Below are 59,722 nucleotides of genomic sequence, written 5' to 3' on the forward strand. Positions count from 1 at the left end.
TAAAAATGAAAAATACAGTTATAGTTATGTATTTTGCTATTTAGTAGAGTTATTTTATAGAGAAGTATGAGGCAAATCCCTTATTGCTTCATGTGCAATAGAGACTGAGTTTGTAGTATATTTTGAGGCCATAATGTATGGTCTCTGACTGAGGAGATTTATTTTAGGATTTAGAGTTGTCGACTTATAGCCAAGCCGCTAAGAAAGTATTGCAATAATTCTTCAGAATGTTTTTCTCTGAATGATAAGTATTTAATGAAATTTTAAATACCTAAGTGTTAAGAAGAAAGTACAGAAACAAATAAGTCTATAACAATAGTGTGTTAATGATTATACTTTAAAAGACATGTTGAAAAGATGGGTCATATGCTTATATCCATGATGTGAACATGTTAAAGAGATCATTAATATACTGAGTATTTTGTTATTTGATATTGAAATATATTTATTATGGTTGTTTCTGTTTTCTTGTCTTTCCATTTTGTATGTACATTAAATGGCGTGGATGAATAATGACAAGATAATGTCTACAATAGACATGAATTGGAACCCAAGACATTACGGTATTAGCCTTAATTGTTTCAATTAAAGATCGTATTGAATTAAGTTACTAGTGTTGTGATACATGGAAGAGAATTTGAACTGATGAAATATATTTTGAGCTATGAAAGTTTTCTGGAAATGAACTTGTGCAGTATGGTTAATTTAATGTGATAAACCCATGAACGGAAAATATTATTTTATGAGCGCATGGGCCAAGTGGGAGAATGTAAGAGTTTTATTTAAACTTTGTGTCCTACACACCCATCTTACTAGAGTTTAGAATAGCTTAAAACTTATCAGTTAATAGATGTGTTATAATGGGATACAAAAACTCCTGAGAGAGAGGATTAAAACTCTATATCTCTAATTATAGTTAGACTTAAAGTCTTAGATTTCTTGATGACCATAAGTTTATAAATAGGGCTGAATGGTTCAAGGGTTCTCACCTACAACATTATAGTGCCTCTAACCATCAGGAGACACTTAGGAGGCTAAGTTGTTAGGGCAATCATTCTCTCATAGTCAGATTAAATTCTTCATCAAACAAATAGAGAAATGCACGTATTTAATTATCATTATTTTTATTATTGTGGATCATAGAAAATAAAAAATTCAATTATTAATGTTCATGGTAAAATATTTAACTGCCTGTGCATTAGATTTAACCATCCAATGTAATAGATGGAATTTGTAGCTTCAGTAAGATTGTACAACTTTTCCTTAAAATCTTACGAAACCAACTTCTGATTTAAAAAAAAAAATCTAAATTAAGTTCATCAAAACGTCTGTAGCCTGCATATTGCTAGAAGGACCTACATATATCTTCTAGTCCACTGTGATTCTAGCTGCATATATATTTATATTATTTGCATGATATATCAGTACTATTGATCAATATATAGAGCGAGTCTTGAGTGAGAGTCGAGCAAATTATCAAGTAATTAATTGACTCATCTTTTTGTAAGCTTTCCAGCTTCCTTCCTATATAAGCCCTTTATTTCATCTCACAGCTCCTTCATGCTTTTGATAGCCAAGCTACTCCTACTCTTTGAAAGGAAGAAAGATAAGCCCAGCTTGCTACATATAGGCTTGTGCATAAAGGGCCTTGGCCCAATCCGTCCAAGAGACCCGATTTTTCCAACCCAAACAAACACGGGTTCATTGGGTCAAAATTTAATACCAGGTTTTAAACAATGCAACCCTTCGAAACTGAAAAATATCTCAAGTCTCTTCTCCCCCATTGTGGAAACCCTAGTCATTGTCGTCGTTGTCCGTCGTCGTTCGCCATCACCATCCTCTGACGAAGAGCCCGTCCACTTGCCCTCAGCTTAAACCTCTCTTACTTAAACCTCACTTGCCCCCGGCTTCCGATTCCACCCCACTGACAAAGAACTTGTCAGACTCCCGACTTCAAGCTTCCAGGCCTCCGTTCCACTACTTCGTTTCAAGGTTATCTCTCTGTCTCTCGGCTCTCTCTATTTCAGTTTTTCTAAGACTAGTTTTTCTATCTCTCTTTCTTTTCAGTCACTCAAGTAGACAGAAAAGTTTGCTTTCGTTATTTCTGGCTTGGGATAACTGAATATTGTTGCCTTCTCAGAGGTACATGGGTCTTGGGCTTTTTTTTGGTTAAATTTATTTCTAGGGCTCCTATTTTAATCTTAACTGGTATTATTGTAGCAGCACGGGATGTCCATTGCTCTCATTCTTTTGGTTGCTGTTCTTGACTGGTATTTAGCTTTGATGTGCATAATTCTGATGAGTAAAAAAGAAGAAGAAGAAACCGACCCAACCCGACCCATACATGTTGAGTCAGACTGGGTTCGTGCGCTACTCTAGATGGGTTGGGTCAGGTGGGGGCCAGACCCAAAAAGTAGTGGTCGGGTTGCAGGCCTAGCTGCATAGTTAAATCCTTTTCTTCTCTTTTTATACATTAATTTTACAGTCCATCCTTAATTTTCTTTCCAATATTCTTTCATGGAAAAAGGAGGAATATTTAAATAAAGTAGAAGAGAGTGGATATTAAAATTGGAAAAATAAATATAGACTTTCCAGTTAAAATTGGTTCAACTTTAGATAGATTACATATAGATAGTTGAATGGAATGTTACAAGTTCTCTAATGCTTCCCAATTGATTATTATATAGATAAAACTATCTTCTTCTTTTTCTTTTTCTTTTTCTTTTTTGAGTTTGGAATATTATGTTATTACTTGGAGTTAAATATTATTTTATTATGGAAAGTCAACCCCCGTATAATTCAAGCAATGAGCAAGAGTGCCAATGGTCTTCTAGTCGAATGGCATTAGCCCTAACCCTTTGGCTTATAACGGCATATAATTTCACCTGGGAAATGATCTTATATTTGCATGCAGTCTAATTATACCATGCTTTGGCCTTTTTTTTTCTTTTTTTTTGGCAGAATTTTCGTATGCTAAATTAAATTATTCACTCTTTAATTGAGAAGAGCCAAGTTCAATATTTTTTATTTCACTAAAAAAAAAAAAAAAAAAAGGGCTGAAATAAAGCTCATAGGGATGATTTGGGCCTATTATGAGTATAAGCCCATATTCTGAGACCCAAGAAATACTGAAGTCGATTGAGTGAAATAAGGACCACATTGTCCACATAGATAATGGTCTAAAGTTCAACCAATAATCATTTTTTGCTAACAAGGACTCAGTGAGAGAAGTCATATTTGTAGTGATGATAGAGCGTGCAACTATCGTGTACTTCTTTTGATAAATAGTGAGTAAATAAGATTCATATAAAAAAATTAATTTTTTTTTAATAGCGAATATCACTCTTTTCAAAATAGTATGTGAGTTTATAAAAATATATTGTTATGACTTTTATTGGTATGATTTTATTTTAGTGGCACTGGAAAATATATTTATTTGACCAAAAAATAGTATTATATATTGGAAAACTAGGAATACTAGTTAAAAAATATGTTTTATTTGATTAAAAAATAAAATGACCAAAAAATCTGTAAAAATATAAAGAAAATATTTAGATAAAAAATTTAAAATAAATAGTTTTTTTATTATATAGAATTTAGATAGATAACCCAATGCAGAATGGAATTAGACATTGAGTAAGATAGACAAAAGGCAAAGAAGTGATATAAGACAAACTTTAGTTAATTAGATAACCAAGCTTATGCTAGTATTCTAAGAACACTAGCCATAAAAGGATGCCCACTTTGAATAGGTAAAGGATAGATAAAAAGATAGAAATACTGAGAAACTATTATTGAGCTAACTCCTAGTTTTAGTAGTGAAGTATTTTCAGGTATTCTGAGAATATCTTCCTTACTACTATTCATTATTTTATTATTATTTTTTATCTACTTTTTATTACTAGTCTCTACTATATAATATTTTATTATTATTTTTTTATTACTATTCATAGAATATCTAAAAATACCTCACTACTCAAACGCAATTAAATTGAAGAGTAGTGCTAGTTTAACCAACATCCTCCTTTCGTTGGTTAACACCAAACAAAGTGCATTTGATTAACTGAAAAAAATTAAAGAAAACAAATGTCAGAAAAGTAAGGTGGAAGTTCAGGAGAAGAAAGGCAGATCAAGTCACAAACTTCTTAGGCCCATTCTAGAACCCATTTTCCAACCAATTAAATTATGGGGCAAAACAAGAAAAAAGCATTACATGACAAATTAAGCATAAATCTCAACCTTGCTCACATGACAAGATCTAAATTTTTCTCAATTTATCTATACAAGAATCTCTCCACATTTTTGTTTTTTTTTTTAAATTTCCATTCTGAATGATCTCCCACAAATCTAGTACTAATATTTCGAGTACATGCTCATTTGAGTGAGTGTGTTTTGGATTTCCAATGATATAGTTTGGTCACTTTGGTGCCTCGAGCTGTGACCCTGATCGAAGAAGATTGTGAGGAAGAACTTTGAGAAACATTTCTACTTTTCATATCTCAATAATGCTAAATATAATTATGGGTTGTGTAAGTGCTGTACATTCATTTTAAAAAAGAGTAAACTCTACTATTAAAAAATTAATTTTTTATGCAGATCTCATATGTCCTCACTTTTTTCAAAAATGTTTGTGACACTTGCGTACTTTATGATTGCAAATATCATTTTACTTTTTAAAAAATCTTTAGTCTTCCAAGAGGGGAAAGAACATGGATTTATATTTATTCTTCCATTCAAAGTCTAATAAGTTTTGTATTTGTTTTCATTTAGCAGAAAAATGGGATTTACAGGGTTTGAAGAAATAATAATACAGCAAAATACATGAAAGAAAAATGCATACTTGTGCCATTCATTAAGATATATACTGCTATCAAGATGGTATAACAATTCATCATTACCTTGCTATCTGAATTTCGATACATGCTTAAATCCCATACATATATTTAACATTGCGGATTAAGTATTCCTTGGCATTCGGTGCTTTTCAACGTCCAGCTTTATATTCAAGCCCCATGCAATGAAAACCTACGGATTCAACTGCAGCAACACCTCCTTGACCACTTTGTCCAGATTCAAGTTTGATGAGCCTTCTGAACCAACTGCTTCCTCAGCCATTTTCTTCCACTCCATGGCATGTTTCCTCATCTCCTTACCCTTCTCTTCATCCATTAACTCTCTCACAAGCCTCTCCACTTCATCTCTTTTTACATTACGATCAATCTCCATGCCAATGCCCCATTCAACACAAGCAAACCTGCAATTTGTCTGCTGGTCAGCAAAGAATGGCCAACATAGCACTGGCACTCCTGCGCAGATGCTTTCAAGCATCGAGTTCCATCCGCTATGGGTTAAGAATCCCCCGATTGATGGGTGGCTTAGCACATGCTCTTGTGGGCACCAACTTAATAGAATACCTCTGTCTTTTGTTTCAATTACAAACTCATGATCCGGTACAATCAGTGAAGCATCCTTCACCATGTCAGGCCTAATTACCCACAGGAAGGCTTTCTTGCTATTAGCAAGTCCCCAAGCAAACTCGACCATTTGTGGCGGGGTTAGGTCTGCAACACTGCCAAAATTTACGTAAATAACTGAGTTGGGTTCCTTGGAGTTGAGCCATTCAAGACAGTCAGCAGCTTCATATTTCCAAAGATTGGAACCAATATTGGATACTAAATCCTTTTGTGGAATCTGATTGAGAAGCCAATGAAGAGGGCCGATGGAGTAAATGGGAGGAAACATGGAGGAAAGGGTGTCCAATGCTTCACGCTCCAGTGCATCAAAAGTGTTCACAACTATGGCGGAAGCTTTCGAAGCTTTCTCTATCATCTCCAAAATAAAGTTCAGCATGATATCGTTTGGATCCAACGTGAATAGAAAGCTGGGGAGATCCTTGAGGCGGATTTTTTTCAACCCGGGAATCCAGTCAATAGTAGTCTCCATGTACCCATTTGGAAGACAGCCCTCTCGCTCGTCTACATTTGTCATTCAAAAAATTAAGTTTAAATGTTGTTTCATTAATTTAAGACTTATTACGTGTAATATTTAGATAAACTCTTGATCGGATTTATACAAAGGTGATGACTTTATTTTTCACCTCCCATTTAATTGAGAATTCATGGCAACATCAAATAAAAAGTTATATATAATTTTAAATGAGTTGTAATATTTCACATTGAAAATATAAGGGCGATAAATAAAATCTCATATATATGGTCTCGGATAGAAAAAACTCTTTGTGGCTTAATGATTCCAATGAGTTCCAACTTCGATAACATTGATTATTAGTTTTGTTGGAATATAGTAGTTTGGGTCTTTTTCTAGTTCTTACAAATGATCATATGGTCAATCCTCCCTTTGAAGTGAAAGACTTGATCAACAAAAAAATATCAAAATAAATATTAGAAAGTGATAAACTAGATCCCACCTTACCCAACGAAAAAATAATTAATGGTTATTTGAGAAGTTAGTATATATCTAGATTTTCACCTTTCAAAATTCGAGACTTCAATTTTCAACTTTGGTAAAATTGATATCTGAATTTCAAAAAACTCACAATTCAACACCTTTATTAATTAATTTACCACTAGAAAAACTACAGTGTGATTGAAACGTGACATTCGTATACCACGCATCAATCTATGATTGGCTGACGTGGATATTAATGCCACATACGTATCGACTAACTAGGTATCAATTTTATAAAAATTGAAAATTTAAGTCTTGAATTGCAAAAACTTAATTACTAATTTTGCAATTAAGTATATTATTTATAATGATTTTAAATAGTTCGATTGTAAGCTTGTAGCTTTCACTAGTCTATTTAATATAGCTATAGAGTACTAGTATCAGCTTGGCTATCCCATTTGTAAGGGGTTTTTTTTCCCCCTTTACTGTGCCTGAGAGGAGCAACTAAGAGAATAAGAAAAGAAAACCCAGCCCAGAACAAATAGGCCCCTCAACCCAGCCTGCAAGTTGCCTCCCCTAGACGCAATCCCATGTGGGAGCATACTGCAGGGGGATGAGACTCGCCGACCTGGAGATCTCTCGAACAACGTCCAACCTTTGAGTACTTGTCCACATGAACAGGCTGGAAATAAAGGGGACCCTCGATCCTTTGACAAAGTGACATCAACGGAACACCGAGGACACCAGCTGAGTAAGGCAAATCGGTAAACCATGCTACATTAATGACACCAATACTCGAGCTACACGCCACATTAATGACGTCGTCGTAGAGATATACCACATTAAAGGACTCTGACAAAAGACCAAATCAGTAAAAGGACATGGACTCCACGGGGGCAAGCACGATCTGTGCCCCTCCAAACTCCCGGTATAAATAGCAATTTTCAAGTATGAGAACTCTCTTTGATCTCCAGACTCTCTCATTATTTACAAACTTTCAAAATACTTTACTGACTTTGACATCAAAGACTCCCCAGCCCCATGGCCACCCTCTCTCAGCTGCTTTCTTCTTTATTTTCGTAAGCCTAATTTTGAAGACCTGAGTTGCTGGAACCTGGTCCAAAGGCGTACGAAACACAGTGTTAATAATGGTACCGTTTGTGGGATCTTTGTAGATCTTGCGTGTACTTTATATGCCTGCGACAACCCGTTCCGGACAACTCAAAAGGGACACAGAGGAAGTTGTCATGGATGCAAGACTAAAAGCTATGGAGGACTGGATAACAAAGTTGACTGATGAGGTGCAAAAACTTCGCAAGGAGAATGAGGAGCTCAGAAAACCTCAACAAGGGCAAAACGAAGAGGCGGAGCCTAGTAATAGCGAGCACATGGAGTCCCGAAACACAGGAGTTAGAGCGAACATGGAGGAGAAGAGGAAAAATATGCAAGATGAGCTCTGCAATCTTAAAGGGAAATATGAAGAGATTACAAGGAAAGTGGACACATCATCATCGGTGGACCAGCTTCTCACAAGCACTGGTCTACCCTACACAGGAGAAGTGATGGTTGTGTCCTCACCACCAAAGTTCAATGTCCCCACCATGGAGATGTACAATAGAGGGAAGGACACCCTTGCGCACTTGGAAACCTTTAGGGTTCACATGACGTTACATGGCTTCCCGAGAGAGGTGGCATGTAGGGCATTCTCGCTGACCCTAAAAGGGCCAGCACAAGTATGGTTTGGGTCTCTGGCGCCTGACTCCGTATACAGTTTTGGTGAGCTGGCTCGACTATTTTTGACCCAGTTCATGTCAAGCTGAAGAAGGTGATGCTTAACAACGTACCTTTTCACCATTAAGCAAGGAGATGAGGAAAGTCTAAAGGCATACCTGTCTTAGTTCAACAAGGAGCGCATGACCACCGATGACCAGGACAAAAAGATAACCCTGGCGGCGCTTCTGAGGGGTCTAGCCCCGATCCCAGTTCATGGCCGAGTTGGAAAGAATGACTCTTGTAACGCTACGGGAGTTTATGACCATGCTGACAATTTCATTTATGCCGAAGACATTCTTCGGGCCTTAACGGAGCCAAGGAAGAAAGAGTTGGAGCTAGCGGAGAGGAAGATAAAGGCCCTAACCAAGGCTTAGGCCCACGGGAAGCCGGAAAATAATTCTCACGATAAGAAAAGGGAGGAAGCCCCGATGAGGGGATCGAGACCTTGCTTCGACTGACCACCATCCACGAGGCTAACACCTCTGCTGCCCACGAAGATGATGACTGAGGCATTTTGCGCCGCTACTGCACTTACCACAGGTCCACCTCGCATAATATCGAAGACTACTTCTCCCAACAAGGAAGGAGGGAGCACGCGGAACGGACAAGGCAACGTTACTCGCTTGCCCGAAGGCTAGAGCAGGAAAGGAGAGGAAGGTCGAGGGAGAGGAGCATGGACCAAGTCGACCGACGTAAAGGGAAGAAAGCCTTCTGCAATGACCACCAACACGGGGGCTGCAACAAGACTGCGCTTGCTCACCACAGCGGGGAGGGCCCCATTCAAGGAAATCCAGACCATAGCGGGAGGATTCGTAGGTGGGGGCTACCTCCTCGAGCAGAAAGGCACACACTAGGCAGGCTCAATACCACGAGGTATACTCGACAGAGTACCACCCTGCCAAACACCAAAGCAGCGAACCGACCCTGATCATCTCCTTTGGGGAGGTTGACGAAGAAGGGATCCTGTATCCCCACGATGATGCACTGATGGTGACCATGTTGGTCGCCACCTTCACCACCCGGAGAATCCTCATCGACAACGGGAGCTCCGCGTACATCCTGTTTGGAAAACCTTCACCAGGATGGGAATAAATGATGTCTGGCTGCATCTAACCCCATGCCACTGAAGGGCTTCTCTGGGGATATGATTCATCCTATAGGAATCATCACACTGTAGGTCCTCGTAGGCAGCGCCCCCTGCACTGCCTCAATCATGGTCGACTTCCTGGTGGTGAAGACCCCATAATCCTACAACACCATCATCGGAAGGCCCACCCTCAACAACTTGCGGGCGGTCACGTCAACCTACCACCTCAAGATGAAATTCCCAACTTCCCATGGAGCGGGAGAAATTCGAGGCAAACAGGTCCTAGCGAGGGAATGCTACGTCTACAAACTGAAGTAGAAAGATGGTAGGATCAAACCGAACGACACCTCCAGAAGAGAGTAGAGCATGCACCGCTTAAGGAGCCCTGGTAGGCCTTAGTCTAAGACTCACCTTACCGGGCTCGATGGGGAGCGGGAGGGCGCATGGTCCCAGAGGCAAAGGCAAAGCAGGCGAAAACTCCCCTGCTGAAGGCTTCATCTCCCCTTATTTTGTAAATTTGCTATTAGAATACTGTAAATTCTTGTTGTTTAATGAAATGCATGATTTTTCAAGACAGTGCACCATACCTACTTCGAACATTTGCATCATCGATAAAATGCCGATAAGACAATCTCTAACTAACATAATCTACAACAATAAAATCATCATCAATACAATGTCGACCTTCCCTCTAATGCCAACGGGCAGGAGCGGGTCCAGTTTCAAACTGTCCGAATAGCGTACTTCCCATAGGATAAAGAGGAGAGCTACGTCGAAGGTTGCTCTACCCTTCCCGCGACAGAGTGAAGGCCAGCCCTAGGCTGCCCGAAGATAAAGACTTACATTCATTGTGAGCGTCAAAAGGCGAGAGCGGGTACAGTCTCAATCTACCTGAACATTGTACCTCCCGTAGGATCAAGGGGAGAGTTAGGCCGAATGCAGCTCTACCCCTCCTGCGATGAAGAGTGAGTCCTGCCCCCCCGGTGGCCCGAACAACTTACTCCTACCTCCGCTGCAATGAAGAGTGGGCTTAATGTCAGCCTGACCCAACACTTACCTTCTTTGCTATATCAATGGACGGGAATGGGTTCAGTCTAAAACTGTCCGAACAACGTACCTCCCACAAGACCAAAGGGGAGAATTAGGCCGAAGGCCGTTCTACCCCTCCCGTGATGGAGAGCGAGTCCTACCCCAGCGGCCCTAACTTAGCTCGACTCTTATCGTAGCAAAGAACGGACCAGCTATATTGCTATCCGAACTTACCTCCCTCGCGGGGTACCACAAGGATGAGTGTAATGCCTAAGGCTGCCTTAATCCCTCCCGCATCGAAGTGTGTGTCTAGTTGCAAACTGCCCTAAAACTTACCTACCTTCTGGATTTAAAGGGGTGAGTCATGTTAAAGACTGGTCTATCCCTCCCGTGGAAGAGTGCAAGTCCAGCCCCCTTGGCGGCCTGAAGACTTACTTCAACATCCGCTACAAACGAAAAGTGGGTTCAGCACCAGCCTGACCCAAATCTTAAATTTTTTTGCGATGTCAACGAGCAGGAACGGGCTCAGTCTCAAACTGCCCGAACAAATTAGCTCTCTGCAGGATAGAAGGGGTGAGCTGAGCCAGAGGCCGCTCGAACCCTCCCGTGGAGGATAGCGAGTCCAGCCTTTTGGTTGCCCGAATACTTACCCTGACTCCCATCATAGCGAAAGAGCGGACTGACCCCACGACCGTCCGAAGAAGTTACCTCCTCAAGGAATCAAAATGGAGGGTTTGACTTAAGGCATCCGAACTCTCCTTGATGGAGTGCGGGCCTAGTCTTTCGACTACCCGACATGAACAAAGTCTCCAACGATGAAATATCGAAGCAATGGGTGTGCCACCTTGAAGGTCGAATAGCCTAGCTGAATGGCAAACTTCGCAATGTCAATGAGCTGGAGCAGGTTTAGTCTTAAACTACCTCAACAAATTACCTCTCGCGGGGTAGCAGGTGAGAGTTGCGCCAGGGGCCACTCTGACCCTCGCGCGGAGGAGAATGAGCCCGGCTTTTCGGCCGACCGAATACTTACCCCAACTCTCATCGCAATAAAGAAAGAATCAGCTCCACTACTGACCAAAGAAATTACCTTCTCGGGTGTAAAAGGGGCAGGTTGGCCTGAAGCATCATGACCTCTCCCCGATGGAGTGCACCAAGGAACATAGACATCAACAACCTGGTAAAAAATGTCAAGCAAATCGAAACATAGATCAGAGTGCCTAGGTTTGCAAAGTCTAACTCCTACTAAATTAAGGATAAAGTTATGATAGCTTGCTTATTTTTCAGCCAAGAATTATATACGCAATGTCAACGAGCGGGAACGGGTCTAGTCCCAAACTACCTGAACAACCTGCCTCCTGTGGAAACAAAAGGATCGGGTTAAGTTAGAGGTTGCCTTGTCCCCCCAACGACGAAGAACGGGTCCGGCCTCCCGGTTACCCAAATACTTACCCCGGCCATTACAGTAAAGTGCAGCCCGAATTATTTAAATTCAACTCCACGGCCACGGTGCTACCCGGAGGGGCATAGATGCAGGTTAGCAGAATGCTTCCCGACCTCTCCCCCCGAGGAGGCAACCGAAGTCTTCCTGACATAGCTTAACTCTTAAGGGCGATTTCCATCCCCTCCAAGCCGATGGTAGTGGACTAGGGCCAACATACGCTGATGACACTTCTTTTTTTTTAGTTGCATATGAAAATAAAGCACAACAGCACAAAATGGAAAAACCAAAGGAGAAGGGCGAGGGAAAGACAACCTCAAGCCACATGTAAACATGGTGGGAAAAAGAGCAACTCTAGAAGAGTGACCCTAGGTGTCGACTGCACGCTCTTGTGGACCAGGGACCTCGAAGAACACTATTTTCGAGACCTAGTAGGTAAGGGCCAGAGATACCAGCGTCCCAATTTGGACGCTTGAACGTGCTACCCAAGAAGGATGGTCCGGCATCGCTAACTTCTAGTGCGTCTGCCCCGCCAGGAGCCGTGTGTTGGGCGGTCTTCTCAGGGGCCATTGACGAAAAGGAAGAAAGTAACAGAGAAAGAAGAAATGAGTCTAAGGGAGAAGGATGGGAAGTTAGAAGAAAAGAAGGGCGAGAAGATTACGATTTGGATATAGAAGACAAGACAATGGCCCAATCACGCTTATAAAAGAAAAAGACAACGGTTAATCTCCACACCCCGTTGCAGAAGGAAGGGGTACGAGATGCTTGAAATCTCAAGAAATACACACCACAAAGCGACGTGAAGGAGAAGAGCCGCCTGATGCCCTCAATTCTGATACAATTGAAAGGACGTCATCAAGTATAAGCATAGTTATTGGAAGACGTACCAAAAAAGGCAGAAAGAGAAACGTTACTAAGGTTGCCAAGTGACAAGGAAACACCTCATACTTCGAAGCCAAACACACGTCATTAGGGCGACCTCGACCTCAACATCATGACAAGTTTAAGATTAAAAAGAATTCCCACCATATGAGTCCGATGAGAATTGGCGGGATAACTATAAGAGATTTTTTCTCCCTTTTACTGGGCCTAGGAGGAGTAACTAAGAGAATAAGAAAATAAGACCCAGCCCAGAACAAATAGGCCCCTCAGCTCGGCTTGTAGGTGGACTCCCCTGGACACAACCCTCATGTGGGAGCATACTACAGGGGGTGGGACTTGTCATCCTGGAGATCCCTCGAACAACGTCCAGCCCTTGAGTACCTGTCCACGTGAACGGATAGAAAATAAGGGGGACCCTCGATCCTCTGACAAAGTGATATCGATGGACCACCAAGCACACCAGTAGAGTAAGGAAAATCGGGAAACAACGGAGCATTAATGACACCACTGCCCGAGTTACACGCCATATTAATGACTTCATCGCAGAAGTACGCCTCATTAAAAGACTCTGACAAAATGAACAGTAAAAAAGACATGGACTTCACGGGGCAGGCACGATCTGTGTAATTTTCAAGTACAAGAACTCTCTTTAGTCTCTAGACTCTCATTATTTACAAACTTTCAAAATATTCTACTGATTTTGGCATCGGAGATTCCCCAACCCCAAGGCTGCCCTCTCTCAACTGCTTTCTTCTTTGTTTTCACAAGCCCAACTTTAAAGATCTGAATTGTTGAAATATGACCCATACAAAAGCGTACGAAACATGGCGTTAACACCACTGGCCAAAGTTTGCCTAATATCACGCTTTTTCTTTTTGCCTATTCCGGCCACTTAAAATCTAATCTCGTATTGGGTTGTCCATGATATATACTCTCTATATATAATAATAAAATATTATTTATATTCAACTTTTTTTTATCTAATTTCTTTTCATTATATTTTGTAAAATCTTTTTATCATATTTATTTTTTGATTAAATAAAATATTTATTTATTTTAATTAAAAACAGAAGACGAAGATGAGTACCGGATCGTTGAGAAAACTTGAGAAGAATGGTTGATGATCAGACGGAAAATGTGATGGTTACACTGACTTTGCTTATGTTAGATCGACAGAAATGGGAAGAAGCATGGGAAAGACTGACTTCCTTCTTGAGGAAAAGGACAGAAAAAGACGTGGAAAGATAAAAGAAACCGAAGGAAAAGAAAAAAAGCATTAGTAACCTTAAAAGATTAGGATGACTACTTTGCTACAGTACATAACAAAGATGTTGACCAATTTTAAGTTTTAGATTAAAGCTTTGATGGCCACATAATGCCTAATCTGTTGCAGGTCAATTTTAAAAGAAAAATTTTAGTTATCATTTATACATTACATATAATTTTTTATTTTATTTTTATCAAATATATAATATATAAATGATTAATAAAATAATTTAATTAATTTTAAAAAAATAAAATAAAAAAATTGAAAAAAATTAAGTATAATATACATAGATGATAAATAGAAAAACTCATGACATTATTTTTATAAGTTATTTTACAAAAATATGTCTAATTTAAAATATAATTATATAAAATGTTGTGAAATAGTGCTGTGTAAATATTTTTTATCCAATATTAATTGTATATATAATATATATATTTATAAAAAAATTATTTATTTACGATCAATTATTTTTAACAAAATAATTATTTATATAATTATATTTTAAATTAGAGATACTTTTATAAAATAATTTATAAAAATAATGTCATAAATTTTTCTATTTATCATTTACGTACATTATTCTTAATTATAAATAATCGTTTAATTATAATAAATTGAAGACAAAAATATATTTTCCTTATAGTATATATTACAAATCCGGTGCCTCCCAAACAGTTTCCCACTTGGGAAAATTGATCCACATTCTAACCCTCGTAAGGAAGACATCTAATGATCATAAGAATATGATTGTCCACTTTATTGAATAATCAAGGTATATTTATCTGGATCAGATCTTTGATGGAGGGAAGATTGAGAAAATTGTAACCTTAGGAAGGAAAATCGTACCTTTGAGCATTGCTGTAAGATCACCCCTTTGGACAAGATGGGGGCTATGTGCATATCCTAAAAAGCCACATGCACTCGCAGTCCACAACAGAAGGACAGGGATTCCAAGTTCTTCAGCAGCGTCAATGGCGAAAAACATGCCTAAATCAGTAACTATGCAGCTCACTGGAGGAACAACATTCGAGGAGACATGAGTATCATTAAGTTTCGCAAGTAGACTACGAAATGAAACCAAGCAAGTCTTTCTGATAGAGTCACTCAGTGATGGGATGTCTTGGGTTGCGTCGTCGGCATCGGAAGGAGGCAAACCGTCGGGGATGGTTTCAAAGCGAAAGTCCGGCAAGCCGTCCAAGGAATCAGGACCTCTAGACTTGAGCAAGCGTCTGTGATTGAACTCAGTGTTGACAAAGGTTACGTGGAAGCCTTTGTGGTGGAGGAGTTTTGCTAGTTTCAGCATCGGATTAACATGGCCTTGAGCTGGGTATGGGATGCAAACAGCATGAGCCCTGATCTCCTCCACAGAACTCATCTCTCTCTATCTCTATCTCTCACGTACACACAATTTGGAAAAACAGACTATACAGACATCAGCACGGGCTCCAATATTGTTTTGTGCAGCGACAAGACCTGCAACTCACTCTGCAAGGGCTCTTAACCCAAACTCGTAACTTTCTCCTATAGCATGGGGTCCAATGTTTTATACAGTACTGATTTGTTTTCACTCACATTGTGGTTGAGTTTGATTATCAAATTCATCTCAATTTATTTTAACTTATTATTATAATTTTTTTAAATTTTAATATAAAATATAATAAATAATTCAATTTTTTTAAATTTTAAAATAATAATAATATTAAAATATAATATTCTAATAATATTTTATCATCTCAACTCACTTCAACATTCAAATACAAGAACGCCCGGTACGGAATCAGTATATATCACAGTATATATATATATATATATATGAATTCCAATCTGTCAACTACATATATTTCACTATTTTTTTTCTAAAAAAAATTTAGCATCACATGTCCAATAATAATTCCTCATCAATTTTATAAATTTCACTATTTTAACTCGACTACTTCAAATAATAGGAAGAGACGTTAGGAAATAGAAGTGATTTGAATCTACTCTAGCTATTGGCGTCTAAACTACCCACCTACTGACGGGACTGAAGAAGGAGAAAGGGTTTTTTATTTTTTGAAAAAATAAAATTTGGAAGAAGACTGCTAGAACAACCTGAAAGAGAGAGGACTAAAAAAAAAAAGAAAAAAAGTTTTGAAGAAATACTGAAGAGGACGGCTACGAAGGAATTGAAGACGACGACACGGACTGCCAATCTTAAAAATTATGATAAATTTATTTATGTTAAACGTAATTTTTAGTGTGAATTAATTTTTTTTATTTTAAAAAAATGATGTAATTTAGTTTTAAACTATGATTATTCTACCATATTAATTTAAAATAATTCTTTTCTATGTTTATCTGATTTATTCTAAATTTATTGTTCCTAATTGATTGACCATTAAGTAAATGATTTTAATCTTGTAATTTATTATCAAAAGAGAGAATTATAAGATAGAATTTAAATATTTCAGCATATATAAATATAGAGATAAAAAAACTTATATGAACCTATATAATATTAAAATTATTGATCTTAATACTTTCTTGTTTTATTAATTTGCATACTTTTGTGTAAAATAATAATCAAGAATAAATTTAATTGACAATTGAAAGAGGTTTTTGGATGACTTTGAAGAATTTGCTAACAGAAAGAACTAATTTCAATTAGTTAGATAAGAAAAATATAGTGAAGGATTAGGTGAAATCAGTTTGTTAGAAGTTATTTTCTTTGAGGAATGTTACACAACCTCCACACACCACATTTTTTTAAAATTTTTAAACTTTTTAATTTTTTTAATTTTTTAAAATTTTTTTTTGAATTTATTCTTTTTAAACTAATTTAATTTTTCTATTCATTATTCATATATTAAATATTTGATAAAAAATTAAAAAATTAGAAAAAATATAATGTGTGAAGGTTGTGTGAATAGTAAGAAGTTGTGTAAATTTTTTCATTTTCTTATTGATTCAATCATCAAATAATAGCTTTCATTTCTTTTAAATATTTTCTTTGAATTAATTTTATTTCGATTTGCAATTACAAAATCTTAGTGGCCTATTTAAATAAAGTCAAGGTTGGTATAATTTCGTTACTTGTCAAAATGAGATACTAATCCCTGAAGACAATACTGTTCTTATCATTTTACTATAAAATTATGATATTGTGCACTTATACTTTTACATCAACCAATATTATATTATTTAGTTTCAAATCATTTATCCTAAAATAAGACCTAACTTCTCCCTTTCACATAAATAATAACTTTTTCTCTACTTTGCCTCTCACTTCTGAGGGTGTGAGAGATATATCCAGAAGAGAGTTTAGGACTTTGTTAAACGACACCCTGGGAAGCACTCATGAGTCCATGACTTGATGTTTTCTATTTTTGTGATTGTTTTACAGCATTTTATTTCTTTTTATTTTCTTTTTCTTATATTTTTTACTAAAAACAGTATTAATAATAAATTTTATTTATTGTATTATTTTTTCCATCCAAATTTTTTTCCTATAAATACTGAATTTATTTATTTCATCTGTTATTAATGTTAGATTTTTTTTTCTTTTACAAATTTGTTACTTTTGCTCGTATTTTACTATTTCTCAATCTGATTGTTATCAATTTCTTCTATTTCTATTTTTTTTTTGTTTTTTACAGATGAATGGCATGGATGTGGTTCTTCAGGCAGTCGCTATGTACAAGTCCAAGGACCCCAAGATTTATGATGAGAAGGAGATGCTAGAAAACTTGTTCGATTGTTTGTGTTGTTTGCTGATGCCGTTGGAAAACAAGGAGAGGTTTGTGAAGGCTGACGGTGTGGAATTGATGATTATCATCATGAAGTAGAAGAAGTCGACTTATGGGTTGGCCGTAAGGGCACTCGATTTTGCAATGACCAAGTACCCGCCCGCCTATGAACGTTTTGTGTATGTTCTTGGCCTGAAGACTGCATTTGCTGCTTTTATGGATAAGGTAAAGCATTCTTACAACTATTTAGTTTTTGTATTTTATCCCTTTTCTCAATGTTTGGTGAAGGAAAATGAAGGAGGGGCAGCGGAGAGGGAAAAAATGATGAAGCCCTAGGGGCTTTTGCTTCATAGCATTCACATCCGATTTCTTAATTTTTTTTTTTTAATTTTAGTTAAAAATGACACTTCTTATAATTTTATCTTAAATTTTACTTATCTTCAAAAAATCTTCTAGATCTCATTCTCTATATTTTCTCTATTTTATTAAAATAATATTTTTCTATTATTTCTTTATTACTTTTTTCTCTCACTTCCATTTACAAATTTAACTACTCAATATTTTTTCTTATGTTTTGAATTATTACTCTAGTAAATATTTTAAATAAAAATTTTACTTATTTTAAATATTTTTAAAATTATTGTTTTTATATTTTCTTAGTTATTTAAATTATTTTTAAATTATTATTTAAAACTATAACAAATATGAGTATTAAGAATGAGAGAAAGTGTAGATGATTGGAAGAATAATTAATTTAATTGAAATAAATAAAATATTGATAAAAGTGATTTAGGAGATGAACATGAGTTCTTCAAATATAAAGAATTACTGTTCATCTCCTAATTTTCTTTCTTAAAATAGAAATCTGGATGGTGGGATTTTGAGAATATTTCTTAAACTTTTTCTTAAATTTTAAGAAAAAAAAATTATAAAACACCGAATAGGAATGCTCGTGTGTAAAATAAATATTGATATTGGAAATAAAAACCAATGATATTGAATATTTTTTCTTCCTTTTCTTCATGTGGGTCCGCATGCATTTCTTTTTCTTTATTTTGTTTTAGTCTGGCCAAAAGACATGGCCACAGGTCCGTCCAAACGAAAATCTCGATGTTTGGCCAAGCTCTGCAATATTGGATATTGTCATGATTTGAGATCTTCAATGATAAAAGACATTAAAAATGTTAGAAGATACAGAACTACATGTCGTATTGCCTCTACAAGTCTTTGTATATAGTTGTCGTAGTTCATTTCTTATTCTTTGTTTTTATTCATTTTTATTCTACAGCTGGCACAAGGCTGCAGGTGCATTCGGTTAGTTTGTTAGTATCTTTTGTGTATATATTACTTTTGGTATATTAACAGAACGTGAATATCACTATAAGACTTTCAGGCAATAACATTTTCCACATTTTAACCGCTTTGAATAATAAAAAGAATGACCGTAGAAAGCATGGGGCCGGGGCCACAATATTGATATATGATGTCATTATATTATAATACGTAATTAAACTTATTTTATTAGTGGATGTTATTTGCATGGTAGTACTACGTTTGGATGTTAGGTGATATCAAATGATTTTTGAGATATGAATAATAGTGTTTTATAAATTTTATTGAGATATGTTTAAATGTAAATAAGTCGATATATGCATATATATATATATGTGTGTGTGTGTGTGTGTGTGACCTAATAATTCCATGAACGATGATAAGATATTACGTGGTGATAAGGTATAAAAGTGATTTTTCTTTTCTTATGTCTTAGTCAACTCTGAAAATGACAGCATTGATCAGTATTGATCTACTACTCATTTCTCTTTAATTATTATACTTTTTATTTTTATATTTGCTAAAATTTATTTATTTTTCATTCATTAAATTATTCATTAATCATTTTTTTAAACCATATTATTTTTATAAAAAAAATATTGTTTCACTCATCTAGGCAACATGCTTTGCAAGTTGCTCCCGACCTAGTATATATATATATATATTGCTGAAAACCATAGATTGTAGTGAGGAAGATCATCTTATGGGATATGATCAATAATTTATAAGAACTGAGTGCTCTAGTAGTGGAACGGGTTTAGGAATTAAAATGGGAATTGTACTCTAAATTTGTAATCCTATAATGTTTGAGATTCAACACGCTCATGGGCTTAGACTTAATAATTAAACTGGGTCATAATCTCCATGTCCAAAATAAATACATCATCTAATAATATCTTCGGGCCCTTAGGAGAATTTCTTGGGCCAAATTCTAATTACTTAGGTCCATAAATTATTTTAACCTAACTATCAAGCCCAAAAAATCTATTATCTATCAACATAAATTTTTAGGCCTGTAGTCTATTCTAAAATTACTCATTAACTCTCAAATGGATTTTCATACATATTATTCCCAAAAAAAAAAAAAAAATTCGAATGCTACTTGGTGCTAGACCTGGGTGTTACACATATCATCTTGTCATGTTTAATTCATGGCATTTTTCTTCCTGTTTGTTTGGATACTTTGATTTGATGATAGGAGAAATCTGTAAATAGTAGTGAGATATTTTGTAAATAGTAGTGAAATAATTTAAGTTAAGATTTTTTTTAAGTTTAGAAAATGAGAGGAAAAAAAAGTTAAATAAAATATTATAAAGTTAAAATATTGTTAGAATATAATTTTTTTATTTAATTTTGTGTTGGGATTTGAAAAAGTTAAATTATTTTTTGTATTTTGTATGAAAATTTGATAAAGTTGTAATGATAATTAATGATTAAATAAAAAGTATGAAAGAGAAAATGAAAAGTGTTTGTATTTAAGTAATATTTAGATGTTCGGATGAGATGAGGCCAAATGTATATTCAGACCGGCCTAAAGTTTTTAATTTCATGCTTCATTTTCTTCGGTGTCTAGGAAGGACCTGAGAAGCATGCATATTATGTTATATATCTATGCATAATAAGGCCTCGTTTGGTTACACAAATGAGATGAGATGAGATGATTTGAAAATTAAATAAAATATTATTAGAATATTATTTTTTAATATTATTTTTATTTTAAGATTTGAAAAAGTTGAATTATTTATTATATTTTGTGTGGAAAATTGAAAAATTGTAATAATTATATGAGATGAGATAGTTTGAATTGTAGAACCAAACTGGGCTTAATGTTTTGAAATGGAACTTCTTGTTTTTTTGGCTATGAATTCCCACCTAAAGAGTATGCAAAGAGCAATATTATTGAATTTTTCATGTAGGGGTATGAAAATAGACCTAGAACAAACACTACCTACTCTAGTAATCAGATATTAATAAATTATTCTATTCCCACGCCACTGTGTAGAATATACTATTCACATCATTTAAATAGTAAAATTTGATTTGTAAGATTCAAAATTTAAACTTTATCTTCTAACTCAAATTATATCATTAAGCATTTTTTTACAAATGGTCTATATGAGGTTTATCTATTTAAAATTTGTACCTAGTATTAGTCAATGAAAATATAAAGGTAGTGGAAGTGGGAATCTCCAATGAAAGTGTGAGAATGGTTGATTGTAATGTCCCCAATTGTAACCTCTGACCATAACCTTTTAGGGGAGGTTTGAATAGTGAGTTGAGATAAGATGAGTTTAGATTAAAGTTGAAAGTTAAATAAAAGATTGTTAGAATATTATTTTTTAATATTATTATTATTTTGAAATTTAAAAAAGTTAAAATGTAAAAAAATTGTAATAATTAGATTAAATAAATTGAGATGAGTTAGAAGGACTTTTGCATCCAAACTGGGCCAAATCCATTCATTGCTTAAAAGTCCCCTCATTGGCAGAAAAACCAAGGTACAAGGCTCCAAACCAATAGTCTATTGCCCCTTAATTTCCTTTTGTTTTTAATTCTTTAACTAGTTAAAGCACTGAAATGGTGCATTTGTTTGGGAGTCGGGGCACCCCACTCCCTCCTAATCTTGTACCTCTATTTTCAGTTTAAATTTGTTTTATATATATCTATTCTATCATATAAAAAAAAAAAAAAAAAAGTCTATCACTTAACAAGAGTGATGAACAGTAATATTTGTTCATCCATTTTTTCCTTATGTGTTTTGGGTGTTATGTCATTTTTGTCCTTTTGGTAAGTGTATATCGTGTGTTTTGTCCATGTATTGTTGTCTATAATGGACTTTTATTGGTTGGAAGCGGGAAAGGGACGATTTCAGTTTGGGGATAGGGATCGGTTGATGGTTTTTGTGTCTGTGTGTTAGGTTGAGGGAATGGGTTGTGTTTGGGTTTACTTGTGTCAGTCAGTCAATGTCTTTTTTTCTTTGTTTTTAGCCTTCTTATCCATCGAGTTGAGGATTGGGGGAAGAGGCTGTGAGTCAGGCTGATGGGTTTATGTGTGTGAGTCGATTAGTCTTTTTTTTTCTTTGTTTTTCCGCCTTCTTATCCGTATAACGGGTTTACGTGTGTCAGGTCAGTCTTTTTTCTTTACTTTTTCTCCAGCCTCTGCATGTTGGATTTCACTTCAACTTTATCATTTCTTTCGTCTGCCACACACTTCTATAAGATTTGATATAATTGGAACCACCATAAATAGGCTTAAACTTTTTTTTTTCTAATTTAATTTTTATGATTAATTATTCGCATTTTGCAGTTACAATATCTATATGCTATACCAATATTTAGGGAATGCTTGGATAGTGAGTTAAAATGAGATGAGTTGACATAAAAATTGAAAATTGAATAAAATATTATTAAAATCTTATTTTTTAATATTATTATTATTATTATGGGTTTAAAAAAGTTGAATTATTTATTATATTTTATGTAAGAATTTGAAAAAATTATAATAATTAGATGAAATGAGTTGAGATGAGTTGATAGAAAAAATCTATTGATATTCCCACACTACACACCACACAATTTTTTTTATTTTTTTTCTCTTATCAAATATGTGGTGTATAGATGATGAGTAAAATAAATCAATTAGTTTCTAAAAAATAAAATCAAAAACATTTTTGAAAAATAAAAATAAATGTTGTATGTTGTGTGTATGAATAATGAGCAGCGAATCTTGAATTGAAATGAGTATGTTCATTGAATAGTATTTTTAAAGCCTTGGGTTGTTGTTGGTTTCTCACACTTTCGGTGCATGTTTGTTTTTGGAAGTTTGTCTTTATTTGTGAATTTTTTTTATCTGTGTTTCTCTTCGTTTCTTTTCTTGGTGCATGTTTGTTTTGTGATTTTTTTTCACTCCGTGTGTTTGTCTTCATTTCTTTCCTCAGTGCATGTTTGTTTTCTGAATTTTCTTTTTCCTATGTGTTTCTCTTCGTTCCTTTTCACGGTTCATGTTTCTTTTCTGATATTTTTTACTTTTATGTTTTGATCTATTTTGAAATATGAGTTTTATTATTTTTTTCATGTCATCGTGTTGTTGTCTTCTTACTTTTTCCTTTTAATTGATCCGATTAGTTTGTTTGTTTCTTGCAGGGAATCTGGAGTTTTTAGTTTGCAGTTTAGTTGCCCTTAGGTTTGTATACAGCTTTTAGTTTTTCGGCCGGTTTGTATTGGTAATTTTTTGAGCAAATGGACTATAAATTTATATTTTTAGAATGATGAAACCCTTTTTTCTAGTTTCGTTTCTGAAAAAATAGCTGACTTCCATTTTCATTCTCATGTTATGATATTTTGGTGGATTTTTTCCCCTGTATTTATTCTTATTTGTTGGTTTGTTTCTTGCAGACAATTTGGAGTTTTTCTTTTTGGGAAATTTATATTTTTAGCATGTCGAGTTTTTTTTTTTTTTTTAGGATTTGTATATTTTGGGCTTGTCATTTCTACTTGGTCTTTTTATAAGGTTTGAGGCATTTAAGGAAGTGTTTGCAAAAAAGAAACAAAATGAAAAAAATGAACTTAAGAGAACATTTTTATTTATTTATCTTTCTGAAAAAATATTTGAATTCCAAATTTTTTTTATTGCATGTTATGATGTTTTGATGAGTGTTTCCTTTTGTTTAATCTGACTTGTTGGTTTGCTCCTTGCAGGAAATTTGAAGTTTTTTATTTGAAAATTTATGTTGTTTTGAGGTTTGTATATCTTTTAGTTCTTTTTTCATGTTTGTATATTTTGGTTCGTAGTTTTTTCTCTGAAGTTCAAGCTGCTTTCGACTTTTTATATATCTTTTAGTTTTATTTTTTCGGTTTGTATATTTTGGTTGTCATTTATTTGAGCAAGTGGATTCAAAATTTATATTTTTGGAATATGTCTTTCAATTTTTTTCCTAGCTTGTATAATTTTGTTGGCAGTTTTTTATTTGGAGTTCAAGCTGCTTTAGAGTTTGTATATATCTTTCAGTTTTGTTTTTTCGGCTTGTATATTTTCGTTGGTTTCTTTTGAAAAAGTGGGTTCAAAATTTATGTTTTTGGAATGGTGAGTATTTTGTTTTTGCATATCTTGTTAGATTTATATATTTTGTTATTAAATTGTGAAATAGATGTTATTCAGCTTTTTATTGTAAGAATAGTTAGTATCGTTGTATTATATATTTGGTTCCGTTTATATGGTGTAAGGGGATTTTTCTACCTCTGTCTCAGCGGGCTTGAGAATGACATCTAAGGGAACAAGAACCAAAAGGCCCAGCTCAGAACAAGTAGAAACTAGCTAGACGCAACCTGCATGAGAGAACATGCTGCAGGGGATTGGACTCACCGACCTAGAGACCCCTCGAATAGTGTACAGCTCTTGTGTGCATATCCGCATAGTGGGCGTAAAGCATGGGGGACCCCCGATCCTCTTACATGAGGGCCATCAACGAACCACCAATGATGCTAGCAGGGTGGGAGAAATCGAAAAACGACACTGCATTAATGACATCACTACCCGAGCTACACTCACATCAATGATGTCGTCATAGAGTCATGCCGCATTAAAGGACTATGACAAAATAAACAGTCCAAAGGACACAGACTCCATAGGGATAGATACGATCTATCCCCCTAGAGTCATGGTATAAATAGCAAGTCTCAGGTACGAGAAATCTCTCTCTAATCCCTAAACTCTCTCACTTATTTACAAAGTTCCAAGAGAATTTACTAACTTTGGCATTGGAGACTCCTCAGCCCCAAGGCCACCCTCTCCCAGTTGCCTTCTTCCTTATCTTTTGCAGGCCCAAGTTTTGAAGATCTAAGTTGCTGGAACCTGGCCTAAAAGCTTAAGAGACAAGACGTGGCTCACATGACGCTGCATGGCTTCCCGGGCAAGGTGGCATGCAGAGCATTCCCACTAACCCTTGAAAGGGTCAGCATGAGTTTGGTTCAGGTCTCTCTCTCTCTCTCTCTCTCTCTCTCTCTCTCTCTCTCTCTCTCTCTCTCTCCAGCGGTGTCTTTGAATTAGTTTGGCTCATAGGTACGTTTCTCTCTGCTTCATCAATCTTTTTCCTCCGATTGGGTTCTTAGGAAGTGTATGAAACAAGCCATTCAGAAAATGTTGCAATTTTAGGCTGTGTTTGTCTCCTCCAATATTCACAGCCTTGGGATTTCTGCGAGACCGATTTAGATCTGATTTTACAAGTGCAAAAGGATATTGATGTTGTGTATGTGTATTTTTGTGCATTTTCCATACTCGAACTTTTTCTGAAAGTACCAACAAATTTTGGAAAATGGGGTTGAGTTTTTGTGACAATGTATAAGCACTACTGTGCAAATAAACTAGAATGGTTTTCCTTCCTTCGCTGGAAACCATCAATTAGGGAGTGTAGATTTAGATCATTGGCTTAAATTATGATAGTGTTTGCTTCAACATGAAAGCCCACTTTCATCTTTAATTTTATCAGATATCCTGCAAAATCCATATTCAAAAGTAAGGGAAATGGAGGATCTCTGTAAAGTGGGTTTTCACAAAGATGCGGGGCAGGGGAGACGAACGGAGGGGAGGGGAACTAGGTGAGAGGAGGGGATGTGTTTCAAAAAAAAAAATTAAATGACGTGTTTAACGGGAAGAGAAGGAGACCATGTGGATGGGCTGGGAAGCAACGTGGGATTAAAAAATTTAATAGTTGTGCAACGTGTAGGGCCATGTCAAACGGGAACTGAAAACGAGATGAATGAACGGGGTGTGTAGCATTACCCTTTCCCTATAATGAGTTCACTCTCCGGGTGACCTTGCAATTTAATCAAATTAAGGGGTGGAATTGGGACAAATTCAACTATGTTAGACTTCGTTAATTAAAGAGCAGCCACTGTAGCACATCAGCCGTTGCACACTTGACGTGGGTTTTAATTTTTTTTTCCCCTCCAAGCATTTTTGTGCGTTTTTCAATGTGGATTTTACTTTTCTTCCCCCATTCAAATTTGAAAAACTCTACTCACACCCGAGTTGGGAACCTCCCGCGTACACGTCCATCTATGTGTAAAAATGAAACGGGGCATTTCATTCAAATTCAGACACCTCTCTTCTTCTTCTCATCTTCTTCATATTTTCTTCTCATCTTCATCTTCTCATCTAAAACGCAACACTTTCTTTCGTATATCCACATATTCGGTTTCAAAAGCAAGCTTCCCCACAGACGACCACGAAGACGAAACATGAAGACAGGTTCTTCTCCATGTAATAATCGAAAATTATAAAACAAAGAAAGTGGGAAAAGTGACTTTCTTCAAGCCTAGAGGAGGGGACATACAAAGATCTTTAAAGGAAGGCTTTTTTTAGTAGCTCCAGTTTCATTTGCTTTGCTTCTCAAGTTGGCTTTGTTTAATCCATGTCCCCGCAAAAGCCATTGCAACAACACGACGAAAAATAACGGGAAAAAAACAGAGCTTTTTGCAAAACATTGCACTTTCCCTTTTCTGATGAGGTATGCACTTTATGTGTTTCCTCATTTCCTTTCTCTTTCTTTGGCTCTTTGTCATTGGAGATTTCTTTGTTTTGTTACTCGTTTGGCTCCTATGTGATTGTGGGAAAAGATAAAGAATGGAAGGTGGAGATGAATGGAGACGTTGGTGTTCTTGGGTCCTAAACAACGAATGCTTCCGGTTTTTTTTTTTAATTTATTATGATTTTTTAATTTTAATTTTAATCTATTTATTTAAATAATATCGGCTGATGTGGCATTATCCACGTCAGCCAATTCCGCAACGGGAACCCAATGCCGGATACCTGTAGCAGAATTGTTCGAGTTTTGCATCCATCCCGCCACGAAACCCACCCTCCTCCCCCGCCAGGAACCCGCGTCTCTTCCCAATGCCACCCCGTGACGGCATCTCTCTATTCAGGCTTATCTGATTCAAAACACTGTCATCTTTCCCATAAAACAACACTACTCTTTCGTGAGAGAGACCTTGCGGCCTCATTTCTCAAGTGAAAATGAGGACAGCCAAAGAAGGTAAGAGAAGCCAGAACTAGAGTTCCCCATCGTCGCCTTTAGGGACAGGACACCAACCACTCTTTCCTCCTCTGGGCTCAATCCAACCTCAACGGGGTCTAGTCCAAATAAATCCACACTCACTCCTTCCACCTCTCTCCTAGACCGCGAACTCATCACCGAAGATGCCACTACTCTGTTCGAAGACCTCCGAATCTCCCCAGAATCCAACCCTCGGAGCTTCCCCTATAATGTGAAGCAGCAGTGCTAGGACAAGTCCGAGAAGGTTCGAGGTCAAGACTCGGACTGTTGGTGCCGAGACGCCATCGGCAACATCGTCTTTTGGAAGCTCGTGGGTTGCCCAGGATGTCTCTATCATGATTATGACCACATTTTACCTTACTCTAAGGTACACAAATTTCAAACTTCATAGTGGGTGTTTTTTTATTCATTTATTTTAGTGCGCAGATGAAATTTTGTGAAGTGGATTTCCTTTGGTTATGGCAACTGAGGGTCTGCTTAGGGTGCATTTGTTTATAATGTGTATTGTTCAATTGGTTTGTGTGTGAGATGTTTTTCCGTACTTTTTCTATCATGGGTTTCCTTCTTCTATCTTTTTCATTTTCATTCCCTGGATTCGTTATCTGAGCCTCTAAAGGAATTTTGAATGGCCCTTCAAAGTTCAAGGATGAATTTTCCAACTCAATAGTTCTGATATTAGGAATTTGCCAACACCAACTGGACTTGATGTTAGGACTTGAATTGTAGATAGGCACATATTCCAACATATTGATGAGATAAATAGATTCATTTTCATATCAGATTGAAATTATGTTGGTTCATTGGAGGAACTTTCCAATTTTCATTTGAACTTCGAATTTAAAGCAAGTTTTTCTTATATTCTTAATTCATTTTGATAAGGAGACAAAAGAGTAAGTGTAGTTCCCATAAGTAAGACATCATGAGCCATGATTTAAACTTTTTAGGAGTTAGGGCAGCTGTTGTAGTTTATAATGGCAACTTTCTTAATTATCTATCATTCATGTTTCAATTTAATCTTTAACTGATTAGCCTGTTCAAGCTCATGGAATAACTTAAGTACAGTTATCCACCATGTTTGATTTTGGTCCCAATTCAATTACTTTTTGATAAATATCTGGCTCGGATCAATTTAAAGTTCAAGTCACGAACTTATTTTGAAATGAAGGCCTGAGTGTGGAGATAGCTTTTGTAGTGATGAAGTAGAGTTTGTAACCAATTAAAAACATGCCAAACATATTGAAGCTTCTAGATCAGAGACATGTGCTCCATATCCGCATTCCTAATAGGACTTGAGCCTCCTGGGGACTCATTAGAGGGAGGAAATTAGGGATTGCCTAGATTCAGTTAATGTATAAACTTGAATGAGCTCATGCAGCAGCTGACATCTAGCTGCTTGTGAGTCACTTGGTTTGTTTATTCTGTGGATTCTTGCAATTATTTATGTCGCCAGTAATTATCAACAGAAGTGGTAAAAAGAATGCTACTCTTCTAGGTCACTTACTTTATTCCTTGCTTATGAGGAAGCAGTTCTATATGCAGATTTGAAGTGCTAGATGAGGAACTGGGTGATGATGATGAGGGTGGTGGCCAACGGTAACTATCTTTTATTGACTCTCATTTGACTGCTGGATTTTAACTTCTGGTCTGAGGGTACAAGGTATAAAATACCTTATAGTTAAGGGTGAAAAATTTATTCTACCCCTTTTCATTTATTTCAGTTTTTTGCATGATTGAAGAATTCATCTGAGAGTGACATTTTTTCTCCTTTTTTCTTGCTGCTCTCAGGAAGTACAAGCTACCCATGTCGAATATTATTCCTTTCCCCAAGAGAAATGACCCTTCTACTGCCCAGGATTTCCCTCCTGGAAGACAAGTGTTGGTTGGCTATCCAGGAACAACTGCAATTTATAAGGCAACTGTTGTACAACAACCACAAAGGTAACGTTTTTCTTCCCCCTGGCTGCTATAACAGAAGTTATGTTCATTTCATAGGAATTCCATTCTTCTGTAGGTTCTTGCCCTTTGACCAAACAAGTTTATCATGAACTAACTAATAATTGTGTTGTGCATGTTTGTGGTACTCTCAACCATTCGTAATATTTTCAGAGGAAGACAGATGAGCAGGTAATACCATCTATGTGTTTCATCCTTAGCATCCCGAGTTTTTGGAGTACCTTGCTAGAAATTTTTCTAGAGAAATTAAGGATCTTAGTTATGTGCAGATTGGTGTAATGATGGAGTATTTTGACTATTAAAAGTTTCATCATTACTCCTTTTTGTGTTCCTTTTCTGGTTTATCATTTGACAGATTTTCCTCATTATGGCTTTCAATATCTGATCTGTCTGTTTCTGCCATTTTTCAGATCTGGTCTTGAACTTTGGTAAACATTCCACCTAGTATTTTGAATGGCTTTGTGGTGCAAACTTCGGATGACTAAAATTGACAAGATTGGAAGCGAAGACAATGTTGAATTAATGGATCTGGTCTTTTGTTTGTTACTAGCCAAACCAGTTCAAGGTGGAATTTTTTTTGCTCTTTTGTTGTTTGGATTTTAATGAAATGAGTTGCTGCTTGGATACTAGTACATCATATTCGTATCATTATATGCAGCTTCTTTTGTGTCCAGTTGTGGAGATGTACTTGGTGTTACTTATGTAGATGGTAGACTCGGAATTATGTGTGCAAACACTTGTTGTGTTATGGAGATGCTATAGTGTAGTTTGTGTAGATGATGTATAGCTTGGTAGCATCCACCATGTGTAGCCTGTGTATATCCTGATCTCTCTGAAATTCAAACTCTGATGAATACAATTATAAGACTATCAATTTCAATTATTTTGGTTTATGCGCAGCTCTACAACTTTTGTGTTTCTACAAGAACGTTAATTTAACTCAATTCAATTCAAATAAAGTCTAATTCAATAAGTTAATTGCAATATCAAGACCGACATTTCACAAACAGGTTAATCTCCAAAACTCCATACTGCATTTATAAACAATTCCCAACTGCATGATATTGTCAAGATTACTTTCCCGAGGCCATTGTAGGTCGTTCTTTAAAAATGAGTGAAGATCTGTTTGTAAATGAAATTGATGGCTAATGAGATGGTCATTATCAGTTGTACAGTGTACTAATTATAAGTGAAATATAAGAGTTTTCATTAAAGGTTACTACGCTAGCAATCTGTGTATCACAGGAAATTGTCTCTTAGAGTTTTTGTTACAGGCTTTTAAAAGTGCTAAAATCATATTGAATTGACTTTAAGACTCAATAAGTTGTTATGTAATTTCAACCTCCCAAACAATATCACAGCTCTGCTCTAAAACGTATATGGTATCTTCTAGTACATCTTTATAACATCCTAATAAAATTCGGAACCTGAGCAACAAATAATATTCTAAATGCATTTCCATGGAAGGTCTAAGCTTTGTTAATGTAATCTTTTCTTAGAAGGCAATGAGAGAGAACTGGACCAACACTTCTAGCTAACAAACGGTATATAAGCTATAATTTTTCTAGTGGTCAATATCTTCAATTAATAGCAACGTGATATCTTTTTAATTCATTCCAACATGGTACTTTCCTTTGGCGTAATAACTATTTCATGTTAAAACTTCTAGGCTCACATCAAAACATTTATTGAACTTCAACTCAATTAACTTGGACTCTTTATAGTTCAATAATTGGTACAAGAGTCAAAACCGTAAATTGAATGACTTGAAAATTCACAAAATACTTGGTCAATTTACATGCATGAACTTCATAGACTTGGTTACTTCAATGATTACTAAAGAAAGCAGTATACAATTACATAATTTTCATCAATCTATTAACATGAAGTTAGAAACTTTCTTCATCGTATACATACAAGTTTAGTTTGAAAAAGACATCAGACTTCAAATGAGGATAAAAAAGACATCAGACTTCAAAATGTATGCCTAAACCCTATGAATCACATAGAAAAACAGAGATGGAGTAAACCATACAATTTCAAATTTGTCACAAACCCTAGAGTATTTATAAGAATAAATACCTCTGCAGTGGCCGTAGATCTCTTCAGCAGAAATAATAACCTAGAATTGCAGGTCGCTGATATACATTTTGGGGGAAATGTAAAGGAATGGAGGGATTGCTGGGCAGAGGGAGGGTCGACGGCGACGGGGCAGCCATTGCAGAAGATGGGCGATTAGGGGGGTTGGGGGAGAGGATGCGCGACGCTGTGGGTGGGGATGGGGGAGAGGATCTCGAATTTCAAATGGGTGAGAGTTGAGAGGGGAACGTGCAGCAGGGATAAGGAGGGAAAAAAAATTACTTAGGCCACGTAAGGTGTGCGTTGGCTGATGTCAAACATTGGCTGATGCCTAAAATCTTAATTAAATGCTACAACTTTGTCGGTGAATTGGAGAAAAGCAAACGGTTGATTGCCCATCCTTTTTTTGCTCTGCATGCCCAAGCATATCACAGATTCTTTAATCTCCCAAGAAACAAAGACACAAAGACCTCTAGAATCTAGCTATACATGATGTCAAACCAGCTCAGAGGCATCCCGCGGCAAACCTTGCCGGCTGTCTTCATCACCGGCCGAGCCGCCCGTGCCATCAGGACGCTTACCGGCAAAAGGAGCTCGACAAACCGGACAATTAGGTTTATTATTGAGCCACCTATCAATACAAGTAGCGTGGAATGAGTGCTTGCACGCACTCAGCTGCTTCACTTCCTTCCCGTTATCTCCAAGCACAGACAAACACACGATGCACATACCGCCGGCGCCAACATCTTCGACACGGGTTTCCTTCTCCAACTTTACATCCGGAACCGGAACCACCTCTCTGTTGCTGATATTTCCATCGGTCTCTATGGAGTGTCTGCCTGAGGAGCTCCGGTGGCGGAGTCGAAAAGGGTTGAGAGGGCATTTGACGGAGAAAAAAAAGGTGTATGCCAAGGCGGGGACGGTGAAAACGGCAACAAGAGCGAGAACGAATTTAAGAGGGGACAAATCCACGCTGCGGGGCGGTGCAGGGAGGGGAGGAGGTGGTACGTCGAAATTGGCGGATGCGCTCGTCATATTTGATGGAGACGATCGAGTGGTTACCAAACGAGGTTATGCTCTCTGTTTCACATCCCCTTTTGGTTTTTCTAAGCAGCTTAGAGAAGATCGACCGACGTTTACATGTCGGCGGTGGGGTCCTTCTCTGTGGAATTTCTTGGGAGCAATAATCGCCAGATACTTAAAATGATGATTTGTACGGTTAGATAATATAAAAATAAGATAAGAAAAAATATTTTTAGAGGAATTGAAAAAAATATTATTAAAAATATTATTTTTTAATATTATTATTATTTTAAAATTTTAAAATTTAAATTATTTATTATATTTTATATAAAAATTTTAAAAAATTATAAAAATGATGTTAATGTTAAAAATTGTAATAATTTTGTATGTAAATTTTTTATGTTAATAGATAAGATTAGATGATTTCTCTATCCAAATAAACGGCTTACTCTTTAGAAGATAGGATATACACCACACATTCAAAACTCGTAAGAATTCAGATAGATACATAATTTTTATTACACTCTATAATTTAGATTTTTTTTAATTTTTTAATTTTTTAATATTTTTTTGAATTTAATTTTTTAAAATTATTTCAAATTTTTTATTTATTATTTATATAATAAATATTTAATAAAAGAAAAAAATAATAAAAAATTTAAAAAATTTAAAATATAAAATATTAAGAAATTGTGAAAATTTATTCGATACCTTTACATATATAGAATATCTGTCGGGACCAAAACAGCATGCCAAAAATCAAGCTGAGCCAGGGCTAAAGCTAGCACGATTAGATACTTTGAATAGGTTCGAAATTGATGCTTCAGTTGGACCCGACATGAACAGATAGATTCTGGGTCTAACTTTGATTTCAGTACCAAAATATCATGTTAAGATAAAGGGAGATGGTAGGATTACTACTCTCTTATAATCAATTTATTTTTATTTTTATATTTAATTTTTTATTTTACTTAATAGTTAAAAAAAAAAAGTAACAATTAATAAATTTATATAATTTTTTAATTTTTTTTAATGATTAAGGATGTTAAAAAAATATTTAAAATAAAATGATAAAAAAATAAAAACATTATAAGTAATAGATGGGTAATAAGCCTGTTTCTACCTTAAGATAAAACCATTATTGGATCATGTGTTATGGTGAAGAAAGCTAGGTAGGTGAGTACACTTGGTTTGTTTTCACAATTATTCTTATCTTATCTCATCATTACAATTTTTTTAAATTTATATATAAAATAAAATAAATAATTCAATTTTTTTTACATTTTAAAAAAATAATATTAAACGGGTACAGAGTAAGGAGTAAGGATTTTATTTTAGAAAAATGATCAACTTACAACTATTTTGCAACTATTTTACAACTCTACATAAAATGAAGGGTAATTTTATAATATTGAAATTTATTTTTAATGGAGTGACTGATTGTATTGTAATTAGTTGATTGAAAATGAATTGTAAAATAGTTGTAAAAAAACTGTAATTGTATATTACAATATTACCTTTTTATTTTATAAGTAATCCTACAGACAATCTTAAGATGTACAAATCTTGCGCACTCTTTTTGAAAAATTTTGAATTTTTTTATTAAAAAAATATTTTTTATATGAATCTTATATTTACTTACTTTTTTCGAAATAAGTATTCAAAACTTGCACTCCTTAAAACTATAAATATTATACTATATATTACAGGATAGTCGCCTCTTTAATTTTCTCTCTAGAGAATAGAGGTGGTGTTGTGAGTTCGGAAACGAGAAGGAGTGAGGTGTAGCTATGGAGGATCTCCAGGAGATGTTGGAGAATTTTCAGTTGAATGAGGAAGAAGGTGCGGCAATTGATATTGAGGGGGAGGGGACACCAAAGATTCTACGTAAAGGTGATCGCAGTTTGATTAGCAAAATATGGTCCGAGAGACAGCTCGGGAAGAATATAGTAGAAAATACAATGGCTAAGGTTTGGAGATTGAGTGAACCTGCGGTGTTTACAGAGATGGGGAGGAATATCTTCATTATCACGTTTGCTACCCATGCAGATAAGAGTCGGGTAGAGAGTGGTAGGCCATGGCTTTTTGATGGGAATATGTTTGTGATGAATGCATTTGATGGGTTTACCCTATTGAATAAGATATCCTTCGATAAAGCAGTTTTGTGGGTCCAGTTCCATAACTTGCCATTGATAGGGATGTCCAGGGAGTGCGGGATGAAGCTGGGAAATTCTTTAGGGGAGGTGAAGGAAGTGGAGGTGGATGAAGACAACGTGGGGTGGGATAAATTCCTTAGAGTAAAAATTCTGATGGATTTGAAGAAGCCTCTAGCCAGGGGACGTACTATTACATTGCAAAAATTTGGGTTCCAATCAAATATGAGAAGTTGCCGCGTTTCTGTTTGCAGTGCGGAAGAATTATACATGATGGCGTCGACTGTCAAGTCAAAACTGTCAAGGGAGTGCCAAAACAGTTTGGTAGCTGGCTTCGAGCGGACGTCGGAGGTCGTCGTCTTCGGTTTTATTCTCAGCAGGAGTATGACTCGACAGTAAAGAGCACGCCAGTGGAGATGGGGAAGCATACGGAGGGGGAGGGTGGCGAAAATGGTGGAGGTGCAGTTCCAACAAGGAAGACGGACACTTGTAATTCAAATTGGAATGGTGCTGATTTTTCGGAGCAGGGTGTTATGGATAGCGGGTTTGTAGGCAATGTTAAAGGAGTGGATCATGGGGATTGTTCTCAAAATACAAATAAGGAAAAGGAGGGAACGATGGAAGAGAACAGTTGTCACGAAAAGTCTCCGTTATCATCGATAAGATTGGATGAAGATCTATCCGTTACACAAAATTCGAGGGAAGCAGATTTCACGGAATTGTAAAAGATGGCCATGCAAACAATACCACGGTGGGCCTTGTAGATGATAGTTTTTCTCCAACTAAAGGATCAACTGAGGCCCGTCAAATTTCAGTGCAACCAATTAGAAGGTCTACTCGGAATACTTGGAAAAAACGTGCTCGTAATCCATGTATGAAATCATATATTTATGTTGAGAGTTCAGGTAATAAACGTCCCATAGAAGGTGGTAGTTGTGACAATGCACTAATTGGTGGAAGTAAGAAAGCTAAGACGACAAGGGTGACTGAGATTGATCAAGATAATGTATTATCGGTAGAGGCTGTTGAACAGCCCTGCCGAACCCAATGATTTTTCTTAGTTGGAACACCCGTGGGCTTGGGAACCCACGGGGTGTTCGAGCTCTCTCTGATTTAGTCAGGGAAGAAGGTCCCAAGGTCTTGTTCCTACAAAAGACCAAATTAAGTGAGAAGGGTATGGAAAATCTCAAGTATAGGATGGGGTACGAGAACTGTTTGGCAGTAAGTAGTGAGGGGAGGAGTGGAGGGATTGCTCTCCTGTGGAAGAATGATGTTAATCTAGTCATTAAGAATTACTCTCGAAGTCATATTCATGCATCTATTCAGGGCTCTACCACTGATGATGATTCCTGGTTTTTTACTGGGGTGTTTGGTCAACCTGACTCTAGTAGGCGTCATGAAACTTGGAGCCTTTTAAGATCATTAAAGGTACCAAGTGATAAAGGATGGTTATTGATGGGTGATTTCAATGAGGTGTTAAGTCCTAATGAGAAATGTGGTGGGAGAATTAGAACTGATAAACAGATGCAGGATTTTTGTGAAGTTATTGATGACTGTGAACTGTTAGACTTGGGTTTTCAGGGCAATCCATTTACTTGGTGTAATAAAAGGGAACCTGCTCATTGCATTAGTGAAAGGTTGGATAGATGCTTGGCAAACCTAAAGTGGAAGGCTTTATATACTATGGCTTGTGTAAGCCATGGTAGTGTGGCATATTCTGACCATGTGCCAATTAAGTTGCAGCTACAGGCAAACAGAATGCAAAGAAAAGGGAAGAGGCTCTTTCGTTTTGAGGCAATGTGGGTGGAGGATAAGAGTTGTAAAACTATTATTGAAAAAGCTTGGGGGGATGGATCTGGGGAAAGAACAATGCAGGGGGTGATGAGACAGATAAAAAGGTGTGGAGAACAATTAGAAGGCTGGAATAAAAACAGCTTTGGCCATGTTCAAAAAAATCTAAGAAAAGCAAAGTTACACCTAAAGATGATTGAAGATTCTGATCCCAGGGGCCTTATGCAAGAAGAACTAAAAAAAGCTAGAATTGAGGTTCATAAATGGCTAGAGAGAAATGAGATTATGTGGAGGCAAAGGTCACGAGCTCTTTGGTTGGCTGAGGGTGATAGAAATACCAGTTTTTTCCATCATAAGGCTACACAGAGAAAGAATAAGAATAGGTTAAGTGGCATTAGGGATGCTACTGGTAATTGGCAAGTGGAAGATGCAAGAGATGAGGTGATCCTCAACTATTTTGATACTCTCTTCACAGCTTCTGCTGACAGAGGCAATATGCAGTTTTTAGATAACCTTGCTGGTAGGGTGAATAATGAGATGAAGCAAAGACTAGAGGAGGCGTTTGTGGAAGCAGAAGTGGAAGCAGCTTTAAAGGAGATGAAGCCTACAAAATTCCCTGGACCAGATGGTATGGCTCCTTTGTTTTTTCAAAAATACTGGTCTGTTGTGGGAAGGGATGTTACCCAAGCTGTTTTAACTGCTCTGAATACGGGTAGTTTCCCTTCTCAGTTAAATCACACTTTTGTTACTTTGATTCCTAAGAAGAGAAAGGTTGAGGTGGTGTCTGATTTGAGGCCAATCAGTCTATGCAATGTCTTATATAAATTGGTGTCAAAGGTGCTAGCAAACAGGCTTAAGGTTGTGTTATCCGAATTAATTTCCTCTTCTCAAAGTGCTTTTGTACCTGGAAGGTTAATAACGGATAATGTGCTCATTGCCTATGAATTAGTGCATTTCCTTCGAAGGAAGAGGCAAGGAAAGAAGGGATTTATGTCCCTTAAGCTCGACATGAGCAAGGCTTATGATCGCATTGAGTGGGACTATCTTGAAACTGTCATGAGGAAAATGGGGTTTGGGAACAAGTGGATTGAGTTGTTAATGCTGTGTGTGACATCTGTCTCTTTTTCTATTCTGGTGAATGGTGAGCCAAAGGGTCCTATCTTTCCAACGAGAGGTTTAAGACAAGGGGATCCCCTTTCCCCCTATCTTTTCCTTCTCTGTACAGAGGGGCTCATCTCTCTACTCAAAGAAGCTGATAGAAAAGATGCAGTGGAGGGGATTAGAGTGTGCATGAGTGCACCAAAAGTAAACCACCTTATGTTTGCAGATGACAGTGTTTTATTTTGCAGGGCTACACTACAGACAAATAGAAACATACTTCATCTGCTGGAAGTTTATGAAAAAGCCTCGGGCCAAATGGTGAATAGAGAAAAGACTTCAATGTATTTAGCAAAAATGTTACCTCTAGACAACAAGAAGAAATCATGAGGTTCTGGGGAGTTCAGCAGCACCAATCTTATGATAAATATTTGGGACTTCCTCCCATGGTGGGAAGAGGAAAATATCAAGCTTTTTCAGTGTTGAAGAGCAAGGTGTGGCAAAAATTACAAGGGTGGAAGGAGAAGCTTTTATCTCAAGGGGGCAGAGAGGTGCTTATCAAAGCCGTGGCTCTCTCTATCCCTACTTATATCATGAGTTGTTTTAAATTGCCTGCCTCTTTGTGCTCTGAGCTGGAGAGTCTAATTGCAAAGTTTTGGTGGCGACAAAAGAAGGATGAAAACATAATAAGGTGGATCAGTTGGAGAAAGTTGTGTGAATCAAAGGCACACGGGGGGATGGGGTTCAAGGACTTGAGGTGCTTTAATATGGCACTATTAGCTAAGCAGGGTTGGCGAATCCTTAAAGAGGAAGACTCACTGCTTCATAAGATCTATAAGGCCAGGTATTTTTCTTCTTCTAGCTTCATGGAGGCTGAGTTAGGTTATGAACCTTCTTATGTGTGGAGGGGTATTTGGGAAGCAAAGTCTTTTTTATTAAAAGGGTGCAGATGGAGAGTAGGAGATGGGAAGGCTATTAACATTTGGACTGACTATTGGCTGCCTAATCATAAACTGGTACCTGCACTTGACTCAATTACTCAGACTCAGCTGAATTGGAAGGTGTCTGAATTGATAGATGATAATACCAACATGTGGGATGTAGAGAAGGTGAGGAGATTCTTACCACCAAGGGAAGCTTATGAAGTGCTGAATATGATGCTTACTCTTGATCAAAGACCCGATTGTATTGTTTGGGAACATGAGCAAAATGGACTGTTTAGTGTCAAGAGTACATACAGATTGTTTGCATCTGTTGATGAGGAGAGGCAGTCGGGTGAAGGGTCAGTTAGAGTGGGGCAATGCAGAATGTGGAAAAGAATTTGGAAGCTGCAGGGTCCTAATAGAGTAAAAATTTTTGTTTGGAGGGTGTGCAAAAATGGGTTACCATTATTGAAAAATCTCCAAGCTAAGAAGGTTGTGACAGATGCTAAGTGCAAGTGGTGTCAAGTGGAGATTGAGGACACAAATCACGCCATTCTCAATTGTTCAAGCTTCAAAGAGCCTTTGCAGCTTCAGCTCAACTTCCTGCAGGGCAGTAGCTTTCCACGAGATTTTGTTCAAGTTATGGAAGAATTGGTAAGAAGAAATAAGTCTGGAGAAATGGAGTCTTTGGTCCTTTGTGCTTGGGGTTTATGGAACAGAAGAAATAAACTCATGTTTGAGAATAAGAAATTATCCCCAGAACAGGCGATAGACCATGCCCTTTCATTGTACCAAGAACACTTATCTGCAACTAATGAGCAAAAGAGAGGATTGATACCTCAATGCCGCTGGCAGCCTCCACCTGCAGGAGTTTTGAAGCTTAACATCGATGGTGCTACATTCCATGAGCAATGCAGATCGGGAGTAGGCATGGTCCTTCGAGATGAGAGGGGGAATGTGATCTTAACAGCAAGTAAACCAGAACATGATGTAAGTGATCCAATCGAGATAGAGTTCTTGGCTGTTCTGAGAGGCCTCCAAATTTGCTTTCCTTTGGGAATCAGTGAGTTAGAAGTGGAGAGTGATTCATTGCTGGTGGTCCAAGAACTTAACAAAGTACAAGAGTCTATGTCTATTTGGGGAAACTTGGTTTCTGAGATCAAGCGGATGTTACAAAGATTTTCTAAAGTAATAGTTCAACATAAAGGCCGTATGGCCAATGCAGTTGCCCATTGTTTGGCAAGACAGTCATGGTGTATTGATGAGCTAGTGGTTTGGTGGGACTCTTTTCCTGAAGATGTCTCACAAATCATATGGCATGATGCCTTGATGTAATCTCTTTTGGTTGATGAATAAAATAGTATGCATTGTTTTATCAAAAAAAAAAAAAACTATAAATATTATTTCTCTTATTTTATATGCGAGGCTTTGTGGTAGTGGAGGTAGTGGGCTATGACTGCAGCTCATGGGCTTGATAACAGTAACTCCTCTGTAGGGAATCATACACTTAAAACATGGCCTACAAAATAAAAGATTCCGTTGGGTCATAGCCTAATAGGGCCCATAGCCCATTCCATTGCCTTATTTCGGCCGTACACCAGATGAACATAAGTAATTATGTTGAATCACGCTATTTGATTTATTCTATAATTTGAACGTTTAAATTTTAAAAAGAAAAATTAGATGACTGCATGGCTTTCAACCATTTTAATATCACTTTATATATATATATATATATATATTATCTTATTGTGGCTACAATTGACTCCAATAATTTACCTATATAGTTTCTCCATTATTTAACTTTTCTACCATTTTATTATTATTTCTCTAATAAGGAAAAAAAATTCTCATCATCTTAATGTGGCTATTAATTTCTCATATTTTACATATTTGGTTTCTTGACCACTTAGTCCTGTTTGGATACAGAAACGATATTATCTCATCTCATCTCATCATTACAAATTTTTTAAATTCTCATACAAAATATAATAAATAATTTAACTTTTTTAAATCTCAAAACAATAATAATATTAAAAAATAATATTTTATTTAACTTTCATTTAAAATCATCTCATCTCATCTCATCTTACTATTCAAACAGAATCTACTCTAAACTCTCTATATTCTCACGACTTCGTGTTGATGTTTCGTTGAAATATAAAATTTTCATTCCTCTCATTTTACTAAAGTAGTTTTCAATATGTGTTGTGTGTGTATATGACTCAAGGCCTCTAAGGTCCAAATGCTTTTTTGGTGTTCCATTTTCCTTTTTTTTTTTTGTGGGAAAAAAGAAGCTTACAAGAATGTATTTTGTATTTTAAAATCTTTGAAATATGGATTTTGGGGCAATTGATCCTACTGTGGATCTTTTGTGGATTATCCTACACTGTTTTGATTGTCTTGAAGTGATTCTACTGGGCCCAAAGGCCAAAACTCTCCGTTTTATCCTTATTTGTTAGTGAAAAAAGAGAAATAGCATGTTACAATAATATAGAATCATAGATGTTATAGATACCAAATAAAGGAGATCATAAACAGTAAAAACCAAGACCAACAACATTGGCAGACGTGTACAAAAGTACAAAACAGCAAATTGTACTGCAAGAGTACTGATTAATATTAGAGCGAACATGGTACAATATTTTTAAAATAATATTATATACAGTTATAAAATATATAAATATTGTATAATTATTTTTAAAAAAGATAAAATTTATTATTAAAAAATTATTTTTTTTTATAAATTATTTATTATTATTTTTTAAATAATTATACAATACTTATACACCCACACGACCGAAACCATCATTTCCCTACTACATTACAACCAAATCACCATCGCTATCGAGCTTCAACACACAAACAAAGAATTAAAAACGAAAAGAAAAGTCAAAAGATTCAACTTTTCTAAACGGAAGTGGCAGTCATGAACTCTCAACGCCTATATATGTCTGCAGTAATGTCTCGTTGTTTTCTCTTATCATATAGCAAAATGTGCAAACATGAAAAAATAAATGGCATTCCCTGTTTTCCTTCTTTTTTGGCATAGCATCGTATTACTAAACACAGTACTAGCACAAAGCCTGCCACATTTAATAATTATTACTTTAATACTTCATATGTTTCCATTTCAAAATGGTTAGAGATCAAGGATTTTTTATAAATATTTTTTATAATTATAGAACATTATTTGGAGTTCATTATGATGAACGCTTGTAAGGGAATTTTTCCCACACCACAAAATCCACTGGGCGGCCTCGGCCTAATACCTGGCTCAAGAGCCATTAGGAGCGCTTGGAGGGCAAAGCATCCACTAGAAAAATGAGTCAAGTAATCAATGGGACAGGTCAGTCTGACAGCTCATAATCGCATTCAGAATCTAGAAACTTGCATAAGGCACAACAGAAAATACGGAAGGTCCTCGATCCATCGAAGATTAGACCATCAACGGCTCACAAGGGATAAACGATAGGTTAGGAAACTTTACTGCATTAATAGCACCACTACCGAGCTATACGCCATATTTACGGTGTCGTCGCAGAGCCATGCCGTATTAAAGGATTCTAACAACAAAAACGACAAAAGATGCATGAACTCTATGGAGACAAAGGCATTTTGCACCTTCCCCAACCCACAGTATGAATAATAGGTTCCAGGTACGAGAAAACTCACTGATCCCTATACTCATTTACTTATTTATAAACTTCCAATAACACTTACTAACTTTGGTATCAGAGACTCCTCAGCTCCGAGATTGCCCTTCCCTAGTTGCCTTCTCCCTTGTAGGCCCATTTTGAAAGACTTGAATTATTAGAGGCTGACTCAAAAGTGTGCGAAACAGGACGTATATTAACAACGCTAAAATTCATATTGTCAAGTGTCTACATGAAATATTTCTCTTCAAATTGTAAAAAGTAATTAGATTAAAAAATTATTAAGGTAGGATCGTAATTTTTGATCAATTATTAATCCCACTCTTCAATACGACACTCATAATATATTGACCAATAATGCTCCATTACCTCTATAATTGAGGAGCAATGGTTTGAATATTGATGAAGTACTGGGCCATTTATAACAATCGATCTATTCATCAGTAAGACTTGGGACTTTGAAGATTGACTTGGCTCTTTCGGTGCTCAAAAACCAATCAAAAGCTACGTGAGTGGTGCAAGATATGATTCCTACCATATTGTAAAACAAAAGCTCCATCGTACTTTCTCTCTCATCTCTGATACGAGTAGGATCCCAAATATATATGCCACCAATCTCTGTCAAGACCTGCAAACAGTAGTTGCTTCAATTATTGGCTTACTTTTTTTTATCTCTAAAATATTTAATTGTTCTATTATATATATATATATATATATATATATATATATAAATGCTTTCTGTCCCGCATTCGAGATTCAAATTTGTATCTCGAATGACATTATTTTTTATTTAATGATTAAGAAAATATTTTTTAATGATATTGTAAATTTTTTATTTTTTTTTAAATATTTATGATGATTAAAAAATACATAAAAAAAGAAAAGAAAAAAAAAATACTATTCGAGACCCAAATTCACGACCCTTTGCGGTAGCTGTAACGTTACTCATATATATATATATATATATATATATCCAACCCATCTCCAAAAATGTCTTGTTTATTTTTATAAATGAGATGAAATGAGTTAATATTAAAGTAAAAATTTAATAAAATATTGTTAATTTTTTTTAATATTATTTTTATTTTGAGATTTGAAAAAATTAAATTATTTATTTTATTTTATATAAAAATTTAAGAAATTTAAGAAAATTGTAATGATTAGATTATATAAGATGAGATGAATTATGAAAATAAACGATGTCTAAATGGCATGACAAGGCTTATTTTAAATTACATAAGACTACAATCATCCATAAGCAAACTATAAAAATCTCTGCTAATATATATCGTAGTTGCCAAATCTACCAAGTTCATGTATGCCTAGAACATTTCAATAAGTTTTATAATATTTATTGAGTATTTTTTAAAAATTTATCTTACGACAATTATAAATATTATATAACTGTTTTAATAAGGGAAGGAAAATGTTAAATGTATTCATAAGAAATTTACATGTTCACATATTTTTTTACAATTTTTTTTCTTATATTTTATATTTTAAATAAAAATGGTGCACAGATTAAAAAAAATCATGTAAATATGTAAAACTTTTATAAATATAATTAGCATTGCCCATAATTGAATACAAGTCAACTTATGAATTGCCCATAATTGAATACAAGTCAAAGCATGGTTAGTTGAAGTTTTTAACTACCTTTTACTTTTCATAGCCCAGCCAAGTATGCATCACCAAGTAACACTTTTTTTTTTTTTTTTTAATGTGAAATGATATTTGTACGATGTGATTGTTGAATATATAAGAATTGTGTAATCTTTTTAGAAAAAGAAAATAAAAATGAAATCTAAATGAAAAAAAAATTAATTTTTTAATAATAAATTTCACTCTTTTTTAAAATAATTATACGATATTTATGCACTTCAAGAATGTATATAATATTACTATTTATTTATTTATTTATTTTAAACTCTTAGCGTGTACAACCCGTACAAGTAACACTCTAAAAGGAAATTATAGTTGAAAATTCCTCCCTTGGAAAAAACTACCCATCCCAACAAAAACCAGGCCACCAAATGCCGTTATCTTTCCTCCTTTCTTTTCGTTTTTATACGCTCACTCCGGCTACATTATATTCGCATCATTAAAAATGATAAAATTTAAAATAAAAATAAAAATAATATCTTTATTTAATTTAGAGTAATATAGATAATATCAACATTCACTCTCTAGGCCTTAATTCTATCATGCGATGTCTATTTACTGATGATGTATGTCTGTCAACATGTGAATGAGAATAATAAAATATAAAATAAATAATAAAATTTATAGTTTTTTATCAACAAATTTTTTAAGATAAATAATGATTTTACATAATATTAGAGCGGATATTTTGGTTCGAATCCTAATTCTACACTTCACACATTTAATTAAATATTTCACGTATTAGAAAATTTTACTCATACGTGAGAGAGAATATTAAGATAAATATAAGTGTTAGGAATTTACTATGTATCAGTTACTATTCACTCTCACACCTTATATCCTATAGTTTTTCATAAGGTGTGTGTGTGTTTTTCATAAGGTATAAAAATATTTTTTATAATATGTGGAGTGTTGGATAATAAATAGTAACTAATAAGAAAATTTTTTATAAATATTAAAATCTATTTATTCCAATCAACTTAAATTTTGAAACATGCAATGATTTGCTAGTCCTAATTTTAGAGTAATATTATATTCAATTGTAAAGTGTGTAATTATCGTATAGTTATTTTAAAAAAAATTAAATTTTATTATTAAAATATTAATTTTTTATATAAATCTCTTGTTTATTTAATTTTTTAAAAATAATTATACAATATTTATATTTTCTTACACGATTGTAAGTTATAAGTATCATTTCTCTTAATTCTATGACCAACTGATTGACTCACTCCTTATTATGCCGATATCCCATATCTTTTTGTATTTATTTATTTTTTAATAGGCGTTATGTATTAGAAATATTTATTATTTGGAATTGTACTTTTTATCCTTTCATTAATGCAATTTTTGGGAATAAATAAAAAAATAAATAAGGGTGGACAGGTGGAGGCTGATTCTCTCTCATTCATTATTTCAATTTATAAAAGAAAATGGCCTATCAAATCACAATAGAGTGATAGTGAGGCCAACCTTTTAAGAAAGAAAAATAAATAATTTGAGGTCCACGTGGCCCTATTTTCATTTCCTCGTACTTATCTCAAACTAGAAACTACTTAAGTTAGTTTCAAACACAGAACAGCAGTTAGCTTAGTCAGTACCAAAAAGAATAACTAATATTTCCAACATTAATCTCTATTTTTTTCTTACTAATTAAAATAAGCCCATTATTTCATCTGTTATTTTGGTGGGACAATTAAACAATTGTGGAGTAGCACTTGATCTATCCCTTTTCAATATTAATTAAACAGAAACAATTAATACAATTTTAAAACGTGTAAATTTCATATGTTTTTTTTTTTTTTTAATTTATAAATTTATTCTAAATCTGTATGTAACATTATTCTTAATTAAACTATGAATCATATCTAGTTCCTTTTTTGAACTTTCTCCAAATAAAGGAGTCAGTGCCAAAAAAGGGTTGACTCTGAGGAGAGTGCCCTCGTCTTTGCAATTTTTTTCTTCTTTGTGTCTAATAAGAGAGAAGACAGTTTGTGTGTATCTAGGATAATTTAATGAGTAATATTACATACAATTATGAAATACACAAATACTATGTAGTTATTTTAAAAAGTGTAAAGTCTATTATTAAAAAATTAATTAATTAATTTTTTTAAAATGATTACATGACTTATGGACTCACGAATACCATTATTATTTCTCCAATTTAATACAAGCAATGGTTATGATTTCTTTGATTTGATTTGATTTATTTAATTTTTTTTTTTTTTGAGTTTTGAGTTTTTTTACAGGTCCTATGTAAAATGGAATACGGTTAGTTGAAAATTTAAATTTTAAATCGGAAGAAAAAACTCAAAATTAAAAAATAAAGAATATAAACTTGTAATATTTATACCAAGTTGTAATATCACATTAATCAATTCTAAAATAGATTGTAAATTAGTAATATCCAAGTGCATTTTATGTGTTTTTTTTTTTTTTTGCTTTTTTTTTTCACATACATGTTTTCAACACTTTTAAATATTTTTTAAAAAAATTCATAACATCACTAAAAAATATTTCATTAATCACGAAGTAAAAAAAAAAAAACCCCATACGGAAATACTAGCATTTTCCATATCCAAATCATTGCTCTTTTCGTACCGTAGTACAAATATATATATACACATATAAATATACCAATATGTGTATATATATGTATATACACATACATATATATATATATAGAGTAGTTCTATATACAGTCCTCTTAAGAGGACTGTATTGCAGTCCTGGTCTGTAAAATGTCTATCTTATCCCCATTTTAATTTATGAATTGACCAAATTAACCTTCCTTATCCAGAACTACTCCTCTGCACGGAAATTAGAAACAATTTCAAATCTCGCACCCCAGCACCCCTGCTCTTGCGTTTCCCTCTGCGCCGCGCATCAGCAATCCGAACGAATCCCTCCCTCTGTTAATAACCTTCATTATTTCCTGCACCATCGACGGACGATTCTCCACCAACGGACGGAACGCCTTCTGCACCATCGACTGCCGATTGCCGACGAGCTCCTTGGTAAAAACCTTGATCTGCACTTGTTTATTTACATACATATCATGGGTTGTTTTACCTACTGCTGGTGCTGGGTTTTGGTTGTTTGCTGAATTTTGTTTGCTGAATTAGGCTGTATAAATATAGAATAATCATGTTTTAGGATGGACAATCTGATTTTTAGGGATCTGATTTTTTATTGGTGAATTAGTTTGTATAAATACAGAGTAAATGAACAAAATCAAGAGGCAAGTTTCAGTTGCACTCTTATCTCTGTTAATAGCTTCTCCATTTTTTAGCATTTTTATCATTTCCTGAAAATATCATTTGTAGATGTTCTTTCTCTAACATATAATCTTTGACTTTTGGATGGGTCCTGCATTTTTATACATATGAATGCATGCGAGTGGCCATTTTTCATCAGTGATCATGTGCTACATCTACATATATATATGGAACAGATAGTTTATGGCCGGCAAAACATCTTACCTGGTGGCTGAATGGAAAGTTCAATTTTGAGAAGAAATAAACGCCTGCATAAATATCTAATACTGAAATTATGTTTGATTGTTTGATAATGTTGAGATTATCAAGAGCCATAACGTATAATAAATGTACAGTTCAACTACAGTAGTACGAAAATAACTTTGGCAGCTACCAGTACACTAATGATGAATAGTGAGTGCCTTCAGCCATGGATATAACCCACCTGATATGCAGAAAGAGTCCAAGCTCTGACCTTTGGCTTCTGACATAGATAGCAGCATTTTTGGTTTTGCACATTCTCTATCTACACAAGTGCTGGATATCATCAAGACTTCTGGATTCCCTTTTGGTGTGCATATGGTTAATTTCGAATACATTGGATATGTTTATTTTTTGGTGTTAATTTAGGACCTATGTAGCACAATAATTTGCAATGGTCAATATACAGATGGATCTTATAGATCGATTTCTGAACTTATATAGACTATGAACTTGCAGCGTGTTTTTTCTGGTGCACCAGCTAAATTTATCATATGCTGTGGTTAGATTTTTATGTAAATGTTGCTAATTTGTTGTGCTTTAATTTTAATTTTTTTTTTTTTTACTTCCATGTTGTGCTTTAAATATATGAAGATTGTTGTTGATGGAGAAAGGGGAAGAATGCACATCTACTAGGCGATCATTGTTTTTTTCCAAAAGTAGTAATTATATGGATCCCCCAAATGTGAGAGATGATGAGGTAGTGATTGATAATCATGGTGTAATGCTGGGGAATGATGATGATGATGTGGTTTTAGAGCCAACGGTAGGAAATAATGATGATGGGGTTTCAGAGCCAATGTCGGGAAATGATGATGATGGGGTTTCAGAACCAACACCGGGAAATGATGATGATGGGGTTTCAGAACCAACACCAGGAAATGATGATGATGGGGTTTCAGAACCAACGCCGGGGATGTTTTTTAAAACTGAGAAAGAACTTATTTACTACTACAAGCAATATGGGAGACAGGCTGGATTTGGCATAATGACCCAAAGAAGTAAAAGGGAAGATGATGGGAGTGTTAGATATGTAACACTTGGGTGTGCTCGTGGTGGTAAGGCAAGAAAACGTATTACCAACATTTCTAAACCACGCCCGACAACAAAAACTGATTGTAAGGCGAGAATTAATGCAGTTTTGGCTGATGGTGTCTTACGTATAACTACTGTTTGCAATGCACATAACCATGGGTTAAGTCCACAAAAGGCAAGATTTTTTAGATGTAATCGCGCAATTGATGATTCCGTGAAGAGACAGTTAGATATTAACGACAAGGCAGGCATAGGTATGGCCAAAAGTTTTAACGCATTGGTTGTCGAGGCTGGTGGTTTTGAGAAACTTCCATTTATTGAAAAAGATGCAAGAAACTATATAGACAAGGCTCGCCACCTTAGACTTGGCAAAGGAGGTGCTGATGCACTTCGTGGTTATTTTGAGAGGATGCAGTACAAGAATGATGGGTTTTACTCATCGATGGATTTGGATGATGATGGTCGATTAAAAAATGTCTTTTGGGCCGATGCACGCAGCAGAGCAGCATATGATTATTTTGGAGATGTTGTGACATTTGATACAACATACCTAACAAATAGATATGGCATGCCATTTGCTCCGTTTGTTGGTGTTAACCACCATGGACAGTCAATACTTTTGGGAGCAGGCTTGATATCAAGTGAAAATACTGAAACATTTGTCTGGTTATTTGACACTTGGTTGAAATGTATGGATGGGAGGGCGCCAAAAGCTATCATCACTGATCAAGACAGGGCCATGAAAAATGCTATTGCAATAGTCTTTCCAAATACCCGGCATAGATACTGTTTGTGGCACATAATGAGAAAACTACCAGAGAAGTTGGGCTCACATACTGAATTTAAGTATGGGTTGAAAAGTGCATTGCAGAGATGTGTTTATGATTCTCAGACTTCTGACGAGTTTGAGAAGTCTTGGGAGGTGTTTATTAACACGTACAATTTGAAGGAAAATGCATGGCTTCAAAGTCTCTATAGTGAGCGAATGTATTGGGTTCCCGTATATTTGAAAAATACATTTTGGGCTGGGATGAGCACAACTCAGAGGAGTGAGAGCATGAATGCCTTTTTTGATGGATATGTTCATTCAGGGACTACGTTGAAAGAATTCGTTGATCAATTCGACAATGCACTGAGGAAGAAAGTAGAGAATGAGATGGCAGCGGATTTCCACTCATTCAATTGCACAGTCCCTTGTATAACTCATTTACCCGTGGAGAAAAAATTCCAAGCAGTATACACGAATTCTAAATTTAAGGAAGTGCAGTCAGAAGTAATGGGAATTATCTACTCTCATTGTGTTGTCATAAAAACAGAAGGGGCAATTACCACGTATCAAGTTAATGACCAAAGGGTAGTTGAAGACGGCATCAAGAAGTCAACTTTGCAGGCGTACTTCAATGAAGATGAGTGTGAGGCAAAGTGCATGTGTGGACTATTTGAGATGAGAGGGATTATATGTAGGCACATTCTCTCAATTTTTGCTGCAAGGGATGTCCAAGTGTTGCCAGAAAAATACATTATGGAGAGGTGGAGGAAGGACATTAAACGTAGATATGCTCTCATCCGAAGCAGTTACGATGACTTGAGTGGTAAACCAGCTGCTAGTCGGTACTCTGGTTTGATAAAATTATGTTTCCAAGTAGCTACAAATGCATGTGAAAGCGAAGATAATTCTCTGGACATGACACAGAAGCTAAAGGCGATGAATGAAATTTACACTAAATTGAAGCCTCAAGCCACAGTTGCAAGCACTCATGCTTCCATTGACGCTGAAACTGGAAGTTCGAAGAAAGTGTTGAGCCCTCGTGTTGTCAGAGGCAAAGGTAGGCCGCCATCAAAGAGGAGACAACCTACAATAGAGAAGTTACAAACCAAAAATAAAAAGGCTAGTGGCAAGCGACAAAGAAAGAATGTATGGAAGATTTAAATAATATGATTTTGATATAGTTTTAACAAATGTATGGAAGATTTAAATAATATGATTTTGTCATTTGTTTATGTATTCAAATGTAGGCCCCATTGCGGACGGAAGATGTATTAAATCCCACAGAATCGGTCATACTGCACGACACACCAGAAGCTATTGTTTCGCAACTACCTGGTACACAACAAAGCGTTATTTCTCAGGTAAATGTTAAATAATATTCCTTTTTCTCTATATTTTGAACAAATAATGTTGAGTTTTGCATGATGTTTTACAGAATATTTCAAATTACTTGCAGGCGAACTTCGCATGTCCTGACCCTCTCGATGATTGATGAAAGACATGGTAGACTGCTGGCCCCATCAAAGTATTTGAGAGTTGAAGACGTTGTAGACTGTTATGTTGACAAAAGCTCATAACTTCAGTTGTATAACTCTAATTTGCATTGTTGTAAACTTGGGGTATTGTTGTAAGATTGGATATTTATATCGTTTTAAGAGTATGAATTATGTTTTGGGTATGAGATATGTTATTATTAAAGTGTTGATAAAAGTGTTGGTTCAAAGTTATAATCCCATGCTCATGGGTTTTATTCAATGTAGAACAAAATACATGAAATATAGTGGAAGAAAAATACTTCTCATAACCATTCATAATGTTCACAAGTCTGATGGGTTTGAATATTACAATATTGATAAAGGTTGTAAACATATCTATTACAACATACTTAACAACATTACACAGTTTGATATACACTGCTACTAATTTGTAACTGTTCTTGATCCTATCCAACAACAAAATATTAAAATTGCAAGTCCCCAATACACGCAGGGTCGCATGCTTGTATGATTAATATCTTTCATTACACCATGAAGCTCATCCTCTTCATTTTGGATGTCATCTTCCAATTTTTGCATCTGTACCCTCTTACGTTGGAGTTCTTCCTCCCTCTTTCGGAGTTCTTCCTCCCTCTTTCGGAGTTCTTCCTCCCATTTTTGGAGTTCTTTCTCTCTCTTTTGGAGACGACGCTCTCTTTCGCACACAACTTTTCCTTCATTTTCTATTTCAATATCTGCCCATAAAAAGTACTCGCAGTATGGCCTTCCCTGCAGCAAACACCTAATTAGTGTAAGAAAGTACAATTAATACAACAATATCTTATAAAGGTAACCTTTGTATTGTTTGAAATTTGTTAGTGTTACCTCTCTGTTGTAATTTGGACAAGAATAAAAAGGTCGGCTTGGATTTTTGGTTGTTTTCGATAATTTTAAACGTGCCATCTCTCCGCATAGACATTTTGGAGCATGATTCGAAGAAGATGAAGATCGCGATGAAGACATTGCGTATCAAAAATTTTACAAAGTTCTTGAAGCTGTGTAATACTGGAAATGTGTTATGCCTACATAGAAAATAGATAAAAGTTAAGATAAAAGTTAATATCTATAGATTCTATCAAGATTCAAGTGTGCTAAGCCGACCTGATTCTAATGGTGTGATGACCTCAATGACAACCATGCAAGTATGTATCCTGGTTCATTGTCAAGTGATACAAGTTTATTGGTGAACTAACCTATTGCTATCAATTATTATATAATAAATAGAAGAGCATTTATTCATAGTTCTTTTATGCAACTATCACTATTTTATGTTAGATGACAAATTCATCCTGTTTTATGGAAAACTGATTAAGCACTTCTGGTGGTGTTTTTTTTTTTTTTATCATTTGTGCAATATCATACATTTGTGTTACTTTTTCACATCAGTCTGTGGCTTTTGTTTGGTAAGAAAATTCTTGATATATAGCTTGACTTCAAAATGCTCATACCTGCATGATCTTCCGAGCACTAGAAGGTCAATTTCTCTGTTATTTCTAGGTGACTGCCTTACATGAGATTCCAAATAATGTGTGCATATATAATTTTGAAGTTAGAAAAATGGCAATATTTATATGTCAATGCAATATTTGACATGCTATTTCTGAGAATTCTATTTGCGGGTATTATACTAATATCCCAATCAGGAAATAAAATCTTACTGGTATATACCGGTTGTGATTTAACTTCTCTTTTTAACCTATCCAGGAGAATGCAACCAATGCGCAGGCAAGTTGTATTGTTGAATGATTCTGGTTAACTCTTACATACAAGATTAAGACTAATTCAATTTCTTCTATTGAACAAATCATTGAGGATGGTAATATCTAGTAACATTGTTGACTGGTGATCAATTAATAGAAAATATTAAAACATTAGTAGCTTTGCTTAAAATTCATTTTCGACATAATTTTAGAGAAGCCAACACAAAGCCAGAAGCCATTCACAAATTTCAACAAACACGTAGAGTGCATTTCTAAACCAGAGGTATTTTCAACTAACAAGTAAATATCTTAACACAAATTTACAACCAAGTAAAACCAATCTTACAGATAAAAAATGAGAAGAATTACGAACAGAATATAATCAAGATTCACACTCAGACCAGAAAAATTCACGCTCAAATCGCATTCGGGGAAATCCTCACCAAGATGGAGATGGCCACGCTGCGCGATGTAGACGGAGATGGCGACGGCGCTGCACTGGGCACGGCGACGGCGCTGTTCGTGCGCGATAGTGGGCGTTGGGCACGACGACGGCGCTGCTCTTGTGCGTGCGCGATGGGGGGCTTCGTGCGCGATGAGGGGCTTCGTGCGCGATTGGCTTCGTCTGGGCGATGAAGGGGGAACGAATCAGTGCTGGGAGCCGAGTCCTGCCTTTGGGGGTTGGTTTCAACAAAATGATAAAACGCCCCGTTTCGTTCCTTTAATGAAACGTTGCGTTTCATTAAAGGACTGCATTGCAGTCCCGAATCGGGGACTGCAAGAAGAATTATTCATATATATATATATATGAAGTTTTTCAGCTCAGAATTGCCTAAATGTTTTACCCACAAATGCCACAAAATTCTACACAAGAAATCGGTGGGCATGTGGTAAGCATATGAGGTAGTAATGTTGGTTGAGTGTTGTCTATTTTCAAGCTTTATTTAGTGCTTAAATGGGCCACGAAGACATTATTGCGGATGTGAGAGAGAAAATTAATCATCGACTTTTATATAATAAACAGATAAAAATCAATAATATAAGATGATATTATTATTATTATTATTTATTATAAAATCATAAAAGCAAAAAAACTCAGCAGTTCCTTTGTTACATGAACCCCAACAAAAAGTCCATAACTCAATGTGCATCACAACATTATAAAAGCAATGTATAGATAAGAGAGATATGGGTTTAAAAGCAATGTGCATGATCACACCCAATATAAAAAAATATCTGAGTGGACTGACTTTCTTCTTTAATTTATGCTTTAAAACCAAGGAGCTTCCTTCACTATTTTTCAATTGATATCTTTTATTTGAAAGAGACTAATGATATATATTCACAATTATTATTTTTTTATTCCTTTTATAATTATATTTTAAAATAAATATATTTATGTAAAATGATATGATTTTTATAAGTTATTCTCAATCACCAGTATAATTTTTCTATTTTTGAGACGAATAATTCTACTCATCATCATTACACTGCACACCACACATGATTTTTTTTTTAATTTTTTAATTTTTTCCTTACGAAATGTATGGTATATGGATGATGAGTTGAATAACTCAATTAATTTAGTAAGAATAAAATTAAAAAAAAAATTAAAACATGTATGGTGTATGTTGTAAGATGATGTGCAGCAAAAATATTATGATTATGAGCAATGCTACATATAATCCTTATTTGGGGACTGTAATGCAAGTCTAGATAATTTTATCTTTAAAATTTTTTAAAATTACAAAAATATCCATAATAAAATGATGATTTTTTTCATTTAATAAGGATATGCACATATAGTCCCTAAGTAGGTACTACAAATAAAATTTCTCTATGATTATATATACTTGTAGGACTGTGTACTAGACATCATATGTGGCCAAGGTTGCATGTATAAAATACTATAGAAGAAATTCTAAGAAAAAGTATAGAGAAAATTAAAATAAAAAAAATATTATTCATCATTATTTGATGATATGATATCAAATAATTAATATATAAATAAAAATAAAAATAAAAATAACTTTTAAATTATTTAATATCACATTAAAAATTTATGAGAAATACTTTAAGCAAATTTGACAAAATAACTCACAAACTGATGATATGATACGTTAGATTGTAAAATTATTTTTATAATAAATTAAATTTAATAAATCATATGAAACAATTTATAAGCTTATTTTTATAAAATCTATTCGTAAAGCGTAGCACTTCTTAAAAAATTATAAATTATACTTCGGATATTGATTTTATAAAATGCACACGTAAGCGTGCCAATATGATGATAATTAGATGATGAAAAGTAAATCTAATTATTTTTATTCCCTTCAACCAATCACATTCGTTGATATTTTCAGCTACGTATCACATTTGTTTGTTTGTATAATACGATAAGATATACATCTTTTAGAGTTTTTATTCGAATTTTAGATTTATTTATTTATTCTTAAAAATGTATAAAATTTATATATTTTAAAACTAAAAATATCATTTCTCTTATAACAAGATCTCTTAAAAGTCTAAGATCTCGTTTGGATAGTTAAATTAGAAATGATATGCGAATAGTAATAAAATATTTTATAAATAATAGTAAAATAATTTGAGTTAAGATATTTTTATAGAATTTTAAGAAATAAGAAAAAAAAATTAAATAAAAATATTATAAATTTATTGTTAGAATATAATTTTTGTTTTAAAATTTTAAAAAAATTGATTGTTTTTTGTATTTTGTTTAGAATATTAAGAAATTTATAATAAGTAAGGAATAATTATATGATAAAGTTGAATATTTAAAATTTAAAAATATTTATATTTATAATATTAAAATATTAAAATGAGATGAAATAAGGCGTTGACCGTCCAAAGCGACTTAAATCTAACAACAATACATGTGCAGTAATTTTTTTTATGGAAAGTAAACCAAAATCCAGGAGTCGGCAGGTGGGAAAAATCCGTCCGTTAGTGCGGGGTTTTAGTAACGAATGCTACGGCCGTCTTTAAAAACGAGACGGTGAGTCACGGCTCTGCTCTCTCTCCACTCAACCTTTAAAACTTCTGTTTCTTTTGACGGGCCAAAAAAAGAAAAAAACGAAAGAAACAAAGAGAAAGAAAACCGGTGGGGCAAAAGAAATGGTCGTTGTAGATGATGACATGGTGGAGATGAGCATCATGACCGCCTCTGGAGCTCCTTCTTCTTTTTCTTCTGCTCAATTCCTTGATGCTTATCCCAAAAGGTACTCCTTGAAGATCCCCAATCTCATTCTTGGGTGTCTGGATTTTTAGCTCTTTTTTTTTTTTTTAACTGTTGTCTTTGTTGTGTGCGTCTTAGTGAGAAGAAAAAGGCTTCAGTTTTATGGATTTGATGGTTTTGATTCAGTGTTTCCCACCTGTGTTCGGAGGATTTCGGGAGATTCTGGGATTAGGGTTAGATATAGTTTTTCTTTAGCGTTTTCTGAATCTCTTTCCTGATCTCTTAGAGACTGAACGGAGGACTTTTTTTTTTTTTTTTGCCTTTTAATACTTTTTATATACTCTAAATTTTTGTCATTCTTTTCCTTTGAATTGGTTTTATTGAATAACTTTGTTGATTATCGATGTGGGTTTGTGAGGAATTTGTTAACTGATTGATAAATCTAGGGTTTTGATGGAGGGGAGATATACTGGGGATTGATTGATTTGATTGAAGGTGTTTGTAATTGAATTGTTTGTATTGGGAATGGCAAAAAATATACAACCCCACCAGCAACAAAAAACATCACCAAGGAGATGAGCTAAGAAATGGGAGATTCTCTCCTCACGGCCCTTTCAATGGAGAATCACCACCCGTCAACACTCTTGTCCATGGATTCCAGCGCCTCCTCACACGACGATTTGGATTTGGAGATTAATCGACAAATCATTCTTCATCGTCCACCAGATATCAATTTACCCTTGTCGGCGGAGCGCAGTCCACCTCCGCAGCCATGGAATTTGGATCCCTGTGATATTTTAGATGTTGGGCTTGGTCCACAAGTTTATGAGACTGAGAGTTTTCTTACCATCCCCAAGGCTGGAAGAAAATGTGCCAAGCGGGTTGATAGTATCTGGGGTGCCTGGGTTTTCTTCAGCTTTTACTTTAAACCCACGTTGAATGAGAAGTCAAAGGCAAAGATTATCAGGGACACCAATGGAGTGTCGGGGTTTGACAAATCTGATCTCAATCTTGATGTTTTCTTGGTTCAGCATGACATGGAGAATATGTACATGTGGGTTTTCAAGGAGAGACCAGAGAATGCATTGGGCAAGATGCAGCTTAGGAGTTACATGAATGGGCATTCTCGTCAAGGAGAGCGTCCATTCCCATTTAGTGTTGATAAGGGTTTCGTACGATCTCACAGGATGCAACGAAAGCAGTATAGGGGTCTTTCAAACCCCCAGTGTGTGCATGGGATCGAGGTCGTTCCATCACCCAATCTCATGGGTCTTGATGAGGAAGAGCGGAAGAGGTGGATGGAGCTCACAGGCCGGGACTTGAACTTCACAATTCCACTAGAAGCAAGTGCTTTTAGTTCATGGAGAAGCCTTCCCAACACAGATTTTGAGCTTGAGAGGCCAGTTCCGCCGATAAAGAGTGCCTTGAATTCCCACGCAAAGAAATTGCTTAATGGTTCTGGTCTGAACTTGTCAACTCAGCCATCTAACCATACCAATGGAGATGCAATGGATCTTTCACCCGTCAGCAACAAGAGGAGGAAGGATTTTTTCTCTCATGGGAATGATGATGATGGCTACTTGGCTGTAAATCCTCCGTCTGATAGAAGTACAGATACGGAGATTCACCCTAATGAGCCAAACTGGTTGAATGACTTTAGCGGCGTAATGAAAAATGTCTATGGACCTGTCACTGCTGCCAAAACAATATATGAGGATAAAGAAGGATATCTGATCGTTATCAGCTTGCCCTTAGTGGATCTCCAGAGGGTGAAAGTTTCTTGGAGAAATACTCTCACTCATGGTATCATAAAGGTCTCTTGTGTGAGCGTATCTCGCATGCCATTCATCAAGAGACATGATAGGACTTTCAAGCTAACAGATCCATCTTCTGAACACTGTCCTCCAGGGGAATTTGTTAGAGAAATCCCACTTTCAACCCGAATTCCTGAAGATGCAAATGTAGAAGCTTATTATGATGGGCCAGGATCTGTGCTTGAGATTATGGTGCCAAAATTACGTGTGGGGCCTGAAGAACACGAGGTTCGCGTTTGCCTTCGCCCTCACTTAGGAGGCAATGATCTTATGTTGACTTGAGATGGTCGTTTAATGAGAATTGTATGTGTTGTTGCCTTGGTTGGTGCTTCATAGTTTTACTAACTCTGTACCATACAGTGTATTCTATGAAACGAAATGTGTATCTCACACTTTTCTTGAGCATTTTTTGTTCACTAACTATTGTGGTATTTGTTGTGTCCATGAATCGGATCAGCTTTTTTTTTTTTTTTTTTAATGATTCCTGATTTTTGAACTTAGAATTGATTCTAATCATCTAGAAGTTATTATATCCTCGTCTAAATTACCTTCTTGCATGGCTAGGATATATATATATATATATATAAATATTTATATATATATATATATATATATTATGTAAACCTGTCTTCAGCTTATGAAAGCTTCAAAGGTACTGCGTAATTTATAAAACACTAACTGGAGCGGGACGGTTTCCATTTGGAAGGATTATATGGCGAGTTTTGTGTTCAGTTATTTTCTCATCACGGGTGTATGCGTTGTTGACATCAATGTTACTGTCTCAAAATTGAGTATTATTTTTCTTTCATCTTCCCTATATTTCTCCACTTTCTGTTTTCAAAATTAAATAAATAAAACGTAGTTTTTCTCAGCGGTCAGGCTATAATTCTAGTTTCTAAAGAAATTGTCAGATTTACATCTTTATTAGTGATCATCGTATTTCAATAAAAAAAATATATATATATATTAACTACCATCCGTTTATCATCATCATTTCATAATTCCTTAAGGCAGTACATGATCAACTAATAAGTGAAAAATAACAAACCATGCATATCATCTATTTCACAAGTGAGAATACATTCTTTTTAAATTCGGCATTTTCTCAAGGTTTGTGACTCCTAACAGCTACTAGCTAGTATAACTTGTCATTGATTTCAGTATGCAAAACAAAAGATGCAAATGCAAGGTTCCACCAAAATCCCATGTATAGTTTGACCATATTTTCAGGCAGGCAGTTTCTGTGGTGGGGCCACAGAATCAACTAATGCTATTGAATTCAGGTGCTGCTTGGAGCCAGCCCAGAGATGCAGCGGCACTTTGGCTTGCATAGACAGTAGTAGATAGACATGGTCCTCCATTTGAGTTGTGTAGAATGGGCAGCATCATCTTCATTCTCAGAAGGACTATGCTCTGAATATGACAGGTTGGTCCTGGTCGAATGGTAGAATCTCTCTTTAAACTTGAGAAGGAAAGGAAAAAAAGGAACTTGGGATGGATCTACGAATCTTTCATTACGGTTCTGAAACAGCGGGTCTGATCGAGGTGGGTAATGACCAGTAACGTGTGCCGGTGACATCGAGTCGACGGTAATGTCTTTTGCGAGTGCAGTGGACGCGGTGAGAGCAGAGGACTAACCACAGGAGAAAATGTCTTTTGTTGGTGAGAGTCAATGTTGGCGTCGGTGCGTATGATATTTTCTTGTCAACTTGTGAAGTATATTTTGTACTTTTACTTTTTGGGCGGTCTAGGTGTCGGTCTATCCGATTGGAGATTGAGGTCCACTTGATAGTTGATACACACCAGTAGGAGGGGCACGTGCCTGATCCTCCCGATACAGTATTTTAAATTTGAAGTAAAAAAAATAATGTTTTGAAAACATGGTGGGAAGTAATTGCTTTTGATTTTCACAGCTTCAATAATCAAACTAGCTAGTCAAACATGGCTGATGAACTGGAAAGATTATATGAAGGTTTTACACTTACAGAGGAAGAACAAGAAACAATTATCTTCATTGAGGAAGAAACGAGAAGATCAGATATAAGAGATCATAATTACTTGATTATGCTTATTCTGATGGAAAAATCTATAAACAAGGAAGTCTTTAAAGCCACTATGACAAAATTATGGAATCCAAAGAGATGACTACTCTTTAAAGAGGTAGGGCATAATAAATTTCTAGTTGAATTTCAAAAAGTAGTGGACATAGAAAGAGTCCTACATGGAAGGCCCTGGTCTTTTGACAAAAATCTAATTTGTATTCAACTCTTTGAAAGTAACATGCCTCCACTAGAGATGAAGTTTAACTATGAAATCTTTTGGATTCAACTTCATGGGTTGCCTTTGGCAGCTATGACATATGAAGGGAGGTGAGAGAATTGGCTCAACAATGGGAGAGGTAATAACTGTTGATGTGGATGAAGATGGTCTTGACTGGGGTAAATATCTCAGGGTTAGGCTTTCATTGTAGGGCTATAAAGCATGTTGATAGGAATTGTGATATAGAGAAGGCTGGAAGAAACATGACTAGTTTTGGCATCTCTCAATGTGGGCATCCCCTATAAGTACAATTGGCCAAGGGGATAGAAGGTATAGGGCTCGTGTGAGAGTTCAAGACCAATCAATTCAAAAATCAGGGATTGCAGAATAGAATAAGGTAGATGATATTTTACTTGTAAAGGAACATGTGATAAACATTAATTCATCAAGGCCAGGCAGCTCAAATAAGGGAAAAGGTGTATTACAGTTGGTACCTCAAAATAGCTATGCTAAAATTGAGGTAAAGTAGTCAGTTGATTTATATCAACAATCAAA

General features: G+C 35.4%; 5 protein-coding genes across 7 annotated transcripts; 3 read left to right on the plus strand and 2 right to left on the minus strand.

The window, feature by feature from the left end:
• Window positions 1–4,818: 4,818 nt before the first annotated feature.
• Window positions 4,819–15,375, minus strand: LOC109006794 (7-deoxyloganetin glucosyltransferase-like). The gene is made up of 2 exons (XM_018986181.2): window positions 14,734–15,375; window positions 4,819–5,975 (listed from the first exon to the last, which is right to left on the minus strand). The coding sequence occupies exons 1-2, from the start codon at window positions 15,260–15,262 to the stop codon at window positions 5,026–5,028; spliced, it is 1,479 nt and encodes a 492-aa protein (XP_018841726.1). The 5' UTR covers window positions 15,263–15,375; the 3' UTR covers window positions 4,819–5,025.
• Window positions 15,376–26,822: 11,447 nt separating this feature from the next.
• On the plus strand, window positions 26,823–29,779 carry LOC118348241 (SAGA-associated factor 29 homolog B-like). Its single transcript, XM_035689364.1, has 3 exons — window positions 26,823–27,364; window positions 28,537–28,590; window positions 28,783–29,779. Exons 1-3 carry the CDS (start codon window positions 27,333–27,335, stop codon window positions 28,937–28,939), a joined length of 243 nt encoding a protein of 80 aa, XP_035545257.1. The 5' UTR covers window positions 26,823–27,332; the 3' UTR covers window positions 28,940–29,779.
• A 126-nt stretch (window positions 29,780–29,905) lies between these two features.
• Window positions 29,906–32,187, minus strand: LOC109006793 (RING-H2 finger protein ATL33-like). The gene has a single exon (XM_018986180.2). It carries the CDS (start codon window positions 32,062–32,064, stop codon window positions 31,525–31,527), a length of 540 nt encoding a protein of 179 aa, XP_018841725.1. The 5' UTR covers window positions 32,065–32,187; the 3' UTR covers window positions 29,906–31,524.
• A 15,339-nt stretch (window positions 32,188–47,526) lies between these two features.
• LOC118348139 (protein FAR-RED ELONGATED HYPOCOTYL 3-like) lies at window positions 47,527–50,152 on the plus strand. Its single transcript, XM_035689122.1, has 4 exons — window positions 47,527–48,352; window positions 48,521–49,806; window positions 49,908–50,021; window positions 50,117–50,152. The coding sequence occupies exons 1-4, from the start codon at window positions 47,527–47,529 to the stop codon at window positions 50,150–50,152; spliced, it is 2,262 nt and encodes a 753-aa protein (XP_035545015.1).
• Window positions 50,153–54,902: 4,750 nt separating this feature from the next.
• Window positions 54,903–57,352, plus strand: LOC109006792. 3 transcript variants are annotated; one of them, XM_018986178.2, is made up of 2 exons: window positions 54,903–55,137; window positions 55,541–57,352. In XM_018986178.2, exon 2 carries the CDS (start codon window positions 55,682–55,684, stop codon window positions 57,188–57,190), a length of 1,509 nt encoding a protein of 502 aa, XP_018841723.1. In that variant the 5' UTR covers window positions 54,903–55,137; window positions 55,541–55,681; the 3' UTR covers window positions 57,191–57,352. The 3 variants fall into 3 exon arrangements, with proteins under 3 accessions (XP_018841723.1, XP_018841724.1, XP_035545487.1); XM_018986179.2 differs by having other exon boundaries at window positions 54,909–55,137; window positions 55,647–57,352; XM_035689594.1 differs by having other exon boundaries at window positions 54,939–55,137; window positions 55,233–57,352.
• The last annotated feature ends 2,370 nt before the right edge of the window (window positions 57,353–59,722 follow it).

Source organism: Juglans regia, chromosome 4, assembly GCF_001411555.2.
Source record: "Juglans regia cultivar Chandler chromosome 4, Walnut 2.0, whole genome shotgun sequence".
In the NCBI taxonomy this organism is placed as follows: Eukaryota; Viridiplantae; Streptophyta; class Magnoliopsida; order Fagales; family Juglandaceae; genus Juglans; species Juglans regia.

What these genes read in the sequence shown, in the direction of transcription:
- LOC109006794 (XM_018986181.2), bottom strand. Translation starts at nt 15,262, where the DNA reads ATGAGTTCTGTGGAGGAGATCAGGGCTCATGCTGTTTGCATCCCATAC. An exon ending in TCTTACAGCAATGCTCAAAG is followed by an intron (nt 5,976 to 14,733) that starts GTACGATTTTCC and finishes TGACAAATGTAG; the next exon opens with ACGAGCGAGAGGGCTGTCTT.
- LOC118348241 (XM_035689364.1), top strand. Translation starts at nt 27,333, where the DNA reads ATGATTATGACCACATTTTACCTTACTCTAAG. An exon ending in ACATTTTACCTTACTCTAAG is followed by an intron (nt 27,365 to 28,536) that starts GTACACAAATTT and finishes TTCTATATGCAG; the next exon opens with ATTTGAAGTGCTAGATGAGG. An exon ending in GATGAGGGTGGTGGCCAACG is followed by an intron (nt 28,591 to 28,782) that starts GTAACTATCTTT and finishes TGCTGCTCTCAG; the next exon opens with GAAGTACAAGCTACCCATGT.
- LOC109006793 (XM_018986180.2), bottom strand. Translation starts at nt 32,064, where the DNA reads ATGACGAGCGCATCCGCCAATTTCGACGTACCACCTCCTCCCCTCCCT.
- LOC118348139 (XM_035689122.1), top strand. Translation starts at nt 47,527, where the DNA reads ATGGATCCCCCAAATGTGAGAGATGATGAGGTAGTGATTGATAATCAT. An exon ending in GCAAGCGACAAAGAAAGAAT is followed by an intron (nt 49,807 to 49,907) that starts GTATGGAAGATT and finishes ATTCAAATGTAG; the next exon opens with GCCCCATTGCGGACGGAAGA. An exon ending in AACAAAGCGTTATTTCTCAG is followed by an intron (nt 50,022 to 50,116) that starts GTAAATGTTAAA and finishes AATTACTTGCAG; the next exon opens with GCGAACTTCGCATGTCCTGA.
- LOC109006792 (XM_018986178.2), top strand. Translation starts at nt 55,682, where the DNA reads ATGGGAGATTCTCTCCTCACGGCCCTTTCAATGGAGAATCACCACCCG.